This window comes from Ciona robusta, chromosome 5, assembly GCF_009617815.1.
Source record: "Ciona robusta chromosome 5, ASM961781v2".
In the NCBI taxonomy this organism is placed as follows: domain Eukaryota; kingdom Metazoa; phylum Chordata; class Ascidiacea; order Phlebobranchia; family Cionidae; genus Ciona; species Ciona robusta.
The window spans coordinates 160,463-211,088 of NC_143239.1; the positions used below are offsets into that span (position 1 = coordinate 160,463).

The 50,626-nt window shown below is 33.7% G+C and overlaps 3 protein-coding genes across 7 annotated transcripts; 1 reads left to right on the plus strand and 2 right to left on the minus strand.

Annotated features, from left to right (window-relative positions):
* Positions 1–678: 678 nt before the first annotated feature.
* LOC149735233 (inositol polyphosphate-5-phosphatase A-like) lies at positions 679–17,832 on the minus strand. Of its 2 annotated transcripts, XM_089878708.1 has the most exons (14): positions 17,705–17,832; positions 13,434–13,605; positions 11,803–11,844; positions 6,803–6,903; positions 6,312–6,399; positions 4,440–4,503; positions 3,847–3,950; positions 3,367–3,419; positions 2,964–3,083; positions 2,691–2,778; positions 2,350–2,547; positions 1,899–1,972; positions 1,665–1,779; positions 679–1,336 (listed from the first exon to the last, which is right to left on the minus strand). In XM_089878708.1, the coding sequence occupies exons 2-14, from the start codon at positions 13,512–13,514 to the stop codon at positions 1,184–1,186; spliced, it is 1,281 nt and encodes a 426-aa protein (XP_089734834.1). In that variant the 5' UTR covers positions 13,515–13,605; positions 17,705–17,832; the 3' UTR covers positions 679–1,183. The 2 variants fall into 2 exon arrangements, with proteins under 2 accessions (XP_089734834.1, XP_089734835.1); XM_089878709.1 differs by lacking the exon at positions 17,705–17,832 and having other exon boundaries at positions 13,434–13,641.
* A 1,989-nt stretch (positions 17,833–19,821) lies between these two features.
* On the plus strand, positions 19,822–48,069 carry LOC149735234 (tetratricopeptide repeat protein 41-like). Of its 4 annotated transcripts, XM_089878701.1 has the most exons (28): positions 19,824–22,434; positions 24,165–24,326; positions 30,103–30,196; positions 30,496–30,622; positions 31,361–31,461; positions 31,669–31,823; positions 32,122–32,298; positions 32,822–32,984; positions 33,250–33,490; positions 33,691–33,806; positions 35,317–35,466; positions 36,053–36,167; positions 36,619–36,853; positions 37,718–37,884; positions 38,111–38,291; positions 39,233–39,306; positions 39,766–39,853; positions 40,196–40,328; positions 40,608–40,708; positions 42,261–42,387; positions 42,496–42,664; positions 43,511–43,618; positions 43,719–43,779; positions 44,263–44,378; positions 45,088–45,122; positions 45,633–45,843; positions 47,494–47,556; positions 47,758–48,069. In XM_089878701.1, the coding sequence occupies exons 1-27, from the start codon at positions 21,684–21,686 to the stop codon at positions 47,545–47,547; spliced, it is 4,212 nt and encodes a 1,403-aa protein (XP_089734827.1). In that variant the 5' UTR covers positions 19,824–21,683; the 3' UTR covers positions 47,548–47,556; positions 47,758–48,069. The 4 variants fall into 4 exon arrangements, 3 of the variants coding, with proteins under 3 accessions (XP_089734826.1, XP_089734828.1, XP_089734827.1); XM_089878700.1 differs by lacking the exon at positions 47,494–47,556 and having other exon boundaries at positions 19,822–22,434; XR_016385080.1 differs by lacking the exons at positions 43,719–43,779; positions 47,758–48,069 and having other exon boundaries at positions 19,822–22,434; positions 47,494–47,510.
* Positions 48,070–48,116: 47 nt separating this feature from the next.
* On the minus strand, positions 48,117–49,605 carry LOC149735235 (meiosis 1 arrest protein-like). Its single transcript, XM_089878706.1, has one exon. The coding sequence runs from the start codon at positions 49,569–49,571 to the stop codon at positions 48,117–48,119; it is 1,455 nt and encodes a 484-aa protein (XP_089734832.1). The 5' UTR covers positions 49,572–49,605.
* Positions 49,606–50,626: the final 1,021 nt, after the last annotated feature.

The following is a 50,626-nucleotide window of genomic DNA, read 5'->3' on the forward strand; positions in this document are numbered from 1 at the left end:
ATTGGCGAATATTTATTTTATTAATATTTATTTTAATTTTTTTATTTTATCGCGTGTCAAACTTTGACGGCCCACCCAACCAAAAGTACTACAATTAATTACTATATTTTTCGATACGTAATTGGAGTGTCGCTTCTTCTTTCCAACGACACCAAGATTTCTATTTTAGCCTTACTATAACTCGAGATATTCAATAATATACGATATATTGTCCGGCGCCGTGGCGTAGTGGTTAGCGCGTCTGCCTGTAACCCAGAGGTAATGGGTTCAAGGCTCGTCGCTGCTACCATTGTGGGCGTATGTGTCCTTGGGCAAGACACTTAACGACAATTGCTTCAACCCAGTGGTCACTAATGGGTTGTCCAAATTATCAGCCATACATAAAAAAATGAAAAAATCCAAAAATAATAATCACCCACAAAGTAACATACATGGCAACTCGTAAGCTGGCACGAGGTGTTAAACCCCTCTGATAACGACTGTCGTTTTCCGGCCACGCGAGGATAAAGTAAGTTACATTCATTCATTCATATTTATTAATATATGATTTTTATGGGGAAATACCGTTACGGTTTAATGATTTTCTTTTTTCCTTTTTTAGTCTCTCGTTTCTTCTATAGGCAAGGGGGGGATTCCTCACAAGCACCTGGATCTGATGTATGATAACTTAATAAAGTATTTGCCTACACGTATACTTTATTAACGAACATTTTTGTAAATGTGTTCACAATATAAAGGAATAAATACAATTAGTTTTATCATGTAGGCCCACATCCGAGTGACGAAAGATCGGGACCTTACAACCTATTACAAACTAATTGGGTAAAACCAGCAAGTACTGTGTGTGAAGGTACAATATGGTTGTAACAAAACAGTTTAACAGTCCTTATGGACCGACAATTAAAAATTTAATCTGGCATAAAATGTAAAATTTCAAAAGTTAAAAACCTGAAAACATAAAACTTGATTAAATGTAAAGTGTTCAGTCCATGCAATAGAAGCGCAGTAGAAACTTACACACTAGAATATAGAAACACCAGCGAAGTGCAAAACAATTGGCTAGGAATGCTTGTAATGTAGTAATAATCATTGCAACTTATTATTGCACTATAGAACAATCAATCTAGTGTGTTAACTTTCTCAGCAGTACCACAATTGAAGTCATTGTACCGTGACTATGACATCACTCTTCGTTTGTTTCTACTGATTGTTGCCTGTTATTTGTTTCGTTAGATTGTTTTGGCAGATCATGCTTTGCAGTGAAAGCTAGATACACTGGTTTATGATCCCCCATACAAACATCGCTACCAATTGTGTTGTAATAAACATTAGCTTTCTGTAATGAATAAATAATAATGATTAGAACTAGCGCAAGGCAAATAAAGGCCAATAATTAAAAGCTCTCTATTTCTAACACCCTAACTGCGCTGGGCAAAGTGGTTAGTGCGCCCGCCACTAACCCAGAAGTAAGGAGTTTAAGGTTTGTCGTTGCCACAGAAAAATAAACTTATAACTACCCACATACTTGGTAACTCATAAGCTGGCATGTGTTATAATGACTAACGTGTTATAGCGAAGAAAGTGAAGATATAGAAAAATAGATTCTTTGGAGCTTCGTACACCAAACATAAGTTGATATAAAAAATACAACATTAAACACTAACATCATGATGCAGCCATTCCCATAAAGTTTGTGACAAGAGAATCCTGTCGCACCATGCTGGGCAACGAGTTCGCATGTAATCCTCACAGTCAGCAATATTTTCAGAGAAAGGATAGCTGTTAAGATCCTCACGTTACAATATTGATAAAGTTACACTAACGATGGCATAATAAAAGATTTTTGATATACAATTAAAACATCCAATTGAACATAAAAACAAAACTCAATGGCTCACGTAGGTGGGAATGTAATTTCATGTTCTTTCCACTCCAAACCTGTGTCACTCAGTTCAGAATCAAAAGATTTCAACTAAATACAAATGTCATGTGTGTTTATATATGTTTGATACACAAAATGAAAAACAAGCAAAAACAAAAACACCATCAAGAAATTTTAAGTTTTGCAAAGAAAGGCGGAAATTTTGTTGGTTAATTTGTTCTTAGATTTAACAAGTCAACAATATACAGCATACTTTTATTAGGTGAAACGTAAAAATTTGGACGGTAATGTTTTTGTTATCTCTGTTTCTACATTAGCTGTTGCCTGATGGTAAGCTGTTGAATAGCCCGCATATTTTGATTAACCCACCAACCGGCCAAAATTAAAATAAATATTTAAACAAGTCCTAATAACCAAGGTTAGCTTAATTAACCACACACAAACACATATTGATTAATCATACTCACATATTGATATTCAAACTTTTCTCTCAACAAAGTTTGTTTAACTTCAAATAATTTCTTTTCAATTTTTACCAAAACATCGGGCTCTTTATGCTCTTCTCCATTTATTGTTTCACATTGCTTGTCGCGAAACAATACACGAATTATTTCATCATCCCTTGGAGCACGCACTACTTGTTGGCAGGATGTTGGACATATTTTCTATTAAGTTTTATATTTGTTACTTCTTGGTTTTTAAATGTCATCCAATTACCTGTTGATGACTTTTTGTATAACTACAACTAGACTGGTTAATTGTCTAATAGAGGGGGCACTGTACTAACCATCATACCAAGAGACATTACCTGAACCAATGCTTTTAAGTCCAGCCGAAAGTTAAAGTCCCCACATATGAAAAGAAGTTTGCTCTCATTAAACTGATCCTCTTTTAACCTTTTAAAAATAACTACATTAGATATTGCACGTTACACATAACATTACACTTAAGTCCTTATTTCCCGGGTCTCATGCCATGGCTTATTATAGGGACACAATTCTCACCTAGAAACAAACAGAACGGAGGTAAAGAATAATATACCATACATTGAAAAAAAGCAATTCAAGACTGATGTAATTACCTTTGTGTGACAAAGTTAAGCGCTCTTTTACGATATGCAGTGTAAGGAGACGGGCTACTTTTAATAGAAACCAAGTTGCTATCATCATGGAACAGATGAATGTTCACAAACTCAACCTCCCTGTTAAATGTTTATAAAAAATAATTTATTTAAAATTCAAATAATGACCACCTATTTATCTTTGCACAGTTGTATGAGTGAAGGTTAACAACTTAATTTAACACGGATGCAAGTTCCGAAATCAATTAGTGTTGAATCAGAAAAAAAAATTGTGTGTACCCAAAAACATGCATAACAGTATACCACCAAAAGCATTACGCCTTTAATTCTCCTTAGAAGATGAGCAATAAGCAGACTTACCACCATGCAAGGGCAGCGGATAAATTAGAAGAAATAACCTTACTTTTCATAAATCTTCCATCGAACTCTGCTGTAACCCTTCCTTGACCAACGGCACTAATTAAAATTACATTTCTATTTAAATATATTGTTTCAAAAATTACACCCAGATAAAAATAAAGTCAATTTTAATCGGCAGAAAATGGGCCTAACAGTAAATTCATTAAAAACATAAAACTGAAGCAGACATACTGTCGCTTGCAAGAATTTCGAGTGTCTCAATTGGGATTTGGGAACATATACGGAACGCCCTGCAGTGCTTCCACAAGCTTTTATTATAATAATACGTTTTACACTAAAGCCAATAATTACTAATCTCTCCATTAAAAACCACTGCCACGCTTCTGGCATTGCAACACAATGACACACGAGACAACATAAAGAACGATGTTACGTCACACCTGCTAATGCCTTATGGCCAATAACAACAAAGGCAAAACACAATTTGTGACACATACAAAATTTTATTATAGATAAAACCCACCCCCGGAAAAAAATTTTGTTGAAACTTTTCCTTACGAATATTTGGAACTTCTGCAAGATCCTTGGAGAAAATTTGTTTTCCCGAAACAGATGTGAATGCCTTATCTAGGTACAAGAGCACAGTACTACTGAATGTGTATGTAGTTTAACACTTTTAAAATAAAAAAAATAGGATCTTACGCATTACTAAGTAAATAAGCATAACGTTTTTTTTTATTTTGAAAAAATTCTCGGGTAACATTGCTTATATGCAAATACATTAATATTTACAAGACATGAATAAAAAATATGTTTAATACTGTATACTTTGGCGTTGCCTGTTTGTAAAGACCCCTAACAGCAGAATAAGAAAATATGTTTGTCAAAAGCGCAAATTCAAAAGCTGGAGTCAAATTGTCTGTGCAAATATAATGGATTTCCAATAAGAAATATGTCACTAAAGTTAATCGTTTCTAGTTTATAAACTACCCTACTGAGAAAAAAAGCATGAACAGACGCACCCATTGTGAAATGCAACAAAGCCTTCTCTTTTGAAAATACCTTAACCAATATTACACATTATTACGCAACAATACATAACAGCATAAAACTCACCTGTGTAATCAAAGAGGAAAACATCCTTTGCAGACTCATGAACAAAGTAAAAGTTTCCCAAAGCCTGAGAGTTTTACAGATATATATCAATTATAAACAAATTAAAGTTAGCATAATCGCGATTTACCTGCTTTGAAGCTATTCACGATTGCTGGCTTAAATTTATATTGGAAGTAAAAGAAATACGCAAACTTTACATGTCGTATGGAAGCGCATGAAACAAAGGTTTTCTAACAATTGTATTAGTTTATCAAAGTTATTGTGGCGTAAACCATCATTACAATATCCACGATAAACATGTGTAAAACTTTCACCAATGTATTTTTTCATAATAATGTAATATTAGTTATAGTTCACCGCATAAAGGTTTCATGTGACATAATTTGTGTTTAAATTAATACGGCGGGTAATTAGGAAACTGCATTTTTCTTAAACGATGCAGTTAAAATAAAGTGCACGTTTATGTCGTCAATAATTTCGAAACTACGAATCCAAAGAATATATTTTCCACCGCACGTAAGAAAGTTAGATTTCAAGGATTAATGTTTTATTATATTAGGAAAACTCGCCGATGCGATAAGCGTCACCGTGTAGAATGACACTTGTCAGTTGAATGTTGCATTGAATAGAGGAAAACTTGGCTTAATGTTCGTTCAGTTCAAACAAAAAGTAAAAAAAAACTAATTCCTTTGGCTCAAATAATCCAGTGTGCATTGTAGGGTTAAACGCATTGCATTTCAGTGTTGTTTACGAAACAATGCCCTTTGACGTGTTGATTGAAACTCGCATAATACGCATTGTGTGTTGTTGGGTTAAACGAGCATAGCTAAGAAAAAACAAAACGAATATTGCAAAATAAATACGGTGCATCGCGTGTAAGCTATTTCTTTGTAATTTTTATATGAAAACAAAAAACCAGGAGACGGCGCCTCTCCGTATGTGGGCGCCAGTGACTGGAGGTTAAGACTACGAGGCAAGCAAAGAATAAACTACTACAAACGTAAAGGCTTACTTACGACGCATGTGAAGGTTAAAGTATGACACACATCACTTCGAACAAACAATTTATATACCAATCCAGCAAATATGCACGAGGAAAGGATCAAAGTGTAACACTAATGCCCAGCGTTAAAGCAAGGGTAAAATAACGCCAATCGCTGTTAAAAAAATGAAATGACTTAGTGTCAGTGCGATTGTATTACAACGGCCCTAATATAGTTGTAAGTAGTATTATGACGCCGAAGTATTAAAACGCAACAATAGTATAACATCATAGGCTTGGCCTCCACACTTACATTTTTTTCATTACTTAAATATTTATTAATCTAAGATTTATTATGTCAGCAATTTTATGATAACGTCATCAAAAAAGTAACAATAAGAGTTTGAACTTAATTTCATACTGCATAAGTTTCCAAAACAAAATTTTGTTGTTATGTTTTGCTGGTAAAATCCAATTGAGTGAGACCTGGTCAAAAGTTAAAAAATGAAAAAATCTTGTAGTCAAAAGGTTGAGCTAAAACTCAAGGCACAGGACAGTGGATAATAATCTGTCAAACACATTTGCAGATTGGAACTTTTACGTATTGACAAATGTATATACGTATTGACAAATGTACCAAAGAATCCCATAACATTAAATATAAAATTTAAATAACAGAGCATAAAATTTGAACGTTTAAGTTAGTACTACTGATTATTTTTAATAATAATATTGTATGAAATGCAATTTCTTTTACTGAGACGAGTAATAATACAATGAGTCATGGGTGTCAAAATAAACCGGATGTATGAGTTGTCTACCTTATACTCCTAATTGACTTACATTTTGATATACTATAACAATATCAATTACGACTAATTACTACTTACTGTATACTGGTCTACGTGATTAAAGTCTCCATCCAAATATCCTCTCACAGTTGAAAACTTAACCAATGCTTTACAATCCATTAGCTTACTGTAATTAATAATGTATGTTAATTTACAAAGCATATGTACACCCACTCATTTATTTACTGTGGTATATAATGGAATAATGGTTCATTTACCAATGTCATAAAATTTGTGATAGGAATGCATAAAATTATAAATCATGTCATGATCATATGCTATGTGTGTGGGAATACACAAATTAATAAACTGCTGCAGCTGCTGATACTGATTAATCTCTCTTGTAATACACATTATTTTTACTACAAATAGGTAGGCTATTCTAACAACTATGAATTCTAGGAAAAGAAAATAAAGTTGAGTGTTAGAAGTAAGCAGTTATTGAATGCCAATGAGGCAACATGGTGTTGGCGAAGGGTTGGATTTAAATTGGTGGATTTAACTTATGATGAACACAATATATTTAATACTTAAAAAAATCTTTAACAGGCTGTAAAGATGATTTGTATTCTTTTCCTCCAATCTCTTGACAATGCAGAGCGATGAATTTTGGTAGTTGTTTCTCTACCACCTGTTTCATAATTTTTTTTAGTAAAATTATTAGGAAGAACTAAGAAGTAAAATGTGGCCATGTTTTAAATTTAATTTTAAGCAGAGGCCATTTGAACTTGGCACAAATGAAAATATCCCAGATATGTCAAACCAAAAGGCCTACACCAAAACTGTATTGGTTAGATATATAGTAGGGTTGGGGAAAAAGGGCATGATGTGACATGTGAGTAATGCCCTTTTTAACCTATATTTACTGTTAGTCTGTTACCCATTCAATGATGGCTGAAAAAACATTACAGTATTATTCAACAGTATTCTTACTGTTCAACAAAGTGAGCGAAAAAGATGAACTGTTGTTAAGTATTAAAAATCCATATTAAATAACTTCTAAATTTTTTCCTGTAACTAAAAATAGTAAAATGTTCATTTAAAAAAAAATCATTAACCCAGTATCGTAGTTTAATAAAGTAAGCTGAAATATTTGTACAGTTTAACTTTGTCCTATAAAACTAGTTATAGTTTTGTGAAAGGAAATTGGCAGGGGTTAATATGGTTTTAACTAGGCATACAAAATTAAAAACACATGGCGTTTCAAAGTTATATATACATAATTTATAAATAAAGTTTACATGGCAAAGAAACAAAGTGGGTTAATTTCGGAAGGTAAAGTACAAGTTGCAGAAAACTATTAATACAAATATTTTTCTCTATATATAATATAATATATAAAAATATTATATTTGTACTGTCGTCTAATCCTTCTCTATTCTGTTATAATTCCGTTTTTATCTACTTCTTCCTAAACAATAGCCTACCAACAATTAAATAGGATTTATTAGACTAAAAACATATAAGTTGCATAGCCTATATAAAGCACAAGAAGTAACCGGTAGGAATGTCCTGAGGTCGTAAAAAGCTCGGGTTCGCCAAGCGCCGAGCTTCAACGAAAAGCTCGGCACGAGCCCGAGCACCTATGACGTCATCAAGGAGAAAGGCATACGAGAATACGTTCCTATTCAGTCGAAAAGCGTTGCTAATCAAAATAATACAGAACACATGGTTTGCGGTTAAAGAGACGTCTCGTTTCGTAATTCCCAGTGTTGCAAAATGTAAAATTCATACAAAAAATATTTAATTAAAAATTATTTATAACTGTTGCAGCAGTTTTTTATCAGATCAGAATTGTAGAAATACCCCTTTATCACTGATAATGTCACCGTCCGGATCGTCGAAAAACGCTCGCATTTTTGTAAAGAAAATCTTAATAATAAAATCAACTTTCTTACGTCCGGCGCATCGGTTTTACGCTGCGAAAACACACAGACTAGCTAAAATGACGGAACGGTTTGTCACGAAGTAAATATCGTCCCGGCCAAGCTTGGACAGAGGCCAAAAAACGTTGTTCATTAGCACCGCGCGAGAACCAAAGTTTCGTAAATCCCAGTTGCAAGATATTAGTTTTTTCCATAAAATATTTAATTAGAATATAGTCAGAAATATGCAAGATTTCGTAGCTTGAGTGACAGACGCGCGTAAAATATATTACGCCCGGATTTTCAATAAAATTAACCGATCACCGTCCGGATTTACTTCTACAATCCTGTAAAAAAGTTCAAGAGTTTTTGGCTTTTTATTTAAAATCAGATACGTAAACATTAGGGATTAGGCTATCGTGTAATTCGACACCTGCTGTAATTGCATAAGGTCAAATTCGCCGACGTTGCGATTTGTTACTTGCGAGAGAGCAAATTCACAACGAACAAAAAATGATTAAAGACGCATGACGCAAATAATCAGCGTATGAATTGCTATTATGTTGTAATCAATTGCCAGGTCAAACAATCGCTATTATGATGCAATGAATTCCTACTATTTCGTAATAAACATGCTGCTTGGCTGAGGAAAACATACCAAATACACAGCAGTGCTACTTCTGGAACATATCTAGGCTATTTATTACCGCAAATTACATTTATTTTACACACAGCTGTGAGAAAGGTCGTGTTACCAGTTCCCGCCGAAAAAAACGTATGCGCCGCACGTATACAAGGACGTTAATGACGTCATAGTCAACGCGCAGGTGCGTTAGGAAATCGGTGCGCCTGACTTCATTTGCTATATACGACTACTATATGTATTATATTACCTCACTTTTAGCTTTTATCGCCTGTAAATTTTGCAATTTCGCGCCTGCAGTATGAAAATATTTTGTTTAAAAAATTTTTTTTTTCTTGAGTTTTTTACATCGGCGGCAATAAACTGCTGACGGTTTGTCCAAATGCGTCGGCAAAACCGTCGGCAATTACCGATTGCCGACTTGAGTCTCCAGGGCTGTATTTGTAGTATTACCCTGTACTTCAAATATTCTTTTTTCTTCTTTTAATTAAGTTAAATTGTTTTTGAAAACATTGTTTTTTATTGCCCCGCTAATGCTTTTTCTTACCCCAAAGTCAGGGGAATAAAATACAGTACAAAATTTTAAATAACATTTTTTACAATTATAGAAATCTTACAATCTTTTTTGGACATTAAGGTATGATGAATACTAGGGATGTGCTGAAGTTGTAAAAGCTCGGGTTCGCCGAGCGCCGAGCTTCAACGAAAAGCTCGGCACGAGCCCGAGCCCAAGCACCTATGACGTCATCAAGGAGAAAGGCGTACGAGAACGTGTTCATATTCAGTCGAAAAGCGTCGCTAATTTAAATATTACAGAGCACGTGGTTTGCGGTTAAAAAGACGTCTCGTTTCGTAATTTCCAATAAAAAATATTTAATTAAAAAGTATTTATAACTTTTGCACCCAGTGGTGCAACTAGCGCGTTCAAAAGGGGTCTGTCATACAGATAAAAAACAACGTTATCTCTAAAGCGAAATAAACGCTTTAGATATTGGTTTTGCACACTAATCTTTTTATTCTACTTTATGCGGTAAATTAGGACCAATATTACATTATTTATACTTAATTAGAAACGTCTTTTTAATAAATGAAACATTGGTGTAAGTTTTACGCATGTCCATCGTGGATAATCTAACGATTATTTACGCCAGAATAACTTTAATAAACCATTACGATTGTTACATTACAAACGAGATTGTTATAAAACAACCGTGTTTTATTCGCTTCCATACGATCTGTAGTTTGTGTATAATTTTTGTTTCTGATGATTAGTTTAAATGCAGGTAAATCGCGATTATGTAAATTTTAATTGATACAAATATAAAAGCGAAGAGCGACGCTATCAGTAAATTGGAACCAACAGAGATTGCAATATGATATTACATAGTATCGTCCCGGTCGAGCTTGCACAGAGGCCAAAAAACATCGTTTGATGGCACCGCACAAGAACCGGAGTTTCATTACGTCATTATTCACGAGAATAAGTTCACAACGATTGCTTCGTTTGTTAGGTGTAGAATGTATGCTACCGCATGTGTCTTCCTTTATATCCTACACCGGCGCAGAGCGTAAAAATGTGACGCTCATACACGAGGTTTCGAACTTGTGGTTGGTTGGAAGTGGGAACATTCTTCCCGATTGTTATATTATGAAACGTCATAATTTATAGTTATGTTGTTATAGGACAAGTGACGTAACAATTAAATGAAACATGTTCCAATTCCCAGCGAAAGAAAGTAATATTGAATGCAACGCCTGTTTTAACACTTTCTGTCTGGGTGCGTGTTTGCGGAAATGGGATCTGTCATTACAACAAAACAGCCCCCATGGTTGCAGCAGTTCATTTATTTCATTATAAAAAAGTTTAAGAGTTATTAGCTTTTTATTTAAAATCAGATACAGGAACATTGCGCGCTCGTGTAATTTGACACCGGCTGTAATTCCATACGGGCAATTTCACTAACGTTGCGATTCGTTACTTGCGAAAGAGCAAATTCACAACGAACGAAAAATAATTAAAAAGGAAGCTACGCTGACTGTTCTCGTCATCTTCTCTTAGTAGCTTCACTTTTTTTCATTTTCAGTATTTTTCGCTCTCGCGTGCAACATATAGCAATAGCATATGAGGCTCGGCGCTCGGCCCAGATTTCAGCTCAGCGCCGAGCGTCAAAAAAGGAGACGCTGGGGCACGAGCTTTTGAGTTCGGGCTCGGCTCGGCACATCCCTAATGAATACTGTTTCTCCAGACTAAAAAGTTTTTTTTTTATTTATTACTTAGGGCGAAAATCGAAAGTTTTTGTTTTCTGTTTTTTATTTTCCCACTTGACTATATAGTAGGGTGGGGGAAGATAGGACACCTTTAGCACAGACTATCCAAATATCCTGATCGTATTTTAAACAACTAACAACGGTCAATGGGAGTCAAGAGACCTGGGAGTCAAGAGAATTTGATTAGACACTTGTCCGAAAGAAGTAGAGAAATAACGTTCATATCAAATGTTAAGTACAAGGTGTATTGACAAATTCGTATGTTCGATGTATCGACAAATTCATATATCTTTATATTTTTTTCACACAACACTTCATTATTTTACATGTTAAAAAGCACTAGCTGTTAAACCATAGTATTACACTCTCCCTTCCCTCTTCTTTCCATGAGTAAACCTATGTTATTTAGTTACAAAGATTTAGCTTGGCTGCCCTTCTGTGTAAACAGATTTGAGAAGACTAGTTCTTTGTTGCCGCATTTGAAGACATTGTTCATTTCAATGCGACAAGTAAAAAATTTTGTTGGAAAAAGTAAACTAATGCATTAGGTTGTCCTTCGGACAAGCACATAAAACAAGTAACTATACAGCCCTGAGTTCTTATACAATTTATGATAACCGAAAACATAACTTAAATCTTGCCCCCTCCCCCCCCCCAGTTTTCACTAGAATTCGTAATGTTATGATTTCCAGGATCGCAACCACTGTAAAAATGATTCAAAAGTTGCGACCTGCATTAAACTAAAGAAACTTACCAAAGAAAATTCCTTAATCCAAACATCTTGAATTCCAAGAGGCTGAAATGGAAGAAACAAAAGTTGTATAAATTCTGCATGTTAATATACACGCAACATTTTTTCAAATTTCTGCAATAACAAAAATTCTTCCAGTTACATATTAGGCTTGTGGACAACGAGGTTGGTCATTTGGGTTATTAGTGAGTAATTAGTTAACCTTTTGGTATATGGGTTAAAGGGGCATACCAACAAAAAATGAAAATTTGTATATGGATAGAGATGTCCAAATGTGACCTAAAGGTACCATCAAATTTTCCTTAAATAATACAGCTTTTAAAAAAAATCGCATGAAAAAACCCGCTGGAGTAAAAAAAAATTTGTCTGTTTCGACAATGCATGGGATTTCCCATAAGAAAAAAAGACACTGAACTTTGACCGTTTCTAGTTTCTAAACTACTGAAGAAAAACCCAATTTTATTTTGGATTTGGTGTAATAAATGCTTCTTCTTAGTAAATATATATAAAAAAAATAAAAATTTAACATTTTTTATGTTTTAATTTTTCGATTGAACCTAGCTACATACCAGATTATGCTGACTCAGCATTTTTTCAAATCTAATGTTTAACACGAACAACTGATTTTTTTATAAAGAAAATGGTACAACAGATACCAGTGGACATTATAATATTTTAATATAAAAAAAGTGTTAAAAATTTACTAATAGATACAAAAGTGCTGAGTCAGCAGATTATGTAGCTATGTTCAATCGCAAATTAAAACACAATAAAGTCTATGTTTTACAATATTTTTTCCATATTCTTAAAGAAGAAGCATTGTATACCAAATGAGAAATAAAATTTGAATTTTCTTCGGTATTTAAGAAACTAGAAACGATCAAAGTTGAGTGAAATTATTTCTTATGGAAAATCCCATGCATTGCGCCACGGCCAATTTTTTTTTTAATCCAGCGGTTGAATTTGCGGTTTTAAAACTCATTTCTTTTAAAAGCTGTTTTGTACTTTGAAACTTTGATGGTAGCTTTAGATCACATTTGAGCATATCTATCAATACACAAATTTTGATTTTTCGTTGGTATGCCCCTTTAATAGTTATGATTCGTTGCTAAATAACCTAGTGACAGGATTCTTCACCACTACCCAAAATTTCAAGTTTGTCATCATTATACAGGCTGTAGGCTAGGGCAGAGTCATGGAAACACCAAGTACTCCAACTGTCGCCTTTGTGTATCTAGGAGAGAGCAAAAGCAGTGACTTTTGCAATCTGTTTAAACAAACTTTTTGGTTTTGTTTCCTTTGTGTTTATATTTAACATTTGTTTATACTATATATATATATATATTTAAATACTACCCCTATTAATGACTAGGTGTCACTTATCAACCAATTACAATTCTATGTTTTTACTATTTTTGATGTAAAAAACATATAACACTTGTTTTTTACATTTTACAACTTTTAAACTTGTTTTTAGGTCCAAGTTTTTTTGTAATTTACTGATAACATGCATTTTCCCTATACCGTGGTATATTGGACATAAATTGGCGTTCAGTTTGCCTTTTACGTAACAATGGGTTGGTCCACTCGGTTTTTCTATGGCACTGGGGTAGGGTGCTTAAAAATGAACTTACATTTTCAAATAATGTACCAACATTTGCAGTTACGATCAAATAATTTATCGTCGACGAAGGAATTCCTGCACTAGACGTCATATTAAGGTCGTGTCAAACGCAATTTGGTACAAAAAATAAACATAATACAATACAATCACAATGTTTACAAAATCTCACAGCAGCTCTGCGGAAACGGATGGGTACGTACTTTATCCTCTGTCCCAGAACGTAATTCTCGCCGACATGCCTGAGTGGTTAAAAAGAAAAAAAAGGATTTGCAATATTACGCAACGCAAATAGGTTTGTAGTAACATCACATGTCCGTCGCAGAAGTAGAAACTACGAGGTTTACATTGTTAGCTGTATCATGTATAACTGATTAACTGTATCCTGTAGGCTGTATTATATGTATTTTACTGACCTATTCGATTTATATTATTTTCGATAATATATTGAGCTACATCCCACATAAGTGGAAGTGATATGCTCACCATAAGTTATATTTTCTGTACAATATATATCCACCCTAGAACGTAATGAACGCTTTATATGCAATATATCTACCCTAGAACGTAATTATTGTTTTGTATTCAATATATCTACCCTAGAACGTAAATGTTGTTTTGTATTCAATATATCTACCCTAGAACGTAATTATTGTTTTATATTCAATATATCTACCCTAGAACGTAATTATTGTTTTATATTCAATATATCTACCCTAGAACGTAATTATTGTTTTGTATTTAATATATCTACCCTAGAACGTAATTATTGTTTTGTATTCAATATATCCACCCTAGAACGTAATTAACGTTTTATATGCAATATATCCACCCTAGAACGTAATTAATGTTTTATATGCAATATATCTACCCTAGAACGTAAGTTATGTTTTATATGCAAATGCAATATATCTACCCTAGAACGTAATTATTGTTTTGTATTCAATATATCCACCCTAGAACGTAATTATTGTTTTATATTCAATATATCTACCCTAGAACGTAATTATTGTTTTGTATTCAATATATCCACCCTAGAACGTAATTATTGTTTTGTATTCAATATATCTACCCTAGAACGTAATTAATGTTTTATATTTAATATATCTACCCTAGAACGTAATTCATGTTTTGTATTCAATATATCCACCCTAGAACGTAATTATTGTTTTATATTCAATATATCTACCCTAGAACGTAATTCATGTTTTGTATTCAATATATCTACCCTAGAACAAAATTAATGTTTGTATGTAATATTCCCATTTGATTTTACTTATAGAGTGGTAGGTAGATAAATTTATGTCGTTGTTTTGAGTGCAATCCGATGGGAAATGTAAAACCACAGCTTCTAAGTGGTATTATGCAATAGGTATAAGCAATATACAGTCTCTTTAGATGACTGCTTCTGAATATTGAATCAGGTAATGTTCTATATATTATATAGTTAGTTATTGATAAATGTTATGTGTGCTGACCGAATGCCTCAATTAGGTTGTTATGTTACAGGTATGGGTGCTTTCCATAACTGTACATAGCTACCGATATCGATGTGTTCAATTCAACTTATTTATTTTATTGTATTTACGCCATTAGATACATATATTACAACATCAGTATGCAACTATGCATATATTACAATATCAGTAAAGTAGTATGTTTATGTTTAATTCTTTAAAATACTTCAGTAATTAATTAAAAATGATATTTCATTAATAATAGGCCTACCACTTAAAGTTGTCATTAGGCTAGGAATAGCCTCAAACCATTTAATCGGAAAAGTTTCTTAACCAATTAATAATTGATTTAAAAATGATGATCCTGACTCTGTGTTTCAAATGATCCACCTCCATGCGTAGATGACACATTGTCAGGCAAGTGGTTTGCATCCAATACTATACCTATATATTGCAATAGTATTCTACAAACCAACCTATTAAATGCTTGTGAACTTCTTACAAGTCACAATATGTACTTAGGCGCCAAACCTTGATTGGCGGGGTGGGCAGACCAACCAATTATCTACACTGCATTAGTCAATAAATTGTAAATTTTTACTAAGTCAATGTTTCGTCGACCGATTTTCTGTAAATTTTTACTAAGTCAATGTTTCGTCGACCGATTTTCTGTCTAAATAGTGAGGTGCCTGCTCCCAATCGTTTTTTTGGTAGTTAAAACAAGTGTACGCAGAAAGAAATTAGTCTTGTACTCTTGTGTATTTCTGTTTTTCGTTAATGAGCAGTTTTACGCATGTAATTGTATTAATGTCTCAGTAGTTTGCTCCTATTAAATAAGTTTAATTAATTTTTGGATAAAACCCGCATGTTTATTTTAATTCTATATCTAAGAGTCACAATTCTGTTAGAAATGAGCTTCTTCATTGCACTCAAAATCAAAACGATAGTTGTAACTTGTTATGGTCTGTCCAACGTCAGTATTACATCGCAAACTTGTACAGAATAACTATAGAACAGTGACTCAACAGTAGCGCGTATAAAACATAACATGCTCGATAAAAACATACCCTGACTAACATAAATAATAATGCACATAATAAAAACGCGTAAGATTGATTTTAAACTACAATAATATGACTACTTTACTATTTTTTAAGAGGAGGGGTTCTAATTTTACAAAAAAAATAAAATAATATTTAATTTTTTTTTTAAATAGTATTTAAAGGGCGGAGGGGGTCTGGTGTTTTATACTTTTAAATTTGGAAAATCGAGGGGTTGCTGCAACCCCTGCAAAATTATCCGAGTAGGCCCGCATACCCTGCACCATATAAATCGACGCCACTGTGTATTGGCATATAACAAAATAAATAAGTTGAATTGAACACATCGATATCGGTAGCTATGTACAGTTATGGAAAGCACCCATACCTGTAACATAACAACCTAATTGAGGCATTCGGTGAGCACACATTACATTTATCAATAACTAACTATATAATATATAGGACATTACCTGATTCAATATTCAGAAGCAGTCATCTAAAGAGACTGTATATTGCTAATACCTATTACATAATACTACTTAAAAGCTGTGGTTTTACATTTCCCATCGGATTGTGCTCAATACAACGACATAAATTTATCTACCTACCACTCTATAAGTAAAATCAAATGGGAATATTACATACAAACATTAATTTTGTTCTAGGGTAGATATATTGCATACAAAACATGAATTACGTTCTAGGGTGGATATATTGAATACAAAACATAAATTACGTTCTAGCTAGGGTAGATATATTGAATATAAAACATTAATTACGCTCTAGGGTAGATATATTGAATACAAAACAAGAAAACATTAATTACGTTCTAGGGTAGATATATTGAATATAAAACATTAATTACGTTCTAGGGTGGATATATTGAATACAAAACATGTATTACGTTTTAGGGTAGATATATTGAATACAAAACAATAATTACGTTCTAGGGTAGATATATTGAATATAAAACAATAATTACGTTCTAGGGTAGATATATTGAATATAAAACATTAATTACGTTCTAGGGTAGATATATTGAATACAAAACAATAATTACGTTCTAGGGTAGATATATTGCATACAAAACATAACTTACGTTCTAGGGTAGATATATTGAATACAAAACAATAATTACGTTCTAGGGTAGATATATTGAATACAAAACAATAATTACGTTCTAGGGTAGATATATTGAATATAAAACAATAATTACGTTCTAGGGTAGATATATTGAATACAAAACAATAATTACGTTCTAGGGTAGATATATTGAATACAAAACAATAATTACGTTCTAGGGTAGATATATTGAATACAAAACATTCATTACGTTCTAGGGTAGATATATTGCATACAAAACATAACTTACGTTCTAGGGTAGATATATTGAATATAAAACAATAATTACGTTCTAGGGTGGATATATTGCATATAAAGCGTTCATTACGTTCTAGGGTGGATATATATTGTACAGAAAATATAACTTATGGTGAGCATATCACTTCCACTTATGTGGGATGTAGCTCAATATATTATCGAAAATAATATAAATCGAATAGGTCAGTAAAATACATATAATACAGCCTACAGGATACAGTTAATCAGTTATACATGATACAGCTAACTATGTAAACCTCGTAGTTTCTACTTCTGCGACTGACATGTGATGTTACTACAAACCTATTTGCGTTGCGTAATATTGCAAATCCTTTTTTTTCTTTTTAACCACTCAGGCATGTCGGCGAGAATTACGTTCTGGGACAGAGGATAAAGTACGTACCAAACGGATGCCACTATGGAGAACTGAGAAGGCTGTGCAAAATTTCCGCTAGGTTGCGGTAATTAGATAAAGTTTAAATTAAAAAAACAGCTAAGCTCTAATGAGTGAGCACGTATTAAACTAGTTAGCATAATATTAATAAACCCTATTACCACAACGGTCAACTAAGCTCGTTCAAAAACAAACTAGAAGTAATCAACAAAGCGCGTTTCAGTCGGTATTTGTCGTAACACAGCATAGCTTATACCAAGTCAAATAGTATAACTTTGGCTTTATTTAACATAAAAGACGATGTAACCTAAAACAAAGTGAGAGACGTAAATTCAGGCATAATACAAACACAGTATACTGGTTAAACTAACAGTGACTCTGTAGAACAAGAGAGAAAGAGGTATATAACCGTAAACCGGCTTCGGTTTATAGTATTGTTTTTGTAACAAATAATATTGTTTTCAAAACAAAATTCATGTTATCAGAAAGAAAAATATTGTTTCAGAACATTTTTTTCGGTATCGTAACAAGAAATATTGTTTTAAAACAAGGGTATTATTTTTGTAACAAAAAGTATTTTTTTCGATACAAAATTTAGTAATTCCAAAACAAAACTTATTATTCAAATTTTTAAGTAAATAAAGTTTTAAACATTATAAATTGCCTTAAAAAAAGGTGTTTTCTGGAAAAATTATGGGGATTTTAATTTTTGTTATCGTAACAAAAAATAGTGTCTTCGAAACAAAAAAAAATTGTAACAAAACTACTGTTTTTTCAAACAAAGTTGGATGATCCTAAAAAATTGAATTTTTTATTAAATAAAGCGAATTGTTCAAATTTTTATTAAATACAGCTAATTTTTAACATTAAAAATTGTGTTCGAAAATTAGATCTTTTTGAAGAAAACTATGGGGATTTTAATAACGTGTTGTATTCAAGAAAACACATGATATACTAGAAACAAAGTATTTTGATTTCGGAACAAAATATATTGTCTTTAAAAATAAAAATAATGTTTTCAGTACAAAATTTTAGCTTTCGAAACAAAAAATATTGTTTTAAAACAAAAGTATTGTTTTTGTAACAAAAATATCGTGTTGGAACAAAATTTTATGATTTTAAAATAATGTTGTATTCAAGGAAATACATGTTATACTTACATACATGCTTAAACACCACCATCCGTAACTATATATACCACCATCAGTTATTATATAGTGCACAATACCACCATCCGTAACTATATGATGCATATATACCATCATCCGTAACTATATATACCACCATCCGTAACTATATAATGCATAAACACCTCCATCCGTGACTATATATACCACCATCAGTAACTAAATAGTGCATATATACCACCATCTGTAGCTATATAATGCATAAACACCACCATTCGTAACTATATAATGCATATATACCACCATCCGTAACTGATATGGACGTTTATTGTATTTTGGTTGTTGTCCGTAACCATCTGCATATCCGCGCGTCAATAAATTAGACCCATTCATCCGCACATCTGTAAATCCGCGCGTCAGTAAATTAGACCCATTCATCCGCGCGTCAGTAAATTAGTGCGGTCCCTTTAGTTAGTGCATGTCCACTATGTTTACATGTCCGCTAAGCCCGCTATGTCCGCTATGTTCGCTATGTTCGCTATGTTCGCTATGTTCGCTATGTTCGCTATGTTCGCTATGCTCGCTATGTTCGCTATGTCCGCTATGTCCACTATGTCCGCTGTGTCCACAAGATTCACTTTGTCCACTATGTTCGCTATGTCCCATATATAGTGAATATTGTGGACATAGCGGATATGCATCATAGAAATAAAAAACAATAGAACGCGCATCTCTAATGTCGGTAAAGGAGAGAGCACGATACACTCTCTCTTTTCACGACTCGTACCCGTTTACTATCGTAGTCAATGGAAACCAGGGCGTTTTATGTAATTTTTCTTCGTTTTTTGACTTAATTTAAGTTTATAGGGAAAAATAACTATTTTCTAATATATATATATTTCTAACAAACCGTTTGTTTAATTAAATATATAAAATGATTAATAGTTCCTAAACAAGCGCTAAAGTGTAAGCGTAAACCTACCAAAAACTAAACTGGCCTAATAAACTGGAAAAGTTAGTGTAGTTTTTAAAATAAACAGCTAAAACCTCCTAAAATCTCTGTGCGCTTATCTTTTACAATGGAGAACAAGCAAAATGGGGACGGAGTTGGCGGTCACGTAAATAGAAAAAAGAATGTATCACGGTTTTGGAAAGTTGCGCGTTCTACTCTTTTTTATTTCTGTGTGTGACATGCACTAATTAAACTCAGAGCCATAGAAATACTGTGTTTATACGACTCTGATTGAACTTAAAGGGCCCCTATTGAATATCTATGCCCTATGGGTTAAACCCACAGAAATAAAAAAGAATAGAACGCGCATCTCCAATGTCGGCAAAGGAGAGAGCACGATATATTCTCTCTCTTTTGCGGGTCGTTCCCGTTTACTATTGTAGTCAATGGATTCGAGGGCGTTTTATGTAGTTTTTCTTCACTTTTTGACTTGATTTAAAGTTATAGGGTAAAACAACTATTTTCTAATATACAAATATTTCTAACAAACCGTTTGCTTAAAGGTTTTTAATTATAATTATTAAATAATTTAATTTCCTAAAAAGTGGTAAACTGTAAGCGTTAACCTACCAAATAACTAAACTGGCCTAATAAACTTGAATAGTTTGTGCAGTTTTTAAAATAAACAGCTAAAACCTCCTAAAACTACCATGCGCCTATCTTTTACAATGGAGACCAAGCGAAACGGGGACGGAGTTGGCGGTCACGTGAATAGAAAAAGGAATATATCACGGTTTTGGAAAGTTGCGCGTTCTACACTTTTTTATTTCTGTGGTTAAACGCATAGATATCATATATATATATATGATATCTATGGTTAAACGTGTGTTTTCTATGGCTTTGGTTGCTACAGAAGCGATTTTCCTCGCGACCAAGATAGAAACTAACAACGTCAGGTCAGGAAATGGCGCTTGTCCCACAGAGCGTGAATCGCCAATACAAATGCACGGTCGGCTTGTGTTTATTTAGTGTTTGTAAGCGATGCAGAGAAAACACCAAAGCGATGGTTTTAACATTTAAAATATAAGTAATAAAACAAAATGTTTTAAAATTACGAATTTAACAATTTATGTGAAGTAAATTAGAATTTTGACTGTTTTTTTAGCGCACAATGCGATTCAACAGGTTACTTTACGTTGGCGATTAATACTAACAACATAGTATGTGCTCATACCTACGAACCTACAGAACCATTATATACTAGGAGAGGATCAAATAAAAAAGCTGAGTATTGTTTTTCTCAATTTCACTAGGATATTATAAAAATTTGACAAAGATAGCGTAAGTTTCGTTGCCTGGTACATGTTAAATGTGTGACCCAAAAAGTAAAATCACCGCAATTTGCAGCAATACTGCAGCTAGATAGACCAGTATATGTTAATGTTCTGCATTTTTGTTTGTATTTTAATATTTTAAACATGTTCGTTTTTCGGTTGGTATACTTCATATTTACTGTCTTTTTATCTTTAATCGGCCGACTGTCCAATCAAAGTTGATTATTTATGTGAGGATTATTATTGTGGTAAGATATAACGTAAGTAGAAAGTCATTTTTGCTCGCAGAAGTGCTTAGTTCCTTAAAATACACAATATTTAGAGGAAAAAAACAGCACCAATGATAAAATGCTATGCCCTGAGATTCATAAGGCGGGGACCATGACGTCATAGACGTGGGGACAATGGAAAACAAGACTCCTTTTTACAATCTGTTTCTTAACTTGGTCTCTAATAACTGTGGATACTAAAACATGTACTCCAGGCATATTTTTTTGTATATTTAACTCTTAGGCATACCTTAAATGAGTTTTAGGCATCTATTGTCAGTTTAAAGAAGTTGATGTCTGGTTTACCATGAAGGAGTTTGAAATAAAATCTTCTGAAAGAAAATCCAAAAGTTGTTTACCTCAATGGAAAATAATCAATCCATACATCAGTAGCACTTTCGTTGATCTAGAAGATGAATTCAACTTCCTACATTCTTCTCTTTTTCCAAAATTAAACGAATGGTGCAGCAGGAGAGGATGCACTTTTGCACCCGAGGATTCACGTAGAACATCTGTTCATTTCCGGACATCCTCAGATTATATTCTGAAGACGGCACTGGAAGATGTCGTCAGATCAAAGCCCTTCTTCATCTCCATCATTGGTAGCTGCTACGGGCAACATCGACAACCTGATGGTGAATTGTTATCGATGACAAGCAAACAGATTGCAAATCAAACCATGATGGACCGGAATATACAAACTGCATTACAACGTGGGCATACATGGCTAATGAATTCTTCATATCAATACTGCAGCATTATGGAGCTTGAGATAACATTAGCTGCATTTTTGGAAAGTATACCACATTGTTTCTTCTACATTAAAGATTGTTACAAAATCATGTTGAACAATGAAGAGGTCTCTGATGAAACAATGCTGTTTGAACCTGAGAGCATTTATGCACAAGATCAATTGAACAACCTAAAAAGAAGAATTGTAAATAAAGGATTGCCAGTCAAATATTTTAAAACAAAGGAAGAATTATGCGACCTAATTTACCATGATTGGACAGGAGTTATTTTACAACTTTGCCCAGTGATGCATCCGTCAGTAATGGGTAAGTTAACAGTTTATATGGCATTTGTGTCCTTGGGCAAGACACCTAAAGGGGCATACCAACGAAAAATCAAAATTTGTCTATTGATAGATATGCTCCAATGTGACCTAAAGCTACCATCCAACTTTTAAACAAAACAGCTTTTGAAAAAAATGAGTTTTAAAACAGCAAATTCGCCTGCTGGAGTAAAAAAATGGCCGTGCAATGCATAGGATTTCCCATAAGAAAAAATTCATTCAACTTTGTTCGTTTTTAGTTTCTAAAATATTAAAGAAAATTCAAATTTTATTTATGATTTGGTATAACGAATGCTTCTTTTCAAAAGTATATAAAAAATTGTAAAACATAGACTTTATTGTGTTTAAATTTTCTATTAAACATAGCTACATAATATGCTGACTCAGCACGATTTTTACTATTCGTTAATTTTTCGCACTTTTTTATATTAAAATGTTTATTATGTCTTACTAGTACTTACTTACCCTGTTTACATGAGCGGATTGGATTTGAATTCAATCCGACTCGAGATGACGTCTCACGCATTTCAAATCCGATCCGCTAAAACGTCATATTTACATGGCGTATTTCAATCGGATTGAAAGTTAAACGGGACAGAAGCATATGTAGTCACCAGTCTTAACTCCTAACAAATTTCATTACCGCAATATGTTATCAGTACAGCTTAAAATATAACAAATAGCAGCCTTTAAGTGCATTTGTGGATTATTTTAATCTACTGAACTGGTTTATCTAAAGTTCCAAAGTTCTGTTATTTATGTGCTGCAAACACTTCAGATGGGTTGTTGCTATTAATTCAGACAATGCTAATCTTTCTTTTTCACACATACTAAAACATATTGGGTTTCTGCGAGCTAAGTTCCACACAAGTCTGCTAAGTTTTGTTCTATGCTGTAACAACTAACAAGTATGACATACGTGAATGAATGGTTTTATTTGTTTAATTTAAAGCCAAATATACAAAACCGTGAATCAACATGTTAATCTGCACAAAAAGAAGTTTCAGACATAAAAGGATCGAGAATCAGTCGGCCTTAATCCGACTCGCCTTTTTCTCTTCGCCGAAAACAAAGTAGCGGAATGACGAGTCTGGTTCGAATCCGACTTAAACCGTCATGTAAACAGGGTAACTGTAACATTTTTTTTTCAATAAGTCTCTCGTGTTTAACATAAGGTTTGAAATTGTGCTGAGTCAGCATAATCTAGTATGTACCTAGGTTCAATCGAAAAACAAAAACACAATAAAGTATATATTTTACATTTTTTTATATATATTCTTGAAGAAGAAGCATTTGATATACAAAATCAAAAATAAAATTTGATTTTTCTTTAGTAATATAGAAACTAGAAACGATCAAAGTTGAGTAAAGTTTTCTCCTATGGGAAATCTTAATCCCATGCATTGTTGAAACAGCCGATTTTTTTTTACTTTAGTGGTTTTTTTTACACGATTTTTTTAGACGCAGTATCATTTTGGGAAACTTTGATGATACCTTTAGGTTACATTTGAGCATATCTATCCGTATACAAAATTTCATTTTTCATTGGTATGCCTCTTTAAGGGTAATTGCTCCAACCCAGTGGGGTAATTTATAAACAAGCATGAAGTGTATGAAACAGAACACCGATGTTTCAATAAGTGTCGTTGTCCTGTGATACAACAAGATGTAATTATTATTTAATCATATACAGTATTTTAATAACTTACGCAGATGATGAATTAAGTGTCCAAATATGGTCAGATCAAATTTTTGTTTCTCGTCTTCAAGAAAAATACCATAAATACAAAGAAATCAGTGATATTGAAACAATGCTTAATTGTCATGCCACAACGACAAACTCAACTATCGCCAAACATCGTTTACTTGATAAAGGTATTTTTTATACTATGTTATTTTTATTTGAATATTTTAGTTGATTTACAATGTAAGTAGTAAAACATAATAGTATTATTTGTCTGTGATGTTATGTGACAGATGGTTTGTCAGTGTTATAAAGTTTGTTATATTTTGTTCAATTGTTGAATTGGTTAAAGATTGATTGAAATTTAAAATTTAGTTGACTTCTTTTAAAGTTTTGTTAGTGTTTATTGTGTTCTGTATTCAAGCATGGTGGTGTTGTATGTATAAATGAAGTTACCATTGGAAAAAAAGGGTTCGAGCAATTACCACTAAGTGACTTGCCCAAAGATACACTTTGACATTGGTAGCAGATAGCAGCCTCTTACTTTAATTAGACAGCTAAAGTTTAATCACATTTTTTTATAAAAACACAGCGCAACTGCGCTCATTAATATTATTGTTTCTTATTTTTTAACATTTTTGTACCAGGATGCTTATTGGACAGTACAAGGTATGTTTCATGAAGTGTAACTCATGTTCTAAGCAATCCCATACGTAGTATATAATATAAAAACATGTAACATTGATTTTCAGTTTTACCAATAGCATTTTACTCCAAGTTAGAAAACATAATAACATCATACATGTATGTAGAATTATTAATAATATAATATTGACACTGATAGGTAACAAGGCACAACAACAGCTTTGTTACGAAACAATTATTAACAAAGTTAAAATCCACTTTATTTAAACAAAGTATTAACCATCTAGCACACATATTGCATTTTAGTAGTATCATATCGTCGTGTACAAATGTACATTCATTCATGCTAATAACAGTAACTGTCATTATAGTGTTCCACTGTCTAGTTCTATCATTTAAAGACTAGACTGGAATGTTTGTTAGTTCGGTATATTGTTAGTCGAGTTAATAACGTGGTTATGAATTATGATCCGATCACGTGATACAATACATAGATATCAAATACTTCGTGATATATGATAGCATGAATAGAAACAATGAGCATGAACACTACATCCCTCTCCAAGTTAGATGGTAAATTACATTTTAAAATGTTGTTTAGCTAAATGCACAATATCTAAATTGGTTCACAATAACACAGTATTTTTGGAAGGTATATGAAATAAAACAATGAAGTAATATGGCTCGGATTAACACAGGTTGTATATAAAGTTATAAAAGAAAGTTTGAAGTACGTTGTATTAAATTGGCAGTACGTGGCTTAGGTAACGAAATGAAATACTGCAATATACAAGCAATAAATGAACATGGCATGCACGAGTACTTATATAAAGGTACCATCTCTGAGGTATTCAGGAGGCCTACGATTTCGTACCGGATATCGATGATTATCAGTATGTTCATTTGTCTCATTAGTGAGGTTATCTTCATTGTTCACTGTGTTGTTATGGTTGTATGGATAATATGGTTGATCGTCATCTGTGTGTTTCTTATGTTGTTGTGATGTATTTATTTTCTTGAAGAATGAAGAGTTTCTTGTAATTTCTTTGTATGCATTTTCTGCTGTGATCATTGTTCCTTTGATCTTTGTAATTGTGAATGGTTGTGGATTGTAAGGAAGCATTAATTTTCCTTCTTTTCTTTGTTTTACAAGAACTTTATCTCCAGTCTTGAAGTGAGATACTTTTGCATGTGTAAGTTCGTCTGCATATTTCCTTATCTTGTGTTTTGCACTATTGTCTCTGTTGCGAAGATTTGTATCTTCTTTCATCTGTTCAGCATTAGGAATTGTAATGCTTATCTTTCTTCCAAATAGTAGTTCAGCAGGGCTGACTTGTGTTGTAGTGTGTGGTGTTGCTCTGTAGTTTCGTAGGAATGTAAGTAGTTTGCTTTTCCATGACTTAGTTTCAGCATTGAAAATTCTTACAGCTTTGTTCAGTGTTTTCATAAATCTTTCAGCTTCAGCGTTTGCTTTCGGCCAGTGTGGAGTAATTCTTCTGTGTGTGAATCCAAGTTCTCTTGCAAATCTTTTGAATTCACTACTGTTGAATGGTGGGCCATTATCAGTTTTCAGAATGTCTGGTATTCCAAAACATGAGAATGTTTTTTCCAAAATAGGAATGACTGTTGTTGCTTTGGTTGATTTGATAATTTCAACAATTGGATATCTTGTATACTCATCAATTAATACAAGTAGATATTCTCCAGATGGGTATGGTCCAGAAAAATCTAAACTTAGTTCTTTCCATGCACCTTGAGGTAATTTTGACATTTGCAGTGGTTCATAGTTCTTTGTAACTGTCGCAGCTTGGCAGTATATACAATTCTTGACTCTTTCTTCCACTGTTTTGTCAATTCCAGGAAACCAGGCGTGTTCTCGTAGTAATGATTTGGTTTTAACTATTCCTTGGTGTCCTTCATGTGCTAAATCAATGACTCTTCTCTGCAGTGTTTTTGGAATGACTATTTTTGTTCCTTTTAAAAGTAAGCCATCTTCTGTAACTGATAGATCACTTCTGATTAAATGGTATGGTTGCAAAGTTGAATCCTTAGCATTTGATTTCCATCTGTTTGCTGTTATTGTCTCTATGACTTTTTGCAATGTGTCATCTTGTTGAGTAGCATTTTGTATTTCAGCTTTTGTTAATGCAGTAGGTATTGCTGTTGCTGCAATAAGATTAACATATTCTTCTGCATTGTCTGACTCTTCACTTGCTGAGTGATAAATAGGATGTCTTGACATATAATCGGCTGGATTATCTTTTCCAGGTCGATATACTACTTTAAAGCTGTACGGTTGTAGCCGTAAGTTCCATCTTTCAATTCTAGCAGGAGGTTTTGATGATGGGTTTTTGAAAATTAATTCAAGCGGTTTGTGGTCAGTAACAAGTGTAAATGGCGTTTGAATTCCATATAGATATAAGTGAAAATGTTCACATCCCCAAACAATTGCCAATGCTTCACGTTCTGTCTGTGAATATCTTTGTTCGACTGATGTAAGCACTTTACTTGCATAAGCAATAATTGAAATATTGTTGTGTTTGTCTCGTTGGCTTAGAATAGCACCTAATCCAACTGGGCTTGCATCCACTATAAGTTCTGTGTCTTTTTGCGGATCAAAATAGTGTATGACTGATTCACTTGTTAGACTACATTTGAGCTGTTGCATTGCTCTTTCATGTTTCTCGTTCCATTTCCATGTAGAATTCTTGTGTGTTAATTCTCTTAATGGTTGAGTGATTGTGGCATAGTCTTTGATTAATCTTGAGCAATAATTTGCCAATCCAAGTAAGCTTCGAATTTCTTGCACTGATTTTGGTTTGTCAGCATTTTTGATTGCTTTGATCTTCTTTTCTTGAGCATGTATTCCGGCGTTGCTGATTACAAATCCAAAGAATTCTAGTTTTGACCTGTTGAACTCACACTTCTTTTTGTTTAAAGTGAGGTTCTTCTTTCTTAAGATGTCCAGTATTGATCTGAGACTCTTGTCATGGTCATCTTTGGTTTTGCCGAATATGATGATGTCATCGCTTACATTTAATGCTCCAGGTATGCCTTCGATCAACTGTTGTATGATCTTTTGAAATAGTTCAGCTGCTGAGCAAATTCCAAAATTGAGTCGCTTGTATCGATAAAGACCTTCATGTGTAGAGAAAGTTGTTATGTATCTGCTTGCTTCATCCAATTCAATTTGATGATATCCTTTGTTTAAATCTAGCTTGGAGAAGACTGTTGCTCCATTAAGATGGTGTATTATATCATCAAGCGTTGGACATATGTGTCTTTCTCTGTGTATAGCCTTGTTTGCTTGTCGCATGTCTACACAAATGCGAACTTCTTCTGGACTGTTTGGCTTTGGTGGAGTAACTATTGGAGATACCCACGGTGTTGGTGCAGATATTTTCTCAATAATGTCATTTGTTTCTAGATACTCAAGTTCTTTAGTGACTCTTTCTCTTATGTGAAAAGGTATTCTTCTATGTGGCTGTGCTACAGGTTGTATTGTTTTGTCTATATGCAGCTTTGCCTTGTACCCTTGGAGTTTTCCAATTCCTTTGAATCGATCGGAGTACGTTGTGAGAATTTCCTGATCATCAGCTTCATCGCACTGTTCTGCATGAGTTGCGAAGATTTCTTCTTTGTCTTTGATAGCTGTTGGAATCACTACTAATCCCAATTTTTCAGCTGTATGGTAACTCAGTAAACATTCTTCTTTGCCTTTTATTACATACATTTTTGTTTTCATTATGTATTTAGGTGTTTTGACTTCTGCAGTGATCTTTCCAAGTACAGGTAGTGGTTTCTTTGCTTGGTATGCATAAATTTTAGTGTTAGTTTTCTCAAGCTTGCAATCTAACATTTTGAAATGTGTTTCATCAATAATGTTGACAGCAGCACCAGTATCAAGTAAGAAAGTAATATTGTTGTCATTCACTTCCAATTTTACTTTGGGTGGTTTGCGTTGAGGTTTGTTATGCCTACATATGGTAACATATGCTTTACGTACCTCTGGTTCTTCATCACTGTATTCTGATTCTGAGTTATCTTCAGTTTGTCTCACATGCTTCTTTTGTTTCATGTGTAAACAGCATTGCGAAAAATGATTGTATCTTCCACAGTTACGACATTGATTTCCAAATGCGGGGCATGACTTCCGTCCTTGTGCATGAGGATAGTTTCCAGCACAGAAGTAGCACTTCTTGCTTCTTGTTTCTCTTTGTTGATGTCTTGTTTTCTTCGTGTATTGTTTTTTCACTTTATATGCTGACTCTCGAGCATTTGATTCTGACTTTATGTTTTTCTCGATGGATGATGCTTGGGCTTCTGATCTTTCCATCGCATTCGCCATATCAAGTAAATTGACAAGAGTAAGCTGTTGTGTCTCAAGCGCTCTTTGTCTTATTTTGTGATTTCTGCATCTGCTGATTATCTGAGTTTTGATTTCATCGTCAGCGTTATGAAAATCACAATTCTTTGATAGTTTACGAAGACGAGAGTGAAACTGTTTCATTGTTTCATCTTCTTCTTGTTTTGTTTCACGGAATGTTACTCTTTCATAATCAACATTCTTCTTGTCTGTAAAATGTTGGTTTAGAGTTGCTATGGCTTGATCATATGATTCAGCATCGTCAGTGTCAGGTAGACTTTTGAATATTGAAAAGACTTCATCACCAGCATAATGTAGTAAATTAGCTCTTTTCACTTTATTTTCTGTGATGCCTTTTACCACAAAAAAGTTATTGAGGCGTTCTACCCAATGTTCCCAGCGAGGGCCTGTTGTCGAAGATTCGTACGGATTAAACGGAAAAATACCATCAGACGCGATAGCAGCCATCTTGGTTTTTCTTTACCGTCTTGCTTTGCGAACTTCGTAATATGGACGTCTTTTGTCCGTTAGCTTTCTCTGATCGACTAATGCACGTTTCCTTGTTTAAGTAACGTTATCCTCGTCGCCAGTTATAGTGTTCCACTGTCTAGTTCTATCATTTAAAGACTAGACTGGAATGTTTGTTAGTTCGGTATATTGTTAGTCGAGTTAATAACGTGGTTATGAATTATGATCCGATCACGTGATACAATACATAGATATCAAATACTTCGTGATATATGATAGCATGAATAGAAACAATGAGCATGAACACTACAGTCATATCAGGTATCAACAATATTGCTCTAATAAAAAGTATATATAATGTATATACTATAAAATACAATATTTGGCCACAGTGCTTCCTCTGTTATCTATTACTTGTTTATTCAAAATTCTATATGGTTAACAGTGATTAGATAGCATAATTATATTAACTAGTTCTTATCTCTCAGTGACCAATGAAGGACGTGATGTTGAATACAACATCCAACATCAAAGTGGTGACGGATTATTTTCATCCTCATCATCATTTGTTCAATCTTTGAGGTGCATTTTCACTTGTTGCAATAAACATAGTTTTAAGTTAAATCGCTGAGTTAGTGCCAAAAATTCTTCAGTTTGGCATAACAATTGCAGGGTTTTGGCTGATAGCCACTATACTGTCTTGTGGTACTGATGACAATTTTGACAAATGTTAATATAATTGGTGGTGCACAACCAACATAAATAGAAAGAATTTATCTTCTAAACACACTTTATCAGTGGTTCATACCTTGCATACATTATTAAATATAAGCCAAGTGACAAATAAAAATAAACAAAACAAGAATAAGATTCTATGGTAGGTCACCTGATGCTGGACCACAAAGTGAACCCAGGATATTGACTTTGGTTGGTGATCCTGGGAGCGGCAAGACAACTTTGCTTGCCAATTGGCTGCACAGGTTTCAAAAGGAGAACCCAAATACATTGGTGTGTTGAGTATGTTACCAAGTTTGTCTCTCGCCATGGCACAGTTGGTTAGCAAGCCTGCCTGCTCTAACCCAAAGGTTATGGGTTCAAGGCTTGTCACTACCACTATTGTAGGCGTATGTGTCTTTGGGCAAGACACTTAGCAGCAATTGCTCCAATCTAGTGGTAACTAGTGAGTTTTATATAATATATATAATAAAAAATAAAAACAATTACCCACAGAGTTACATATGTGGTATTTTTTTTATGGGTGAGGTCCTTGTCAAGGATCTGGGATTTACGCCAGATTTGGCCCATTACCCCAACACCCGGAAAGCCCATTTAAGTCATTTGCGCGATGGTTGGGTTGGAGCAATGTTTGTTAAGTGTCTTGCTCCAGGACACATACGCCGGTCACTGTTAGTATCCCTATTGAGCATCGAACTGGGGACACTTTGGTTTTAATGCAGGTGCCTAATCCACCAAGCCACAGCGCTGGCTTAAACTTGTGGCAAAATCATGGGAAACTGGGACACATGAAATTCCTAGGGAGAAAATAGGAATGTAAATAAACATGCTTTCCTGAACAAAATTGGAAAGTGCAGCGTGCAGGTTTTGTCTTTATTATTTACTGGGCCATTTCTAGTTTATAATTTAAAATCGTTTAAAGTTATCAAGTAAATACTTATATTTTCTGACAAATAACCTGAAATATTCATATGTTTACAGAATGCTTTCTTCATGTTTTTGTGTTTGCAGGTGCTGTCAACTTTTATTGGATCTTCAAATTTAAGTTATGATGTGTCAGCATTCATGCGAAGATGCATCAAAACATTAAGGGAAGCAACATGGAAAACTAAGTGATTATTTTTCTTTGATGATTATTATTGCAACCAAACCTAAATATTATATAGCAATATTGCCTAAAAGTTTTTATGTTAAAAATAGAAACGGCAATGCAATGTTTGCGGGGGTCCTTAAGCCTTAACGTTATATTAATAAAGTACTGTTTCAAGAATTTATTTTTAATTTTATTTGAATTCAACAAAAAACTCCCATCATTTCAGATGTACTTCCAGTGAAATGTTGGAAGATGTTGATACTTACAAAGGACTTGTTGAAACATTTCAATCCTCATTGAGTCTTCATCCATGTGTGGTTGTGATTGACAGTGTGAATGATATTAAGTATGGGATGCATGAGGATATTGGACAGGTAAAAGGTAAGGTGGACTCTTTTTATATCCAAGCGATTATTTTTTATAATAACACCATCTGTTTCTTCGGTTTAAATACCTTGCAATTGTATAAAAGCGGATAATATTGAATTTTTAAAAGTGTTCCTGTCCTGCAGATGTGTTGAATTCCACTTATATGTGTAAAATTGGTAAGCTTAACATTAGAGTTAAAAACCTAATCAGTATATTATAAGTAAATATAGTTTGCATTTATTTTAGTATACATGTTAATGACGTTATTCCATATATAGATTCTTTCCACTTTTTCAATTGTTTTACACAGGGCTGGGTTGGCTTCCGGTGGTAATTCCCCTGACATGTCACATAATTATATCCACACGGAGGTCAGACTTAACGTATAAAGCCATTCAACAACGTGGTGATGTAACAATTGTAAAGATGCCATCCATAGATTTACAAACCCGAGAAAATATTTTACAAACTTACTTTGAAGATAATGGTTTGTTATTAGTATTAATTAATGAATGAATTTGACTAATTGATCCTCATTAAAACAAAAGTCGGTAAAACATGGGTGTTCTGTTTCATACACCTTGTGCTGCTTATGAGTTACAATATGTGTGCCTTTATAAGCAATTAAATTTTTCCTGTTTTTTTGTGTGCATACAGCAATACCCATTATGTTGTTTTATTTATACCTATAATTTTATGATTGCCTATTTTCAAGGAATTGCAGCACTGTTTAAAAAGTTTTCGCGAAAAATAAAGTCTGTTGGTTTACAATATTTCGCTATCCGCTGGTCGAAAAAGATTTCTTTATTTCAATCAAAATAATTTCTTAACATTATGTACTACTGTGCATATTCTCTAGCACTGTATTTCAATTAAAGTTATGGCATTTTTTACAAAACATCGTACAGTACTTAGAAGGTTTGTCAGAGATGTGCTCTGTTGTGTTTAATGATTCATCTTGTGTTTTTTTTAATTCCAAACTTTGATCTGGACCTATTATTTGTCTTTAGTTGTTAACATACTTGGTCGAGATCATTTATCAAAAGTTTGGGCAAATCGGTTGAGTGAACGACCTTTGTATCTTGCAACATTATCACACCTTATAATGTCTTGTCGAGACAGCCATGATATTAATCAAGTTATCGAAAAGTGCACCACATTCCGTATATTCAGGTAGTTATCACTGTTGTTGTGTCATGATTGCAATTAAATGCGTAGCATAATTTAATTCGGTTGGGCTGACTTGATTGTGTGCGTACAAAGCTCTTAAAAATGAAGTTTTGAAAATAAGGTCACCTGAACGTCACTTTACATTTTGTACTTTAGCTACTGCTGCACTGCAACAAAAGAAACAATATACGTTAAATTTTAGGTTTTAAATTTAATACATTAACAAACATACAAATTGGTATTTTAAATTTATTCTAATTTAAAACAGAGACTTCTGGAAATCTGTGTTTTTGTTGTGGAGTCGTCGTTATAGTTGGGGAAAGCAGTCATCTGGGCAACCTGGATCCATCCGACATCGAAGTAATGCATCAGGATGGGTGGCTGATGCGTTAAAATTCATTGCAACCTCGAGAACAGGTCTTCTTCTTAAGGAAATCCTGCATATTTTGCTGTTGGTAGGATACAAAGGAAGGACCGCAGTTTCACCTCATGATTGGAGGATGTTTAGGGTAAGGTAGCTTGTTATATTGGTTGTGAGCTAAGTGACTGTAAGCTAAGTGGAAAGTTAATTTTAAATTTGTAAAATAAATTCTTGTCCTTCTTAAAACAAATTTAAAAATAACACTAAACTCTCTTTCCCAAATAATTTTGGCAGCTACTGATATACTATTGTCTTAAAAAACATAATACTTCTTGTGTTTATTCTTAGGAAGCAGCCGGGAGTGCTCTTTGTACAAATAAAGATGGTTTGATAACAATAGCACATGATGATGTCACACTTGCACTTAATCATTGTTTGCTTGATGTTGGTTGTTATTCTTCAAGGTAAACGCACACCTTACAATCTATAAATTAAATCTATAAATTAAAGTGACCCTATAAGAATAAGTTTTGACCCTCTGACTATTAATGCAGAAATGTTTGCAATCAACATAGTGTAGTGCCAGAAAAATATAATTGTGTTTAGAAAAAAATGTAAAAATGTTATATACATGAATGAATGTAACTTACTTTATCCTAGCGTGGCTGGAAAACTCCAGAAAACAAACGCTTTTCAGCTTTGACAAGGTTACTGAGTTTTAGTTTACAAGTCAACACATAGTGCAAAAGTTTTACAAAGCGTATTTACACATAGTCTATACCAATCACTTAATCCTCATATAGTCTTCATGAGTTTTATTACATGTATAAATGTATTTTATTTAATGCTCCACAGACCACAATGGCGACTGAAAACCACTTTGTTGGTTACTTGTCTTTGTTAAAGCTTAGTCGACCTTTGTAGTAAAATAATTAATTAACATTTTGTTAAATGGTTTATGACGTGCTTACTTATTCGAGCTTTGCTGGGGTTTTCATCAGTGCATGTAACAACACTTTCAAGATTTTGTTCTATATGCATATGTTGACATCATACTGGCGCCATAGCTCAGTTAGTTGGCGCGCCTGCCTGTACCTTTAGAGGTAATGTGTTCAGGCTCGTCGCTGTTACCAACTTACCATTATGGGCGAATATGTCTTTGGGCAAGACACTTAATAGCAATTGCTCCAAGCCAGTGGTCACTAATAGGTTGTCCAAACGATCAGCCATACATAAAAAAATGAAACAAAAGACACAAAAAATTAACCACCCTCGAAGTAACTCGTAAGCTGGCACGAGTGTATGAACACCCCTTATAAAGACTGCTGTTTCCCCCTGCGAGGATAAAGTAAGTTACATTCATAATAAATTACTTTATGATATTTAGAAATTAAATGTTAGAAAACTCACCATATTTTGACCTTTTTGATAGCTCTAAATTCTAATCTTCTTATAAAATATATGTTTACTCTTTACTGCCCAGACAGTGTTATTTATTATTTATTCTGCTTTAGTTGCTAACAAAATAATAAACTGTTTTGCATCGGACTTTGGTTGCGAAGATTTACAATGTTTGTTGAATGTGTGCTTGGTACGGTATGTTATTTTTTTAAACATAAACATTATGCACTCCTATAACTGTATTGCAACTCGTTTTTGTTGCCATCCTCATTAAATAGAAGCTACAAATATGATATATTATAAATATTAAAAGCAAACCCCCATTATTTCTATTGCCTAATTAATAGTCGCTTTATAACCACAAACCCCCCAAACCCTTAATTAAAAAATTTTTAATGTCTACTTTAAATTGTCGGATTTTCAATTTGGTAAGATATCAATTAGTACTGGTTTAAAAACCTTACAATTAAGTATTTATAAATAATAATCTTTAGAAGCAAACCTTAACCTTCTGTTCTTAATGTATTAAATTTTAAATCTATAGTAACATTGAGCATTATTTTTTAATACTAGTTCAATAGATCTTCTCCAACACCAACATTCACTTCTTGCCTCTTATTTTATCAACCACGGCTCCATGAAGAGAAAGTTAATTGAACTACCATGGCATCTACATCAATGTAAAGATTGGGTATTACTTTGTCAAGTTCTCTGCAAACCAAGGTTGGTTTAATACTGGCAACAAATAAAATGTTTCTGACTTAACAATTTACTTTCTATAATGGAAAAAATCTGTAGTTTTACTTAGGTATTGACCTCTGTACCTATTTGTTTGTACCTATAACTCAGTTCTATGATAATACTATATTAAAACATAACATTGTCAATTACCATGTTTACATGACCGTTAAAGTCTGACGCAAATTTGGCTACTCTTGCTTCCCGGCAAGTCGACCGACCGTCAATTCGCTCAGAAAAGTTGTTTATGGGTCGAGCAATCAAGTTGGATTGAACAAGCAGAATGTTGATGTATAGGACTTGTCATGCAGTAAACATAATGTTTTTGCATAGGGTATATTAGTAGCAGTACGCGTGTATATCTGGCAAGTTTCCAAGTATTTATCTAGTAAGTTAATTATTATATAACTGGCAAATGCAAAACGATAGAAACCTGCATTGGACGTACTCAACCGGATACTGTAATATCTATTTAAGTCCCAAATGGTTTAGTTGAGCTTACTTGAATAAAAGAGCATTAGTGATCATGTATATTAACTTTATATACCACTCAGTGAATTATGACACTTAGGTTTTTCATCTCTATGTGCGAAGAATCAAAGTTCCATCCATCTTTATACAATGACCACAAGATGTATTGGAACTCACTGAACAAACATGACTTCAATATTGTGCATTGTTTGAAGGTGCTGTTTATACTTTTATTAATAAACCCTATGTTATATGAAATATTCAATGTTGTGATCGGGTGATTTAATATTTCTAAACAGCAAGTAGGTGCATAGAGTATGTAAGGTATGAAAACATGCCCTGAAAAATTTAGTGTAGCCTCTATTCTGTATAAACTGTACAAATCAAATTGAACATAGGAATGGTTTAATCTTTGGTAACTGTAATCCGGTATAGAGGTAAAACAGGAATAATGTGTTCTAAATAACAGTATTAATGTGCTGTATTGCCTATAAGGTACCCTGACTTTTAAAAAGTTATGTACTGTTTGATAGATTGGCATAGGTAATTTGATATGCTTGACACTTTGCATTAGGTTTATGAAACCACGTTTAAGTATTCAATTTTAAACTACAATGCTAAGAATGCTAACTAATATTAAATGTTTCACTTGATTCATTTCTACAGTCCATGGTTAGAAACCAATCAAACCGTGAGGATACCAACCAAGCAACGGAACAAACAGTGTCGAAACCAACTTTAAAAATTCCGTCTTTGATCATTGTGACTCAACACGATGACTCTCCCATGTCACACAATCGGAGCACGGAAAGTCGTTCGGGCACAGAAGATAGAGAACTTAGTGAAACTGAAAGTTGTTCGTTCTTCCTAACGGAAACTGATTCTGATGTTTTAATCGGAGGTGAGTTGTATAGATGTAGTTAATATATATGGATGCTACTTGTTTATGCTTCAAATCATTTTGTTCTGTTGCACACATTGCATAGTGGCTTCAAACACTTTCTGTCCCTTTACAAATTACATATGTAGCTTTTTCGGCATGGGTGTCATGAGCTAGTTTTCTGGAGAGGCCTGCGCTACCCTGGAAGCCTAGCTAGGTTGGTGACCCCAGTTTTTGTTAATCAATGTTTATTTTTTTCTAAATACAGCTTAAACATATTATTTAGTTGCTTGTTGCGTTTACTCACGTACATAGTATTAACATGATGAAACAAACAGTCCAACCTGTTTTAAAGTTTGATCAAATAATCCAATTTTTGTGTGAATTTTTATTATGTCATAATTAATTAAATGAATGAAAGAATGTAACTTGTTTTATCTTGGCGTGTCCGGAAAACGACAGTCACAGGTGTTTTTTACACTTTGTGCGAGCTTATAAGTAACCACAAGTACACATATACCCACAATGGTAGCAGGAACGAGTCTTGAATCCCTGACCTCCAAGTTAAAAGCAGGCACCCTATCTAACTGTGCTACAAAGCTGGTAAAATTATCATGTTAAACAATCCCCATTATAGTTATGAATCTACATGTGAGTTCCTACCATTGCATAACAAACATTTTGCATGGCTGAGGCACCCTGGTTTTCATTACAATTCTGAATGTTACGTAACATATGATTGTGGGTGATGGTTTTATACATAACTTCCGGTTAGTTGTGACTAGTTTGAAGTAACAAACACTGTCTTGCTGAAGGGCTTGTTACGTTTCGAACCAAAATGCTGTGTTTAATATTTCTGTGTTAAGTTTGGTTCTGCGAATTTAGGTTGGTCACCTGCAGAAGATGATCCCAAAGTAACAATTGACTCTTCCGTCCTTACCCAAAATGAATTAACATCTCTTTACCACAAGATGGGGTGGTTGCTTTTCCACATGAATAACAGGAGTGAAGGAATTGTCATGTTGCAAAAATGCAGACAACATATTGATGCTGTAGGTTTTTTGTCAGAGTTAGTTGTACTGTGTCATATACGGTACTTTATATATTTGTGTCAAGTATGGCACTTAACAGCATATTGTAATATTAAGGCTACAGTACTTATGGAGTCTAAACATATGATTTTTAGTAAAGATTCAAATACCTGTTACCAGAGATATCTTAAGAACTGCTTTTGTTGATTTAAATAAACTTCATATTTCATCTTGTTGTTTATTTTAGAACCGACCACTTTCATCAGTTGAAAATCTCATTCTGTTTGAATCTATTTGTTTACAATGTATGCACACAACGGATGTTTCAATAGCAGATCTGCAACTTGCAGTTAATGTTTATGATAATCTATCTTTACACACAATGGATCTTTCTTATTTAAAACTTAGAGAGTTATCCGAGACTAAAGGTAAGGAAATGTTTGGTTTATTGGTTAACTTGTTTTATTTTTCTTATTGTTTGCCTGTATAAATAAACAAGAGATCACAGATCTAATGCGTGAGCACGGTATAAACTAATTAGCATAGTATTAATTAATCCTTTTACTACAACGGTCGACTAGGCTCGATCAAAAACAAATCCTAAGTAACCAACAAAGCGGGTTTCAGTCGCCAATTGGTGACTGTGGAACAGTAGGTAGAATGCATTTATTCATGTATTATAAATTATAAAACTTACGACGTATTCACGTATAAGGAAGGTTTGGTATAGAATATATGCCAATACGCTTTGTACAACTCCTGTACCACGTGTTGACAAGAAAACTTACACTTGTTAACTTTGTCGTTGCTTAAAGACATTTGTTTTTGTGAAATTGGATAAACTGTAATCCCACAGTATTATAAGTAATGTTAGAAATTAATATTATTCATATATTGTGGCGGTTGCTTAAGTATTTATAGCGAGTGGTAAACTAAAAGAGCAATGAAACGATTGACGCGTTTTTATACGAAAGATATGGATGGGAAAAAAGCACTCGTCTACGCTTCGGTGCACACACGCTAATTGTGCGATATTAAATCTAAAAAATTTAGTCTAAAAATTATAAGTATATATTATGATTTGATTTCAACCAAGAAGTTAAAGAATAAATGATAAAATCTAGAATTGAGATGAATGGGGAAGAAAGTCGCGCAAAAAAAAACAACAACATTACAACAACAAGAACAACTGTTTGACAAAAAAGGATCAATATGTCCACAACCGTGCTCAATAAATATATGTGTATTAAAGTTTTGTTTGTATATTTTTTCAGAATGCGCATTAATAATTTTATATAGTTCTATCTTGTTGTTGCATTATATACTGTTTGTTTCCTCTCAAAGTAAAAATCAGCATTTGATCACATAGGATATATTTGTCTTCATCTTGCCATAAGGTTAATGATTAACAAGAGAGAGGAAGAAGCTCATGGTGTGTTTATGGTGGGTGGTACATCAATGGTTTCATGTTCCTATATTTCATTATTTTTATGTGTCTCACACATGATATATATGCACTTATATCAATTTGTTTAAATCTTATCATAAATGTTAAAATAGTTGGATTATATATGCCCGGTGCCACTGCACAGTTGGTTACCCTGTCTGCCTCTAACCCAGAGGTAATGGGTTCAAGGCTTGTCACTGCTACCATTGTGGGCGTACGTGACTTGGGGCAAGACACTGAACGGCAATGGCTCCAACCCAGTGGTCACTAATGGATTGTCCAAATTATTAGCCACACATAAAAAATCCCCCTAAAAAGATCATCCACAAAGTAACATAGTTGGGAAGTTGTAAATTTCCACGAGGTGAAGATCAGATTATAACAAGTGCCGTTTTTCGGCCACGCAAGGATGAAGTAAGTTTTTAAGTTACATTCATTCCTTCATATATCGACAGGTTGCATACAATATAATGAAGGAATGTGGAAGCATAAGTGGTCATGCACAGGCAAATGCTGTGTTTGGCAATATTCTATCTACACAAGGTAATCACATCTTACTTTTCTTTTATTGCCGATTTATTCAATAATGTACAACTTAAATATCCTTTTTTTCTTCCTAAGCAGCTATTATTTGAAAATACATAAAAGAAGCAAAAACTCTTAATGGTAGTATGTCTGGCGAACAGGCTTCATAATTTTTGGCCTAGTTATTCTCATTATCTGCATGTTATCAATAATTTACCTGTTATTGTTTAATCACAGCGTTATAAACATTTACATATTTGATATCACTTTTTCTCTTTTTTTTAGTAGATTTGAAAACCTATTATTATGACCAGATAATAAAGAAGATTATTTTAATCTTTACTTTATGTTGTTAAACAGGGATGATGGATCAGGCTGAAGTTCTGTTAAAAAAATCTTTACAAACTTATTTATACTGGCATGGAAGCAAACACCTTAAAGTTGCAAACTTGTTAAGAGATTTGGGTGAATTATACAGTAGTAAAAACATGGGGTGAGTTGCTGTTGGTTGCATTTTTTTTAATAACTGACAACACTCTAATGCTGTCGCACCTTGACTTAATATCTACCAGGTATGCAATATGCTGCTGTCACCATTGTTGGTGTGTCCTTGGCCAATACACTTAACAGTAATTGCTGCCGCATAGTTGTTGAGTTGTCCAAATTGAAAATCATAAAGAAAAAAAATGATGATTAAGCTGAACATTTTATATCTTCCCAGCTGCCCCACCACATGAACGTTTTTTTTAATATTAAGCTAAAACTTACTTAGGGTTTCACAAAGGAAAGCTATGACCACATACAGACAAGCGTTGGACATTATGCAACATATTGGAAGAAATACTGAAACTCCTCAACTGTTAAGCAAAATTGGTAAAAAAAAATTAAATCAGCTAATAGTTGCTCATTAATCCATGTATGTGCGCTAATTAGATGAAGTAGTAGTGGGATTTTAGATGCTTCAATATGACATCTATAAGAACCTATTGCAATGCAAAAGTGAAGCTTACTGCAATTGACAAGTGTCAAAGATTGGCAAGTGCCAAATTGTCTGCGTCGGGTGTATAACAGAACATAATTTTATTTAATTCTTTGAATATTATGGCAAAGATAAAATTAATAAAAAAAAGAAAAACATGCTACTGGCAAAAACTACTATTGAAAAGTTACAAATAAAAAGTTTAGCTGCAAAACGCAACTGTCTTAAACTTAATTATAACAATTTAAGATATATTTGGAAAAACGTGTGCATAAACACATCAGCCGTACAGTAGAAAGCACATTGGGTTATGATGGAAAACCACATCTATATGCAAAGAGTACTATGTATCTAGACATGTAAGATGCCTAGACATTTATTCAGTAGTAAAAACTCATAGTTGAATTTTTAATCTTCCGAAGATGGTGTCATAACCTGCGCAATACATACGTGCTGCAGTCTACACCTAAACTGTTCAGAAAATAAGAATCCTAATAATATTATTCATTTTTTCTTATAAAAAAGTTTTGAATTTAAAAATAGAGTTTACAGAGCAGTTGCATGTCTGTTGTTTTTTTGATATGTGTACCAGTTTGTTGAGAAGAAAAACTCCCTTGAATCAATCTGGGCAAATGGGTCAGTCAAAGTTATGAAACCTTATTGAGGTATACTAATACAGATGATAGTTCCAGCATATGTATTGTTGATGTGTTCAATAAGTTAACATGTTTAGTACCTTAATACTGTTGAAGCAGGCTTTTGCTGAATTAGCAATGTTTATACTTCATATACATAAATGTTATAAGGTTTGCCAGATTGGTAGATACACAGAGACGATATTGTAGTTTGCAACCTAGTCGAATACTGCACAAAATATTATTCTAGATTCATTCTAAAGAAGTGCCCAAAGAATACTTTCAGGTCATACACTGCTTTTAGCATATATAGTTACAGGAAGCTTGTAATTGCTGTTTGTTGATGTGTTTTTTCCATTCCGTCATAAATTGTATCTGTGACACTAAGAAATAGGATCATCTGTGGTTGAAATTGTATAATACTATAATGTATTTTAAACCTATGGTATGCCAGTTCTCAGCAATAGCACAAGAACATGTTAAAAATCACTGTTATTCTAAGAAACAAAATATTTTTTATAGTAAAATATGAAAATTAAACAGGTTTACTTTGAAATCGTGATATTTTAGCAAAACTGATAAACGGTTACATAGTATCAGTAATGTGCGAAAGTATGTATGCAAAAACTAAAACAAAATCAAATTCTATTCATGAAATAATGGATTAAAATGAGCACTGTTCGCGTCAATAGTGCTTTTATTTCCTGAGAAGTTTAGGTGTACTCCTAGGCCCGATGGGATGAAGGAAAAGTGTCATGTTAAAAAACGATCGTGAACTATCCTTCTGTAATCTGTCTAATATTCTTTTTAGGTAAGTTACTATTTGATGAAGGGACTTTAAGAAGCAAGGAAGAAGCTCTTTCATGTTTTGAACAGTCGTTTGATGCCATGGTTACTGAAAACAACCCTAGTGAAAAAATTTTACGCAAATCTTCTAGGTAGCTGAGGTTTATGAAAAATATGATTTGTTTAGTTTATTAAATGTCAAAATATCTGTATGAATAAGCAGCAGTTTTTAATTTTTAAACGTTGTTTTCCTGTTTCAGAAACATTAAACAAGTTTTAAATGATTTGCGTTCTGGCCATTTTGCCTTTGGCTGTGCTGCAACACCAGATCAACGCAGCACAGAGCGTCCATTCAGTGCTATGTCATGGCACAACAATGAGCTGGACAAGAAGCTTCAATCATCAACAACTACATATGATAGAAGTAGTGTAAGTAAATATATAGTGAGTATATATTAGGTATTGATGCTTCCACAACCTTCAGTGTGTCTGTATTTAAGACACCTGACAAAATTTTATTTAACCCATGTGTTTTAATATTGGGTTTGTACAAATTACCATAATTTTCGTAAAAACTAAAACAAAACCCCAAAGTTGCATGATAACTCAGGGATGATATCACCACATATTTTGAGCAATGGGACACAATTTGCCGCATTAGTTTTAATTTCACCATTAGAGGGGCATACCAACGAAAAATTAAATTTTGTATATGGATACATATGCTCTAATGTGTATTAAAGGTTCCATCAAAGTTTGCCAAAACGATACGGCTTCTAAAACAAAATGGAGTAAAAAATATTCCGCTGTTTCGACAATGCATGGGATATCCCATAAGAAAAAAAATCACTCAACTTTGATGGTTTCTAGTTTCAAAAATACTGAAGAAAGTTTAAATTTTTTTCAATTTTCTTTATATAGTTTTGAAGAAAAAGCATTCATTATACCAATTCAGAAATAAAATTTGAATTTTATTAAGTATTTTAGAAACTAGGAACGATCAAAGTTGAGTGAATTTTTTTCTAATGGGAAATCCCATGCATTGCGCCATGGCCAATTTTTTTTAGTCCAGCGGTCGAATTTGGGGTTTTAAAACTCATTTTTTCAGAAGCACTTTTGTATTTTAAAATTTTTTAGGGTAGCTTTAGGTCACATTTAAACTTATCTATCAATACACAAATTTTAATTTTTCGTTGGTATGCCTCTTTAATGGAGAAATTAAAACTAATGGTTGTTCTGCAAGAGTTATTTACAACCTATTATATTACTATATAGAGATGCAGTATGAGAGGATCTATCACATCCACCCGACCGTACAGCTCATACAGTGCACGTTCCTTTGCAAACCACGTTGTCCTTACTCCTAAGATTACACCACGTCAGGTAACTCATGAATAAAATCTGACAATGTTTGTTTTATATCCTATAGCTGCAATAAATACACATGGTTTCTGGTGGTTGTAGATACATTGTTTTGCCACAGATTCGATCATCTGGAGTTGATGGGCAGTGTACTATACCTTTTCGTTCACTGCATAGAACAGGTGATCGGCTGCTATATATGCAACATTCTTTCCATAGATTGCATTGCCGTATAATCAATGGAATGAATGTAACTTACTTTATCCCCGCGTGGCCGAAAAACGTCAGTCGTTATAACACAGATGTTCATACACTAGTGCTGGCTTATTTATGTATGGCTGATAATTTGGACAACCCATCAGTGACCACTGGGTTAGGGCAATTGCTGTTAAGTGTCTTGCCCAAAGATACATTCGCCCACAATGGTAGCAGTGACGAACCTTGAACCCATTACCTCTGGGTTCTGGGTTACAGGAGGGCCCGCTAACCACTTCGCAACATCACCGGACAATAGATATCTTATAGAAGCGCAGTTTTGTTGCTTGTCTTGTTTTCTTTCTGAAAGGAAGTCATTTAATTTACAGATATCTTTGTTTTAATATATATAGAGAGAGAAAGTATAAGTTTGAAGTCTGTAACTCAATTTTATCTTTGAACTTTATAAGGGAAAACGAATGTATCTACATATCAAGTCATTTCATCTGGTGGTGTTGAACCTGTCGTAATTGTTCCTGGTAGAAGATATGGGGGTAATGGCAAACAGATGAATGTTGATATGAAGGTGCGGTGAATTTGTGATAAAACTTGTGTCAAGTCGTATACTATATATGGATAAACTTTCAAGCGAGTCAAGCCAAGGGTCGTGGGGTTTTAATGTTCAGAGACCAAGTAGTCTGCTTTGGTAAAAGTTGCATACCTAAAAGGTTATATCAACAAAATCAAAATTTGTATATAGGTAGAGATGCTCAAATGTTACCAAACTTTAGACATTTTCAAAAAAATATATACACCGGGTATTAGGAAACAAAAGGAACGTTTTAAGATCAAAGTCATGTGTTTATGTTAAAACTAACTTTGAAAATGTGCAAAAAAGTGTTTTCACCAGCATAAGCTTGTAGTTAGCCATAGAATTAAAATGTTTATGTAGCTGTGTTAACTAAAGAAACAAGTCTTTATTTTTTATATTCTTTGTAGATTTATAAAACCGAGGAATTCATTGTAACAAATCTGATTTTCAATATTATTTTTTGATAGGAAATCATTGTGGCATGGCCAATTTTTTTACTCATTTGACTAAATGTTTTGTTGTTTATAGTTCATTTAAATTGGCAGACTAATTCTTAACAATTTTTAACAGACATACTGACATACATGTATCTGGTTTCTTATGTAGATATAAGTTATGAAACTTTTTTGGTTGAATACTTATTTAAACCTGGTTCAATGAAATTGACTGACATTCTTGATTTAATTTTTTTCCTAAATTGCAGATCAAAAGTCCAAGAACTTATACAGGTCAAACCAGGTTGGTAGTCTATAAAAATATTTATAATCAAGAATGCAAAAACAAGACATTACCACAAATTTCTATTAATCACCCATTATAGTCAAAGATTCTCTCGATGGTAACATGCATAAAATCAAAGCATCTGTACCACATTTTTAAGCAAAGGACTGGATTGTCGGCGCCGTGGCAAAGTGGTTAGCGCGCCTGCCTGTAACCCAGAGGTAATGGGTTTAAGGCTCGACGTTGCTACTATTGTGGGCGTATGTGTCCTTGGGCAAGACACTTAACGACAATTGCTTGAACCCAGTGGTCACTAATGGGTTGTCCAAATTATCAGCCATACATAAAAAAATTCCCAAAAAATAATCACCCACAAAGTAGGCTAACATACATGGTAACAAGTAAGCTGGCACGAGGTGCTAAACCTGTGTGATAACAACTGTCGTTTTCTGGCCACGCGAGGATTAAGTAAGTTACATTCATTCATTCATTTATTGTGAAAGGTATATATAAGAATTTTCATCACAGGAAATTAGATCAGAATTGTCATCAAACATTTGGATTTGATAAACTTTGTTTGAACGTTCATGGTTCACATTGTTTGATATCAGACCTTCTCTCACCTCATTTATCATCAAGAAGCAACAAACCATTGAATGATCAACATAAGTCAGCTTGGTTTAATGTACCTGGTAGATACAAGATACCTGGGAAGGTTATTCCATCAAAGCGCAATCAGGTATATTTGTTTTGTATGTTAGGTGGAATATCAGGATAGTTACAAATCAACTGATGAACATTAATATAATCTGTGGTTTCAAGGCTGTTTTGGTCTACTTGAAACTTAATCCAACATTGGTTGAACACCTAAAGTTATTACCTGACCATCACTGGCGCAAATATACGATTTGAAAGGGGAGGTTCTGATTTGCGCCGAAGGAGCAAAAAAATTGTGGCTTAAACCCCCACTTTCTGCTATAAACCCTCGTTTTACAGACTTATTTCAAATTTTAGATTACCACGTATCTTGTCATGTTATTGGGTCCCGACCGCGAAGCTTATTTTGCGACGTAACAACAATTACGTCATAATGACCATTGACGCATCCGTTATTAGCTACATCGTAGATGTGAAAAACACGTTAGAATTACGTTCCTTGTTCTTTATGTGATACTAACCAACTTTCTATACCTCAGTAAAAATTATTAGGTCGTAATCGAGTTAAATCTACTCACCGTGTGACGCACGGCGTGTGTCGTAAAAATGGGTACAAAGACGACCGCAATCAATCTTTTTGATATTCGATTGTATGAGATAACGTCACAATTGCTACACATGCGAAACAGTTATAGATAAACATCCCAAAGCAATAATAAAACTGATCTTTACGCGTGGTGCTGCGTAGGTAAGCTGAGAAAAGGTCCGTTCAGCATATTCGAGTTATTTAACCTAATTTACTGTGGTAAAACAACCATGATTGTATAACCTGTGCGAATCGAGCATCATTTATATTGGTAACGTTTTATTTTAGCGTTTTCTACAAGCCAAGAAATCAATTAAAAACCTGTCAATCACCGCCGGTTGCGAGTGTCGATATAAGGCGGTGCACTGCCATTGACCACTTGCCATGAAAGGTTAAACCCGATATTAAATTTACATATTATCTAGAATTACAAAGTTGGCAGAGTGAAATGTTGTATTGACGGCTGGTCTCGTCGTAATTACGGTTGAATTTAAATATTTAATTCACATTTTGTTTTATGATATTGCACCTGTAGCCAGACATGTAAAATGTGCAAACCGTTATAGTTTTAATAACATGCTTCTGTAAACAATTATTAATAGCCTGGGCCCGAGCGCTAATGAGGTCATTAAGGAGAAAATGCGCACGCGCACACGTCCGGTTTTAGTCAGAAGGAACCGCTAATAAAATCGCACAGAACACGTGGTTTCCGATCAGAGAGACCGCACAAGACGCGAGTTTCATGAATTGCAGTGTTGCAAGATGTAGAATTCATATAAAATTTATTTATAGTTGTTACAAAAGATTTTGCAATTTATTAAAATAAAGTAATTTTACAATTTTTCGCCTTGAACTAGGTTTCGTTACAAATTCTAATGTGAAACCCGCATATTCAACCACGACACCACGCATATTCGGATTCGATATAAAAATGCATCGAATAACGCCGAATTAATTGAATCCTGATTCGGCCCATCCCTAATGTTTTACACGTGATTAAGCACCTTATATCTACCCCGGCTAAAAATATTCACGTAAAAAAAACTTTAGATTGTATTAATAGAAGCCGTGTTAAAGTAGAGATTTTTAGATCGGAAAATATTAATATTGGACGTTGCTACTTTATTTTAACAGTTTTTTACGCAGAAACGCACTGATGCTAAAACTCTTTCAACTACAAGGTCCACATCATACATGTGATCTAAAAATGTAAGAAAAAAATGTGTAGGGCTTCTTTTAAAACCATAATATAATCATGTTTTAATAAATATTTATGAAATAGCTGTATTTGGCAGATACCTACATTCATGCACTTATCTGAAACTTACACATGGTGCTTATTCCTATATCAAAATATTCTCCCTTTATTATATTATTTTCCACCTTATTAAAGTCAAGTTTATTTTTCAGAAACTTTTGTACGACATAAGAGTTTGTAATGTTTATTGCGGAACAACAAGCACTTAAAATACCTTTTACAATATATTTATATTTGGGATTACTTTTCACTGTGTCTGATATTGCTCTTTTTTGTTTTTGAATTTGTAACTTAACATATTGATTACGTTGTAAAAACTCTAATTAAAAACGTAATTATCAAATTCATGTTTGGCACATACTACCCTGAATTGTAGACAACAGTTACTTAATATATGTGCACACTGCGTTCCAGTTTATGATTGTTTGTAGTTTATTTTTACAATAAAATATTTTAACAAAGAACACTTTCCAAAAACCAAACAACGTAACACGTAAGGTGAACTAACTTCTCATTTATTAATCCGATCTTGTCTTGGAGGTAGAAACCTTTTAATTTTTAGTGGTATAGCCTTAACTTTATTCGTTTGGTTGGCCGTCGCTCGTTTTGTTTTATTTGGCTGTTTAGTCGAAATTGCATTATGTGGGTTGGTGAATGAAGCCGATGACACATCTGTTACGAACAAGGGGTTAAAAGTATTTTGCCTCTCAACCTTTGACATTTCATTAATAATTTCTGCTCTCGCTTGAAGCGAAGTTAATTCCAATTTTTGTTGATTCGGTAAATCACAATCAAGTAGCAGGGTACCTGATGCGATAGACTTTATTAACAAAGTCGCTGGGTTCGGTGCCGCCATTATAAGAAACAATGCTGTAGGAAGTTGTATCCGGCCCCTTCTGTTGGATTGTTGTGTGATGTTCTTACAAACAACACATACATCGTTGTCAATTAAGTATTGAGAGAAAGTGATGAATCTATTCTGATTAGTTTCAAGTTCATTCCATTCCATTCTCCAGCATCGCGAGTTGTACATAACATACGGATGACCAAATAGAACGGATTCACACACGGACGCAGAGGGAACTTGTTGAATAATTTGTAACTGTGTAATTGGAACCGATTCGCCTGGTTTTACTGCCTTTAACTGAACATTTTTTATGTGGTCGGCGTTTGAACTCAATACAAAATGATGACTAAATATAAACTCTGATGGGTCCAGTACTCTCTCCTGCAAATCACATTTGATTCGAAGTCCGGAATTAAAATACAAGTGCACATGTTCCCTGTCTGTACTTTTATCCGACAACAACCTTCTCAAGAACATCTCAACACAAACCGAGTCCAGTTCCCCAGATACCAATTCCAAGATACCTGTTAAATCTGCGTCGTCATTACTTAGTGTAATGTCATCTGGTACCGGGTAATCTCCGGTCGGTGCCATTCCAAACAAAGTGACGCGTGGTATATCCGATATATCAATTCCCGTCAAAGTTGTTTTGACCAGCGCCAGGAGTGTTTGAGGCGGCCTAAAACACATGACAGTCACTTCTAACTTTGAAAAAAAAAGATCATTTCGTTTAAACTTGTGAAATTGATTCACCGCCTCACGTAGGGCTTGTTCCAACATCTTAACTGAACTAGCGCCACAGTGATTCGTGGTTTCTCTCGACAATCGACGCAGCTCTTCCACCGCACCTTGGATCCGTGTGTGCGACTCGTTGTTAAGTTGTATGAAAGGCAATAATACCTCAGGATAAGTCAGTGCGCACAATATGCTAAAGTGTGGAACTCGCCTTGGCCCGTTTTTCATCAAACAAAGAAGATTCGAGAATCTTGTTATTCCATTACATACCGCTTCAATGTTGTCTTGAGTGTACGTGGTGGACAAATCCACGATCACGCATTGGCCAGGTTGTCTTGCAAATGGGTAACGCACATTACTATACACACCACTAGCAGTTGCCATTATTAGGTATTAAAGAATTATTTATCGAATCTTATCTAGAAATATAGTATAGTGTTTTATCATCGTGCGATACCTGTCAATTTACGTTAAAAATGCGAGTCAGAAATGTTTTAATTATTTTAACGTTAAGTCAAACATGTAGGCGGAGTGTTACCGCCTGATGGCGACATTAAGTTATGTTTAACTCTTACTTAACGAATGACGTCATTTCCTTTTTTAAATGACTCAATTCTGGTTGAGTAACCGCTCACAAGTCATACTATCGGTTTTTTTTGATAACTTTGCTAATTTACGCTCGCCTTCTGCCACGAAACAGTCCTGTAATTTCAAAGTCGAAATGAGATAAAATAAAACAAAGAAATAAATAATCTACATATGTAAGTCATAAATAAATCATCTAGATAATTCAATTTTAAAATTGTGAATTTGATTTTTGGCTTAAAGCATCTAGGTTTGTTTTACATAATTTTTTGTTTTCCATAATGGTTCCACGGTTGTCGTCCAGCCTTAAAATCAAGTTAAATAAATTGAACATTTGGCTGAGTAGACCATTATGGAGCATCGAAAACCAATTTTATATAAAATGTTGTCGTTTTTTCAACGGCTGATTATACGAGGATGGCTAAAATGCAAGATGGCTGCGGATATGTAGGTAAGGAGAAAAGAACTGCCGTACTTTCATTCAACACACCTTCAGTGTAAGACTGTAGGTCTTGTAGCATCGTTAAAGCAACAATCAACAATCAATATACACGTTTTCAGCTCAATGAGTATACAAGTAAAACTATTAATAATATTGCAGAAGATTTTTGTTTATGAACAACAATAATTTTCCGAATATTTTGTGTCTGTATCCAGCAACACAAATTACAACGACATCAATATACGCCAATATCCTTACTTGAGTTACTGATATATATTTTTGCTGTATTAACAAGGTATACCTGGCATAAACCTAAACCAAACGCCATTTTAGCTAAGTTTCTAATAATTGACCGAACTTTATAACTGTTATCTGAAAATAGATTATGTGTATTGTTTAGTTTTAAACACTA

Excerpts from the sequence above, each read along its gene's own strand:
- LOC149735233 (XM_089878708.1), bottom strand. The coding sequence starts at position 13,514 with ATGACGTCTAGTGCAGGAATTCCTTCGTCGACGATAAATTATTTGATC. Across the intron at positions 6,904-11,802 it reads GGATTAAGGAATTTTCTTTG|GTGGTAGAGAAACAACTACC; the intron begins GTAAGTTTCTTT and ends ATTATGAAACAG. Across the intron at positions 4,504-6,311 it reads ATCACGTAGACCAGTATACA|GCTTTGGGAAACTTTTACTT; the intron begins GTAAGTAGTAAT and ends TAAAACTCTCAG.
- LOC149735234 (XM_089878700.1), top strand. The coding sequence starts at position 21,684 with ATGAAGGAGTTTGAAATAAAATCTTCTGAAAGAAAATCCAAAAGTTGT. Across the intron at positions 40,709-42,260 it reads TCAACTGTTAAGCAAAATTG|GTAAGTTACTATTTGATGAA; the intron begins GTAAAAAAAAAT and ends TATTCTTTTTAG. Across the intron at positions 45,123-45,632 it reads ACTTATACAGGTCAAACCAG|GAAATTAGATCAGAATTGTC; the intron begins GTTGGTAGTCTA and ends TTTTCATCACAG.
- LOC149735235 (XM_089878706.1), bottom strand. The coding sequence starts at position 49,571 with ATGGCAACTGCTAGTGGTGTGTATAGTAATGTGCGTTACCCATTTGCA.